This window comes from Lepidochelys kempii, chromosome 5 (genome assembly GCF_965140285.1).
Source record: "Lepidochelys kempii isolate rLepKem1 chromosome 5, rLepKem1.hap1, whole genome shotgun sequence".
NCBI classification, from domain to species: Eukaryota; Metazoa; Chordata; order Testudines; family Cheloniidae; genus Lepidochelys; species Lepidochelys kempii.
The window spans coordinates 64,588,070-64,660,158 of NC_136384.1; the positions used below are offsets into that span (position 1 = coordinate 64,588,070).

The following is a 72,089-nucleotide window of genomic DNA, read 5'->3' on the forward strand; positions in this document are numbered from 1 at the left end:
AAATGCAGTCATATCTGAATGAAAGACGATAGCTGTTAACAGCACACAGTCAAATGTTTGAGAGGAAGTGCATGTTTTAATCAACATAGTCATTTGGATAATTAGTTAAATGCATTAATATAATACAAGGGTGTAACTAGAAGGGCTATAGCATTAAGATAGCCATGCGTTACCCTCTTATGTATTTATGTACTGTAGCTCACACTATAATATCTTGTGTTTCAATTTCTGATAGAACATATGTGCTATGATCCACATGTGTGTGCAGTTGCAATTTGAAATACAATATATTTCTATTGAAGGTACTTTGTCTACTTTAACTGAATATACGGTGTGGATAGAATCCATACATTATTTTAACTTTTTTAAATGAAGAAATGTTTTTGGAGGTGGTGGTAGTGGCATTCTTTGGCATTAATTTGTTTATGTTGTATTCTTTTCTATATAGTTTTGTCAATGCTAGATATTCTACTGGAATCCTGAATAGGTCCACTGATAATTTCAGATCACAATGGGACTGAAGTAAGGTCAACTGTCAACCACTGTAATAGCAAAAAGTTTACAAGATGCAATGCTTTGTATCTACAGTAGTCTTTTTTTTTTAAACCCAGATATTATGTAGGCAAAATAGATATATTGTTTCCTTTTTTTGTAAAGAATAGTTAATTACATTGCCTATTGCTCCTCTCTTTGGCAAAAATGTCCTCAGGTGTATAATGCAGTCAGATGAAAAACATTAGCTGCATTATGAGAATCCAGTATATGTGGCTGAAGCCATGGCAACTTAGAGAGATATTATAAAATAATCATGGTTAAAACTTGGATGAAATACCTGTAGAATTTCATGCTGCTATTTCACAGCCTAATATTTCTTCCTATGAGGGGAGCCTGCATCTGCAAATCCTAACTGAATGTAGAGGCATGGATTAGAGTGCTATCTCCACAGTACACTTCCTCATTTTGTATCGTCCCATGTAAGCTGCTTTGTAGGGACTTCATTCTTCTTTTTCATTCATTTGGCAACTTGAAAAGCAAATTCAGGGTTGACACCCAAATTTGACATCCATTCCATGGCTTCCAGTGATGGAATGAATCAAGGTTGTCCCTCCAAAGAAGGATGTTAGAGGGCAATGGTTTGCTAGACATTTCATGGTTTGAATGTCTTCTCCACATTCGCATATTGGGCTGTCCTTCATTTTTCCATGTGTGTAGTAGATAATTACAACACTCATATGAGGTTCTGATGCAGTTTGCTGTGATCCATATTTGATGTGACCTGGAAAAGCCAGGTACTGGGTCTGTAGGATCTGTGATCAGGTCTTGATTCTTATCCCCACTATTTTTCCACAGCCTCTGCCACATGTCTTTTCATGACAGTCTGGAGGTTTTGAAAGCTTTGGCTGCTAATCAGAAGAGGTTCTTGGACTTAAGGAAGCATCTCAGGTGATACTGGCAGTCTTCATAGATGGGCAAGTCTGGGTTCATTATCGTGCAGTCGTACTCTTGTATTACTGCTGCTTCTCTTTGGACGGATGGTGGTAAGGTATGCACAAGTATGGGAAGCCAGGCTGTCAGTGTTGACTTCATAGGGGTCCAGTTCCACAGACTGACAGGGCAGAGCCAAGAGTAGATGTCTTCCACATAATGCCCTCCGTATCTGATGGTATCTAAAAAGCACACAGTGAAGTTGTAGCTAAACTAGCAGAAATGGTGAAAAGAGCTAGAACATACAGCATTTCAGAGTTCCTAACTGTCTCGCTCTGAGTTATCACTTCATTTCCTGATGAAAGGCCCCCCTACCCAGACATCCTTGACAGACACATAATGATCTGCAATTTAATTTCTCAGTTCTTACAATTCCTCTCTAAGACCCTATTTTGCAGAATTGAAAAAAAAAATGCCTAATTTTGCTTTTCCCCAAAAGTAAAGAAAGTTCCATTAATTTTAATGGATAATTTAGCAGTCTCAAGGTCTTTTACTGGCACTCAAGATCTGTCACTCTTTGGAGTTAAGACATATTAAAGTGAAAGTTCTGTTTCCATTGTAGGCAAGATGCGTTCTACAATTTACACAGTGAAGGGAGGAATATAAACCCAGGACATTCCTTTCAAAAACTGTGTATGCTAGAATAATTGCTAAATGACATCATTTTGTTTACTGCTCATTTTCTTTCTTCAGCTCCCAAGCAATAAATCAGTATTTCTAACAAGCTTACAAACTTGGCTAACTTCATATTTAGCTCTCAAACCTACCTCCAACTTTCACACATTTCAGCTTTAAACCAGTTTTATCTCAACTCGGCAATGAAGGAATTTGCAATGTGTTTCAATGAGACATTAAAAATTTCACTTGTAAGTTTCTTAAATCTCATTCAAATATACTGTGACCATTTGTCAGCCCTGGATTCTCCAGATATCTGAATGTTAAAAATGTCAAGACTGTTCATTTCTGGGGAGGGCGGGGGGAATCAAACTGCAAAGATTTCATTAGCAATCAGTTTAACAGTTTTGCAATTATTATTTTTAATTATTAATCTAGTTTACTGTAACATTGCCAGATTTGTCATCTATAAGTTCAAGGAGCATTCCAGTTATTCAACACTGGTCCTGCTGGATCTTAAGTTGTATTGTTGCAGTTAGTGAAATAACTATGTTAGGCATCCTTATCCCCTGTCTAAGCTCCAGTGTTCTTGTTTGAATTCACAACTGCAATTCAGCTATACTTTAACTAACCACTTGAAAGGTGGTTATTAGTGCCTTAAACAGACTACCCTTCTGACACACAGAGAGGAATTTACTTACAAATTACAATTCTTACTTTTGTGAGACTTTAAATATGAGTTCTTCCCACCCAGTTATCATCTTTCTGCTACCTCACAGCTAGACGACATTACCTTTGGTGGTGTCACTCCATAAATTTAATAATGCTTCCAGACAGTGTATATGTGACAAAGAGGCCCATTTATGGCTCACTACTCTGTGTCTGAAACTCATGTCAGGCCTGATGTGCTCACTATACCTAGCACACTGATATATACCCAAAAGGTGGCATATAATATATTACTGGAAAACTGGTGATTCGCTGGTCATTAATATTATTGCATGAGGTATGTGTGGTGTGTGTACAAAGAATTATGGATATGTGTTAGAATTACGTTCTTAATATGTGTTTGGTAAGCAAAGTGTAAGCCCAATCTGCCTTAGACAATGGAATGTGTATTTGTTTGTCTGGCAAGCTTGGTAGTCAGGCAGAAATAATGAAGGCACATTTACATAAGAGGTAAACAAAGCCATCAACCTACTGAGGGGGGAGATAGCCTCTTAACTACAAAGACTGGGGGTGAACCTCAAATGATAAGCAATTGAATCAACTACGTGTATACAATAGTACTGTATTATAAAAGTGTATCAAGTAAGGGCTTTTATGAAAGCTAATGACACAATGGTCATTAATATAATTTGAAAGGTATGTATTAACACTAAATAAGGAATTATGGCTAATCACTAATATTATGCTTTAAAGTCAGTGACCAAACAAAGGGAGATAAACAGTTCTCTCCAGACTGGAGGGAAGGCAGATATATTCTTTTCTCCCAGTGAAAATAAGCAAAGTGTGACCACAAACAGTGGAAACCCCATTTACATATGAATCAGCAGGGGGATGGGAAGTCCATGGGAGAGGAAGAACAGCATGAGATCATCTTGCATCTTGGGACCAAAACAGTGAGCTTGCTAAGATATAAGATGAGAGAAGCAGCCATCTTGGCATCCATCACTGGACAGACACAAGGGGCCAGAGCTCTTGCAAGTTGAGAAAGATGCGTCTTTTGATCAAGGGGGTGGAAGTCTCTGGGAACTGAATATAGGTGAGAAACATGCTTAGGCAAAGATCTTTCACCTAAGTAAACAAGGGAAACCAGAACCTTGTACTTCTGTAGAAGGTCCTGACTGAGAGAGTCAGCTGTGGCTGGAAAGAAAAAGATCAGTACGAAAGCTACCTTGAACAAGGTTGTGGCTTGTTAAGTCTTAGCCACTAGAAAGCATGTTTTACTTTTATTTGCTTGTAACCGTTTTGTCTTTGTCCTTTGTACTAGAACTCACTGAAAATCTCTCTTTTTGTTCTTAAAATTGTTTTGCTGTTAATCTAAATCAAGCCAATGCTGTGTTTGGACTGAAATTTTTGTTAACTCCAGTTAAGGTAGTAAGCTGTGCTTTTGTCTCTTTAAAGAAGCAATAAATCTTTTTACTTCTCTGAGTGTTCCAGAAGAAGGCTGTACACTTCAGGGCTGAGGGTTTTGGGGAAATTTAGGACGAGGAGTTTATTGGGATTGCCCTGAATATAGTAATTACAGCAGGTGAAGGTTGTGTTGCTGGCAGGCTGCTGCGGTCAGAGTGCTGAACCGGGGCTCCACAGCACACAGATGCTAAGGAAACTGCATCCTTCTCTGTGGGCTGTTGGTGTCTGGGCTGTGAGCCACCGCAGCAGAGCACTGTAACCCAGGGTTACAAGGCAGGCAGTAACACAACTTTTCACTGGTCTGAATTGCACCCCAAAATGTGACAGCATAATATTTAGAATCAGCAGGATAGATTTACTCAGACTGGCACGGTAAATTACATGTCTTGTCACCAGCACATGCCCTTGGGGGATTCACCCTGAGGAAAGACAGGCAGTATTTCCACCTTCTCTCCCTCAGGGTTTCTGTTTAGGAAAACATCTCAAAATTGTGGCTGCCAAAAAAGCCCCAGTGGACGAGATGTCTAAGATACATTAAAATAGCATATCCCCTGTCCTCCCTAGCTGTTTTTAAGTCTGTGTTGCACACTTCTGGGCCTCCCAAATGAGGAGAAAGTAGTGGCTGCTTTCTGTCACTGCAAATTCTCCACCTCAAAAGTCTTTCTGTCAATAGGGACCCTGCTAGAATCCACACCAACTCCCTGGCAATGAACCTGGGACAGTCATTTTGTATCTATACAAATAATATTAAATCATACTAGAGTACAATTAATAGGTTTAAATAGAAATGTAAATTTCCTTCCCCAATCCCTCCAGATCAAAATAATTAATTATAAATTTTATTTAAATTATCTTAATCCAATTAGATAATTTTAATCTATTTGGAAAACTAGTCATCTCAGCCTCTATAATACACAGTATAAACAATTTAATCAAGTGCTTCCCTTTACGTACTATTATCATCTTCACCTTTCTTAGGTTTTGCTTCACCCAATTATTCTTTACTCAGCCACTGGAATATATTGGAGATGCTGCTCAACATTTAATACAAAGGATAATTGGGTTTGCTTGCCATCAGCATGTTGCTGGCATAAACACATTTATACTCTAGCAGCTTGGTGTAGGTGTTAAATAAGAGAAGAGAGGGTTGAGCCTTTTGGAACTCTGGAGGCAAAGGGAGCAGTTCCCCATGATGACCCTCTAGAACAGTGGTGTGCAACCTGCGGCCTGTCAGGGTAATCTGCTAGTGAGCCACAAGACAGTTTGTTTACATTGACCGTCCGCAGGCATGGCCGCCTGCTGCTCCCAGTGGCCGCGGTTCACTATTCCCGTTGGGAGTTGCGGAAAGCGGCGCGGGCGGCCATGCCTGTGGATGGTCAATGTAAACAAACTGTCCCATGGCTCACCATCAGATTGCCCTGACTGGCCGCAGGTTGCCCACCACTGCTCTAGAATCAATCTTCGATGAACGATCAAAGCCATTTTGGATTATTTCCATTAAACTCTGGTACAGCCTTATGTTATTGGAGAGCAGCATTCTACAAACAACTGAAAGGAATACTATGGAGTGATCCAATAATGTGAGTATAGTTGTATGATCCTTGGCCATAAAAGAGATAATCCACCAGCATGAGCTAGACAGTCTGTATGCCATATGTTACCTGAAACGTGCCTGAGAGAGATCTGTGACTGGGTTCCTGGAAGGGTCAGACTGAGAATGCCATTTTCAGGGCAGACTTCAGAAAATATGGCAAAAAATCCCCCTGGTGGTTTATTCTATAAGTAGATTCATCAAGCCAGTAACAAAAGAGCTTTTGCAGTACCATACTGGCTAACCAGAAGCCAAACACAGTCCCTTTTAGGCATTCTAGCCCTTGACTCCCAACCAGATAAACAGGTCTCAGACGGTTATTGAAAACCTAATTCACCATACATAATGTTCTACCAATCCCAGAGGATTAGACACTTACCCTCATATAGTATGTATTTCAGATCTTATCCAAAAACTATGCTGTCAGCCAATCCTTAGTAAACTAACTAAAGATTTATTAATAAAAGGGGAGAGTTTTAAATGGTTAGTAGATAATATACAACTATATATATGATTGCAAAGTCCTTATATCAGATTTGTAGCAATGATGGAATAGACTGCTGTCTTCTAAAGTTTCTCTGGTAACTTCCAAAAGATTGGAAGGTCCTCAGCCCAGAGTTCAAGACGCTCCTTTTAGTTGTAAATCCACAGTCCAGAGAATTAGAGCAAAAAGAGGCAAGATGGAAGGGTCTCAAAGGTCTTTTATATCCTTTGTCATGTGGATGGAAGTTTGCTGTCCCAAACAAAGCCCACAGCCCCTGTCTGTGGAAAATTACTGGCCCAAGATGGAGTCCAGGGTCACAAGAGTATATTACATGTCCTTACATGGTTTGCTGAATAACAGGGGGTGGCCATTGGCTCCTCGTTGTCTGAAGCATCCTCAGGAAGAGCTATCTGGGTGAGATGAGCTTTTTTCAACAGCCCATTGTGAGAGCTGAGAGTCCTTGATGGCCTATCGATACACAGCTGTCTAACCTTGATGTAATTGTATCTGGAGGGTGTCACCCAGAAACAAAACACAGGTTTAAGATACAAGCACACAGCCAATATTCATAACGTCAGATACAAAGATGATACATGTAAAACAGGATAACAGTACTTAGCAAATAAGGTTTCCATTGAAACTTTACATGACACACTTTGTATAAGATTTATGGTAATTGTATAACAGTGGTAACAGCAGTGATACAAATGGTCATATTTCTTGTACACAGGGTCACAGGGTCCAAGATTAGAGGTAATCAAAAATCAAAATTTATATCCTGTAGGAAATTCCAATATTTCTACATTTGTGTACATTTTAAAACCAGGACACAATGCTGAAATATTAATTTGGGTGGAATTAAAAGTTTCAAAAAATTTCAGTGATGCACTGCAGTCACGGACACCCATGATGCACTCTGGCAGTTCTGTCAGAGGGAGACCATAATGCCGCTGCAATGCATCATGGAAGATGTAGTCTGGCAAGGGAGTCCAGACAATAGGAGAAAATGGGTACAATGAGGCACCTGAACTACAGCTCCGGTCAGCTGCCCCAGCAATTCAGGCAGACAGTTTAATGTCAAATTGGTCTGAAAGTAAATGTTTCTCTTTGTCTGAACGAACCAAAATGTTTCAATATGGGACAACCTTAGCTGAAATTAAATTATTAGTTTCATTTTTCTCAACATAAAAAAACCTTGGAAAAATAAAAAAAAACACTAGAAAATATTGATTTTGTGGAAGCCACATGTTCTGTTGTGGAGAAAAAACAAACAAACAAACAAACAACCAAACACAGTAGCACCACAAAGATATTTGCAATTCCTGAAGCCTGCTGGATTTTAAATTATTTTGGCTCATAGTCTCCAAATTGTACTGTTAAAATAGAAATACATGTTCTTGCTCCTGTTTGACCAGAAAAATCCAGACTGACAACAACACTCTCCACTCCAGATTCTGGCACATTCAGGAAGCCCTAAAAATGTACAGAAGGAAATCAAAGCCACTAAATGAGACTGATTCATGAAATCTGTGGCTGTTGGGGAAAAAAAGTAGAGAGTCTATGAAAACCCTACTAATAGAGGTCCATCAGAAAGTACTCTATAGTTTTGTCAGGACTCAGAAAACTATTACTCATTGCCTAATTTCTCATTTCTGAAAAGTTAATTCTACCTTCACTTCTTGACTGCAAATATCTGGGATAGAGAGGCTGGAAATTTTCCATCAGTGTTTTTCCAACAGAAAATGGCTCTCTTGCAAAATCAAAATTGTAATTGCTGTATTGAGGTCTGTTTTTTTTCCAAAAGAACTGAAACAACTGCACTTCTTCAGTTAGGTGGTAGGATTTGGGAGACTGGGAAAAAGAAGTCGCTGGAACCAGCTTGTTTTTGCAATTCTGTACCTTTTGCAACAGGCATTTAAGGTCATTAGGATTTCGTACATTACTTTTTATTCAGATAGTAGAATTCAGAAGATTGAGATTAAAACCTGGCATGATCCAGCATGAGCTAGGTACCAGCTGGTAATTTTTTCCAATGCTATTGGACCAAAATTTGTCAGAGGTAGGGTTACTAGGCATCCGGTCGAGATTGCCAGGTGTCTGGTTGGTGGCACAGCGGGACTAAGGCAGGCTCCCTGCCTGTTCTGGCTCCACGTGGCTCCCAGAAGCGGCCAGCATGTCTGGTTCCTAGGTGCAGAGGTGGCCCCCACCCCGAGTACTGACTCCACAGCTCCCAGTGAGAGCTGCGGGAGTGGCACCTGCAGGCGTGCTCAGCACACAGAGCTCCCTGGCCCCTCTGCCTAGGAGCTGGATATGCTGGCTGCTTCCAGGAGCCACACGAGGTAAATGTTCCTCAGCTAGAGCCTGCACCCCGAACCTCCTCCCACACCTCAACCTCCTGTCCCAGGTCAGAACCACCTCCCACACCCTAACTCCCTCCCAGAGCCTGCACCCCAATCCCCTGAGCTCTCTCCCGCACCCAAACTCTCTCCTAGAACCTGCACCCCAACCCTCTGCCCCAGCCCTGAGTTCCCTCCTGGACTGAAACTGCCTCCCAGAGCCTGCACCCCACACCCCTCCCATGCTCTAACTCCCTGCCCTAGCCCTGAGCCCCCTCCTACACCCCAAACCTCCCAGCCCCACCCCAGAGCCCACCCCCCCTCCCACATCCCAACCCCCTGCCCTAGCTCAGAGCTCCCTCCTGCACCCCTCATTTCTGGCCCCACTCCAGAGCTCACACCCCCAGCAGGAGCCCTCACCCCATCCTGCACCCCAACTTCCTGCCAGGAGCCCCCTCTAGCACCCTGAACCCCTCATTTCTAGCCTCACCCTGGAGTCCACCCCCCCAACCAGAGCCCTCACACCCTCCTACACCTCAACCCAATGAAAGTGAGTGAGGGTGGGGGAGAATGAGCGATGGAAGGAGGAGGGATGGTGTGAGCAGGGGCGGATCCTCGGAAAGCAAAGCGGGGCCTCAGGAAAGGGGCAGGGCAAGATTGTTTGGTTTTATGCAATTAGAAAATTGGCAAACCCACCCTATTCACAGGGCACATTTTTCTTCGGAAGCAGGAAGATATTTATGACGAACTAGAAGCCGCTCTAATTGTTTTGTTTCTTTTCTTTACAGTGTGGGGGTTAGGGCCAAAAATTGCCAAGATCCAGCTTGCTCTAGGTGCCGGATCTATTTCACAGCCTCATGCACTGTCATACACTCAAGGTCTGGAATGCTTCGGGCGCAGTAGGAGGGGCTGATACACGTGGTCCCTGTTCCTGCCAGGAGCCTTGGAAGTGAGAGACAAAACCTGAATGGATCCAGATCTGGGCTGCAGCAGCGCTCGTGCTTTGGGAAGCCACGGGCTACGAGCGGGCGTGTACTTGCACTAGGATCAGCGAGGCTTGTTCCCTAGGTGGTGGATGGTGCAACTGGGGGAGGAGATGAGAGCCAAAGACAGCCAGGCAGGATCCAGGTACCTCCAGCTCTTGCCTTATCCCAGAGCACAGGGTCTGGGGTGGGTCACCCTATTGCAGCCCCCTTTTTGCTCACACTCTCGTCCCTGCGTCCGCGGAGTCCGGCATGGCGCCTGACTCCCGCCTGCAGTCCGCTTCTGCCCAGCGCCACGGCCAGCTGCAACCAGCCTGCCCAAGGCCCCACGCGCGCGCCCTGCCGCGCGCCCTGCCGCGCGCCCTCAGGCTTGAGCTGCAATCGCGCATGCGCCGACCCCAGTTTCGGCCTGGGGCGCCGCGCCTCGGTCACCTGATAGCAACAGCGGCGGCCCGGCCGGACGCGGAGCCGTGATGAGAATTTCCGCTTCCTCTGCCACAGGGCCCGGCCGCGCCTAGCCCGCGGCGGCTTCCGCGGGAGGCCGTGCCCGGGCCGGGCAGGGAAGGGGCGCGATGCCGCCGCCGCGCTGGCTCCTGGCCGGGCTGCGGCTGCTGCTGGGCGCGCTGTGCGTGGAGGCTGCCGCGGCGATCAGCGAGACCCGCTCGACGCTCCCGCAAGGCGGCACGCCCGGGGAGGCGACGCGGAGCAGCAATGGCAGCAGCAGCAGCAGCAGCCTGGCCGTGTCCGCCCCGCCCGAGCGCAACCAGCCCATGACCCAGCGCGCCCTGGCGGTGCTCGTGGTGGCCAGCGCCGCCCTCATCGTCTACTTCGTGATCCGGACCGTGCGGTGAGGGGCCGGGCGCGGGGGTGTAACTGGGCCCTGTCGGGTTCTGGGCCTGGCCGGGCGCGGGGCTCCGCGCTTCCCCGGCAGTGTCCCGCCTCCGGGCCCGGGTGCGAGGGTTTCTCGCTGCACACGCCGGGGTGGGGTAGTGTGTGTGTGTGTGTGTGGGGGGGGGGGGTTGCTAATGAGCGCTCAGGTGAGGGGTTATGGAGCCAAACACGGCGTGCCCAGCAGCACACCCTGTCCCGGGGGCATCCCGCGGGGTATGACGCGGGCCCCTCGCGCTGTGCGTGCTGTGCAGGAGAAACTGCTCTGGCATTAGCCTTGCACGCCCATGGGCCCACCACCTTCGGGTCCTTAGCTGCTTTGCCGCCTTACTGATGGCAGATACTTTGGGCAGCGCTTTCTAGGGAGGACCAGTCCTTTACCATCTCCCTTGTACTGAATGTCACAGGTCAAGTACCAATCTAATATGTTGACTGCATAGTTATAGATGCCTAAACATAAATACAATGTCAAGTATTAATCCCCAAGCACGGGTGTCACATTTTACACCCATTCAGAGTCTTGCTGTAAGAATACTTGTTGTTTTGACCACGTTAACCCCTCTGTGCGTATCTACTCAAGCATGTGTCTACTTGTCTTCACTTTTAATGACCCTGTGTAGAAACATTGATTTAAAAGTCCTCTATGGCTTATTCTTGACTTGCCTTTTGAGACTTGGGGCTGGTCTACCCTACCACTTAAGTCAATATAACTTACATCACTCAGGGATGTGAAAAAGACAAGTTACAGCGACCTAAGCACCCTGGCACTATATCAGTAGGAGATGCTCTCCTGCTGACATAGCTTCTACCTCTCGTGGAGGTGGAGTGATTGTGCCAAGGGGAGAACGCTCTCCTGTTGGCATAGAGTGTCTTCACCAAACACGCTACAGTGGCGCAGCTGCATTGGTGCAGCTGCAGGGTGGATTTGATTTAAAATCATGATTTAAATCACTTGTTAGGAAGACTCGATTTAATCATGGATTTCTACATAAAAGTGCATTCTTGTTGGTTGTTATAACCTTAATACATATTCTTCACAACTCAGAGATAGATATAGGTTTCATTTTTAGAAGGTACAAACTATACATTTTTAAACAGTGATTTATTTTGAAAACTTTTCAGATTATATTTACAGCTATATCAGAAAATGAATGATTGTTTGGTTATTTCATTTACCAAAGGTAATTGAAGCAGATGTTTATGAAGTCATTGGAAGGTGAGCTATCTCCAACAGGTTAATCATTAATATTTGGAGGATTTTCTTGCCATGCTGTATTAGGAGAACATCACCAGACAGACATTTAAATTGTTTTATTTAACTAAAACAACAATGGTTATGTATTCGAGAATTTTTTCTTCAGTGACAAACATATTATTTTAACAAAACAAGCATATATCCTTCTGTCATAACTATAAAGGGAAGAGTAAACACCTTTAAATCCCTCCTGGCCAGAGGAAAAACCCTTTCACCTGTAAAAGGTTAAGAAGCTAAGACAACCTCGCTGGCACCTGACCAAAATGACCAAAGAGGAGACTAGATACTTACAAAGCTGGGGGGGGGAAGGGGAGCGGAAGGGTTCTCTCTGTCTGTGTGTTGCTTTTGCTGGGACCAGAGCAGGAATGCAGGTCAGAACTCCTGTAAAGGGTTAATAAGCAATCTACTTAGATATGCGTTAGATTCTGTTTTGTTTAAATGGCTGATCAAATAAGTTGTGCTGAATGGAATGTATATTCCTGTTTTTGTGTCTTTTTGGAACTTAAGGTTTTGCCTAGAGGGATTCTCTATGTTTTGAATCTGATTACCCTGTAAGGTATTTACCATCCTGATTTTCCAGAGGTGATTCTTTTACTTTTTCTTTAATTAAAATTCTTCTTTTAAGAACCTGATTGCTTTTTCCTTGTTCTTAAGATCCAAGGGTTTGGGTCTGTGTTCACCTATGCAAATTGGTGAGGATTTTTATCAAGCCTTCCCCAGGAAAGGGGGTGTAGGGCTTGGAGAGATTGTGGGGGAAAGACATGTCCAAGTGGGCTCTTTGCGTGTTATATTTTGTTAGATGCTTGGTGGTGGCAGCAATAAGGTCCAGGGACAAAAGGTAAAATAATTTGTACCTTAGGGAAGTTTTGACCTAAGCTGGTAAAAATAAGCTAAGGGGTTTTTTCATGCAGGTCCCCACGTCTGTACCCTAAAGTTCAGAGTGGGGAAGGAACCTTGACACCTTCGCTTCTTACATTTATCTCCAGACTTCTCCTTGTCCGGATCTGTTCTGCCTCCAACAATCTTCTATTCCTTGAACTTTTTGAAACTTTGCACTTTTAGAGAGAGGTAAGGGATTGACTCTGTGTACACAAATTTGCAAAGGGACAGTAGGGTTGAGGTCTGTTATTTCTCACCTCTAGATATTATTTATTTTAAAACATTTTTGCTGTTAATAAGCATATTCCCTTTGGAGAGACAAATCCACAATTTGAGAACTGCAAAACTAAGCATCTCTGATGGTATCTTCTAGACTGAGCACTGAGTCCTATTGGGTAGATAGAAAGATTAACCTAAATAATCTATACAGAAGCCCCTGGAACTCCATAAGATTGGGTCCCTAATCCATGAACTATTGGAACTCATTTACAAAACTTTTCTTAAACGTTACATGATGTCTCATACTATTAAAATTTATAATCCCTATTCCATGATGAGATATCTTTGAGTTATAATATAACTTAATTAAAACTATCTTTAGGTAAGTTTTTTCCTCAAAAAGCATTTTATCAAAAAAATTATGGATTTTTATCCACCCTGTGCAGCTGCACCAATGTAGCGCTGTAGTGTAGACTTGCCTTTGTATGCCAGTAATGCTGCTCTTCATTGCTAACTTGTCATTATTTTTCAGACTCTTTTTACATTAAATTAAAGATGATCTGTATCCTAAAACCAGACACGGTAGTTAACCATTAGAACAATTTACCAAGGGTTCTATTAGATTCTCTATCATTGGCAGTTTTTAAATCAAGATTGGATTTTTTTTTTTTTCCTGAAAGATATGCTGTAGTTCAAATAGGAATTATTTTAGGGAAGCTCTATGGCCTGTGTTTGGTAGGAGATAATCACAGGGGTCCCTTCTGACTTTAGAATCTATTAATCTAAATCAGAAAAATGACCAAGTTTAGTCCTGGAGCAACACCTTTTTACTCTATTTTGCGAGTTCAGCATATTTATTTAAAATAGGGTTACCAGTTTTCGTTCAAGATAACGTGTGCATATGAGAGACAGAGATACATAAATACAGTCTGATATGTTTAATAGATTCCAAGGCTGGAAAGGGCCATTATGATCATCTAGTCTTACCTCCTGTATAGCACAGGCAATAGAACTTCCCCCAGATTATTGCTAGAGTGTATCTTTTACACAGACATCCAATCCTGATTTTAAAATTGCCAGTGATGAAGAATCCACCACTCTTGAGAAATTGTTCCAGTGGTTAATTACTTTCACAGTTAAAAATGTAAGCCTTATTTCCAGTCTGAATTTGTCTAGCTTCAACTTCCAGCCATTGGATCATGTTATATCAAGGGTCGGCAACCTTTCAGAGGTGGTGTGCCAAGTCTTCATTTATTCACTCTAATTTAAGGTTTTGCGTGCCAGTAATTCATTTTAACATTTTTAGAAGGTCTCTCTCCAAGTCTGTTATATAACACAGTAATAGTTTAATGTAAAGTAAATAAGGTTTTTAAAATGTTTAAGAAGCTTCATTTAAAATTAAATTAAAATTCAGATCTTATCAGTTGAGTGTGATCCTTGCCCTTGCTTTTCCTTGCTGAGTTTTCCAATGTTTGGCAAGTATTTGGATACTTTAAGCTTCACACAGGCTTCTGAATGATCAGTTGTTAACCAGCTCAGAGAGGGACAGGACAGATTTCATGTGTGAAAATACCTGTTCATTGCAGGAATGTGGATCCAAATATGGAAAGCATTGCAAACGCAATTTTCTTCAAACAGTTAAATTTCACTGGCAAGGATGTCAGCAGGTCAGAATAGAGGCCCAATGAGCTCTCTCGGTAGCTTCAAGTGCACTCCGCAGATCTCCAAACTTTGCTGTCCACAATTCTGAGCTTTTTAACTGAGTGAACTGCATTTTGAAATCTTCAACACCCATCCACTGAAATACAGACAAATCCAAGTCGCTTTCGTTGAACTTTTCAGGTTTAACTAGAAAAGAAAGCATTGGGCCAGAGTGCTGAAAATCTTGAAATCTGTCAGAAGATTCTGATTCCAGTTCTTGCATGTACATTCCAATCTCATTGACACTGACAGTGGAACGTGTCGATAGCTCTTTTATGTGTTAAAAGTAGCGGAAAGTCAAAGTTCGAATATCCCAAGGAAAAAACTGCTAGGTTTACAACAAATACCTTCCAGACTTCAAAAAGATCTAGAACCGTTTGTCCTGAACCCTGGAGACAGAGGTGGAGTTTGTTTAGGTGAGTGGTGATGTCAGTTAGAAACATGAGCTTACGCAGCCATTTGTCAGCATCCAGTTCAGGGTAGTTTTGTCCTTTTTCTGACAAAAGGGCCTTGATTGCATCAAAACAGTTTAATAAAGTGCACCAGAACCGTGCCACGACTTAGCCACTGAATGTTGCTGTGAAGTAAAGTGTCGTTATAAGCACTGTCCATCTCTTCTAGCAGTGCTTGAAACCATGAGTCAAAGCAGATAGAGCAACAGGGAAATTCACACTTTGCACCACTGTATTAATCACATTATTAAGCTCTGAATTAGAAATTTTAGCACACAGGTTTTCTTGATGGATGATAAGTGAAATTTGACTGCCGGGCAGCCAATTTGATCTCCAAGTAACTTCACAAACCCCTTCTGTTTTCCGACCATGGCAGAAGCACCATCTGTTGTCTCACAAAATATTTTTCTGATGTGAATTCCTCCTTCTTCAAAATGGCTTACAAAACTTTCCATTATATCTTCCCCCTTTGTTGCGCCATGCAGGGGTTTTAGGCAATGAAGTTCCTCTTGGATTTCATTGGAAGCACAATATCTTGCAAAAGCTGTCAAACGTGGAACGTCGATATATCCATGCTCTCATCAACTGCAACGCTCAACACTGCTGTGTCTTTTAATGCAGTCGTCTGCTTTTCGTTAATGTTTTCTTCCATTTCACTTACATGTCTCTCAACTGGTCTGGCAGAGACTGGCAGTTCTTTTATTCTAGATACGATCGTATCTTTATTTGGCAAATCATTGAACAAAACCTCAGAACTGCTGAAAAAAACTTTTTATATATATTCCCCATCTGTAAACGGCTTTCCGTTTTTTGCAATGCCCTGTGCAATCTTGTAACTTCTTTCTGTGGCTTGATTTTTACTTACACTTAAGCATTTAAAAACACTGCTTTGCTTCTCATATCCTGCTACTGCCTTTTTAATTCAGTCTTGTCTGCTTCATCAAGAAAGGTTTTCTTGTGCTTCGTTTCAAAATGTCAAACACTTGATGTGTGGCAAACAACATTTTCACAACAGAAAGCACAAACAGCACGGTCCTTCTTTTGAATAAATCCAGATGTCTCTGTCCAAGAAGGCTGAAATAAATAGACATCTAACTTTGCTTTCTTAGGAGCTGACATTTTGTCAAATGTACCTCTCGGGGGGGGGATTGCGACAGACAGCACGCACGACGTCAAATGCAGTGTGCTGTTCCACGTGGCGTGATAGTGATGTAAGCAGCAAATCAGGACTTAAAAATATCCCAGTGGCGCTGGAACAAGTTTTAAGGTTCTTGCCACTGTCTGCACCCCTCACAACCCCAGGGGGTGGCTGCAGAGCCCTGGGCCGAGGCCAGGAGCAGAGCCCTGGGCCGGCAGCCGGGACCCCAGGCTGGCAGCAGAGCCCTCTGGGATCCGGGGCCAGCAGTGGGCTGAATGGGGCTGGCGGCCGGGACCCAGGCAGTGTGAGTGCCACTGAAAATCAGCTTGCGTGTCGCCTTTGGCACGCTTGCCATAGGTTGCCTACCCCTGTGTTATATCTTTCTCTGCTAGACTGAAGAACCCATAATTAAATATTTATTTCTGTTTAATGCCTTTGGTTTGTCCTATGTCACCAAAGAGTGAGTCTTGCATAGATGATCCAGTGCAGAGCTGCACTGTGTGATTTGCAGTCTTTAACTTGCTAAATGTCTTAAAGATTCAACATATACCAAGTTGATTCACTTTTGTGATAGATTGATCATTGTTCATTAAAAGATGTAAGCTTCAAAGTTAATATTTGAGCCCTTCAGCAGTATGCTAACCAGTATATTACATTATATAACATCTCTTCTAAAAAGGAATATTATCTCTTTTTGATAAGATCCAGAACACTCAGGTACATTAAGGAGTGACCTAATTACTTAAGTAGTCCTAAAGCTTTCTTTCAACTGTAGTCTGGCACAATTGGCATTTTGCACCTTGGACTGTATTCTCTGACATTAGTTTTCCCTATCCGCTCTTTTTGATATCCTGGAGTCCATGCTGATTTTCCTCTCATTTAATAAAATAGTAATGGTAGCAAGCATATATGCTTGCATATTTTCCACATATGCACTTATCACTTGTTTGGAAAGCTTGGAGATACATGGAGAATGAAAGCACTATATAGTGTGAAACTTTCTTTTTAAAACCAGTTACTTTTATATATTTGCAGAAATATTACAGGGATGGTTATTGTTTTGTTTTGGGGGAGAGACATATTTTCATGCACCAAGTACCATCAAGCTTCAGATCTGATTCTTTAAGGGGACCTGTCAATTTTAAATTGACTTCACTCTGAAAGTTTCTCATCTACTCTTATTACAAGTAATTCTTGTTATTGGGGTATTTAGTGCAATGGATTAGGTACACCACATGTCTTGAAAGGTATGTTTGGCTGGGTATTAATCATCATAGCAGTGGTGGTATGTCTGCAAGTTTTGTGTCTGTTGTTCTGGCAACGTCTAGTGCTGCTTTGAGTTTGTGTGTCTTGGTCTGTGGGAAACTTGCTTCTGTTAATGAATATGCAGAAGTTGGGGGGTGTTTGGAGGCCAGAAGAGGGAGTTTGGGAAAGATTTCTTTCAGGATGTGGCCCCTGTCAAGCACAGATTGTAATTGTTTAATGATACCCCATATGGTTTCCACCATAAGGTGTTTGATAACTAGTGGTGTGCAATTGCAGTTTTTTTCCTTAATGAAGCAGTTCTTTTGATACAGGTACCGATACAGCTGCGCCCTGCAGCGCATTAGGTGAAGATGCTCTATGCCGACGGGAGAGAGAACTCTCCTATGGGCATAAAAAACCCACCTCTGCAAGCGGCATAAGTGATGTTGGCAGGAGACGCTCTCACATGAATGCTAATGTCAGTTTAATTTATGTTGCTCAGAGAGGGTGTGAATATTCCACCCAAGTGACAAATTTTGCCAACACAAACTGTAGTGTAGACATAGCCTCAAAGACACTGGTTTTATGGCTTAGTTAGAACAATCTATAACCCACTAACCCTCCTTTGCCCTAGAACTGCAAAGATGTTAACTGCCCACTTCAGCTTGTATGGTCTTTTATAACATGTTAATTCCTTATACTAAACAATCTGTTCCACCCTGTATTAGGTGTGACACTGAGTATCTTTTCAGACCTGAAGAAGAATTCTGTGTAAACCCAAAAGCTTGTCTCTTTCACCAGCAGAATGTTGCATGTCTGAGTTAGTGACAACTCAAGATTGTTGAAAAATAGTCTTGATTGGAATTATTTAATCAATGATTATCAGTCAGAGATTAGTACAGCACTATATAGAATACAGAATGAAAAGATACATTACCACTCTGTTGTCAGATCTAAGGTGTCTCTGTCTCTCTCTCTTCTTCACTGTATCTGGAGGGATGTGCAGTTTCATTCCCCAACTAACTTCTCCTACCAGTTTCGTCATACAGGGTTTTTGCCAAAGAAATATATGTTCTGATGTCATTTCTATACACTCTCGGTTTACCTGATTTATATGTGAAGGCATAATTATTTTACAGCTGAGAGGCCCAACAATTCAAGATAGTATCTCTCAGTGGGTCCTTCTTATCCCATGATCATTCTTCTGTTTTGATTCCCCAACACAAAACATCTGCTGTAACAATCATCCCTTATTAGTTTTCCAAGCCTTTATATATGCTTATGTAAGGCTATATTTTAACAACGGGGAGAGGGTTTGCTAGAATATCTGGAGTTTTATAGACCTGAAGATGCTATGAATTATTAAATACAGCCTAACGCATAAAATTCCTGAGTAGGGTTACTTGTCGGTCAGTGTTCTGGGCCTTAGAATTCCACTTAGTCTTAGTTAATATTATAAAGATTCTGAAGAATAGTTGATAGATAAATGAATCAAATATACAGAACGAAAGGACTAGAAGGATTAATATTTACTAATAAAAAGAAAAGGAGTACTTGTGGCACCTTAGAGACTAACAAATTTATTTGAGCATAAGCTTTCGTGAGCTACAGTTCACTTCATCAGATGCATCTAAGGTGCCACAAGTACTCCTTTTCTTTTTGCGAATACAGACTAACACGGCTGCTACTCTGAAACCTATTTACTAATAGATAATAGCAAGAAGTTGGTCCAATAAAAGGTCATACCTCTCCCACCTTGCCTCTAATATCCTTGTACCAACCAGCAAGTCATGTATTTTAAATAAATCCTTCTTCCATAAGAGAAAAAATGAAAGTGCAAAACTGGTTTTGGACAACCCAGAAGGATCATAATGCTGCCTTAAACCAAATACATACACTTCTGTTGACCTTAGTGTAAAATCAGCCATTGAAAAAGGCAATATACAATTCTTCCAACCCCTTCTTGAGCTAAGATGGTCTTCACCTACCTGTATAGGCTCTTATAATAGAGCCCATCACCATAGCACCTTGAACAATGCATGTGGACAATTCATGCATTGTATCCAACCGAAAAATAACTTCAAAAAGCAAAGGCTTTATAAGTGGAAACAAAGTTAGATTACAGAATAGATGTTCACTGTCCTAATGTGGGTAAAAGTTTCTTAATGTTATGCACTGCATGTTCTGTCACGTATGAATAAAACTGGCACATGAGTGATAGTTTTATATTACAGCCTCACTTTTTAATGCTGAATTTAAGAAACCTTCTTTCATCACTTCTGGTAAACAAATTTCTAAACCAACATCTTGCAGATCATGCTGTAGAATAAATGCACATGCTAGCAAAGATGAAGGGTTTCAAGGTCAAAGTTACATGTGTAGCATGAAAACTACGTAACACTGGCGCTCCTGGCAGAATAGATGGCTCTTGGAGTGGTAGAGGATATACGTGATTTCATGTCAAGGTTGCAGGTTTAAATTTGACCTACTTTGGTAGTGAACAATCATTATCTTCTGAAGTATGATTGGCTAGCCTACAGCATATGAAATAAGGGTCAAATTCGTGGTGAATATTGGTCCATTTCCAGTTCCCTTAGTGAAAAGGACTGACAGATTACCTTTCACTCCCAGAGAATCTTTCATGACAGGAGCTAGCCATTGTATTGGTGCCCGTATTGTCATTGCCCATAATTCAAGAACTTTAGCCTTCATTATAGTCAGTTTTGCACCAGTCGTGATCAAGGACATTCACTTTTAAGAGATTTTAAGAAGCCAATGTACACAATTATGTGTTATCAATTCATCAGATGGAGGAATGTGCAGATCAGTATCTAAGGAACGAAGATCTGTTTCCAAGCAAATCTCCACTTGCAAAACTGAACCAATAGAAACTCTTGCCATGATTTTTTATTATTATTATTATTAAATAAACCTTCCCCTGCAGTTTGTGCTCCAAAAAAAAATTGCATGACTACACTAAGAACCTCCAAGCTAAAGACTGGAATCTGACTGGGCTAATTTCATTTTTTTAGATTAGAAAAATTCAAAAGTAAACAGCATGAACAGTGGAAAGAAAATTGTATTTTAAAGATTCTATCTTTGGTTATCCAAGACTCTGCTTTTGGTATAAAGAATCTCTTTTCTGAAGAATATCACTCTTTATCCATGGATGTTTAGAGGGATATTGTTAGATTGATATCTGGAAATTTGCCAAACTGTTACAGTGGTTAATATATCACTCGGAGCAAATTAAACAAATAGATTGATAGATTTACAGGGCCCAATATTACAAGTCCTTACTTATGAGAGTAACCTCATTGAGCTGAATAGGATTATTTCACGTGAATAAAGGCAATTTGTGGATTAGGCTCCAATGCTGTAAACAGACACATGCTTAACCTTAAGCATGTGCATAATCAGTCTGATTTTGTTAGTTAAGTATGTGTGTGTTTCAGGGTGAATAAAAATCAATGTCTTTTATTTATTTAAATAGGGTTGTTTTTTTTATAGTGTTTTTTGAGGAAAAAACCTAAGATACATTATAGCTGAAAGATATCTCATCATGGAATAGGGATTATAAATTCTAATAGTATGAGACATCATGTAATGTTCAAGAAAAGTTTTGTAAATGAGTTTCAGTAGTTCATGGATTAGGGACCCAATTTTATGGAGTTCCAGGGGCTTCTGTATAGATTATTTAGGTTAATCTTTCTATCTACCCAATAGGACTCAGTGCTCAGTCTAGAAGATACCATCAGAGATGCTTACTTTTGCAGTTCTCAAATTGTGATTTGTCCCTCCAGAGGTAATATACTTGTTAACAGCAAAAATGTTTTAAAATAAATAATATCTAGAGGTAAGAAATAACAGACCTCAACCCTACCATCCTTCTGCACATTTGTGTACACAGAGTCAATCCCTTACCTCTCTCTAAAAGTGCAAAGTTTCAAAAAGTTCAAGGAATAGAAGATTGTTGGGGGCAGAATAGATCTGGACAAGGAGAAGAAGTCTGGAGAAAAATGTGAGAAGGGAGGGACAGGCAGTAGAAACCAAAGTGAAACTGTTTGCGCAGCATATTCCAGAAGTCTTGAGGTCTTTCTGAGTGTAGCCTTCATTGATTTGAGATCTACCAAACCATTCTCTCACTAGAAGGGAAAACCTATAATGGCAGCGGGCCCTAAAAGAGACCGCCCAGTTTGGGAATAAGAACCATTCAAGAAATATATGTTTGATGATGATGTTTTAAAGAAAGTCACACCAGTGAACTGGTGGAAGTCACTTAAGCGCTGGGATTCAGACACTGTTGAAGTCATGATCTCACTTTTAACAGCAGTAGCTTCTTCTGCTGGTGCAGAAAGAATATTTTCTTCCTTTGGACTAATTCATTCCAAACTGAGAAATCGTTTGGGACCTTAAAAAGCAGGAAAGCTTGTTTTTCTTTTCCAGATTATGAACAAACAGGAAAATGAAGGTGAAGACGACTGATTTAGCTGCAGAAGCCAATATTTTAAGTTTCTTGTATTGACCTGGCTGACTGTAGTAGATTTAATATTTTTTAATATTTCATTTAACTATTGTAGTTAAACAATTTTATCAAAATCAAACCTGATTTTAAAAAACTTGAATTCAACTAAATTCAAAAATGTATATGCTTGTTTTGTTAAAATGTTATATGTTTGCTGTTGAAGAAAAAAATCCAGAATACACACGTTGTTTAAAAAAAACAATTTTAATATCTGTCTGGTGATGTTCTCCTCCTAATACAGAATGGCAAGAAAATCCTCCGAATATTAATGATTAACCTGTTCAATTGGAAATAGTTCAACTCCCAATGACTTCATAAACATCTGCTTCAATTACCTTTGGTAAATGAAATAATCAAACAATTATTCATTTTCTGATTTAGCTATAAAACTAATCTGATAAGTTTTCAGAATAAATTACTGTTTAAAAATGTATAGTGTGTACCTTCTAAAAATGAAACGTGCATCTGTTTCTGAGTTGTGAAGAATATGTATTAGGGTTATAACAACCAACAAGAATGCACTTTTACGTAGAAATCCGTGATTAAATTGAGTCATCCTGACTAGTGATTTAAATCAAATCCACCTTGGTGCGTTTGCAGGACTGAGGCCTTATGTGCCATTTTGGAATGCAAGCTTGAGCATTTTCCCCTTGGATCCATTAAAGTAAGTGGGATTGAGGGCCCCTGGCATCTCATTCACTTGAGTGTATAATAAGTAGAGTTGTGCGAATAATCACTGAGGTGAGGAAGGGGAATTTGGTGGGGTTTTTGTTTGTTTCGTGGTTGTTTTTTTGGTGTGTGTGTTGCTGTTTGTTTTTCTTTTGACCAGCAAACCAAAAACAAACAAAAATCATCTTGCATTGACCTAAAATGATTTTTTTGTTTTGTTTTTCTGTGCAAGAAAAAACATGGAAGAAAATTAGGTTTTGGTCAAATGACAAGTTTTATTTTCCACTATTTTTAACTGTTTTTTTTATTTTTTAATTAAGAGCAAAGCAAATTTTGGAAATGTCATTCACAAAACTGGTGTTGGTGTTGCTGCAGTTATACCCCATAGCCTTGTAGTTAGAGGACTCACCTGGGATGTGGGGGACTTGCATTCAAGTCCCCATTCCTCCTGATGCACAACAAATTTTTCAGCTTGGGTCTCCCACATTGCAGGTGAATGCAATAACCGGTAGACTCTAGGGTATTCTGGGGTGGAGCTCTCTATTCAAGCTGTTCCACTTATTGTAAATACTCATACAGAATGACTCTGTATTAGCCTGGTGGTTAGAGTACTCATCCTGGGGGGTAGAGGGTTGGTCACCTTGGTTTCAGTCTCTGCTCCATTGAATATTTTATTATTTATCCAACATGGCATAGCTTCAACCAGACAGATTATGACCCACCCCCAAATACACTATAGTTCAGTTGTTAGGGTCATTACCTGCAATGTGGGAGACCCAAGTTCAAAATTTTGTTGTGAATCAGGAAGAATGGGGACTTGAACCGAAGTTTCCTGTATTGCAGGTAGCTAATCCTGGTGCTATAAGGAATATAGAGGTGGCAATGCCTCCACCTTCTTTGATGGTTTTGTGAATATCACCTAACTTGCCTTGTGACTCTCTAGGCTGGAAAAGAAAACTGGCTGGTACTATTCAGTGAATTTGAGTCACATTCATGAATACTTTTGGTCAACCTGAAACTTCATTTTTCCACAGATAAACTATTAATCTTAAAAAATTCACTCAGCTCTAATAAATAAAATGGTATCTTCCACCAGCTCTTGATATGTTTGGAGTTTTTCAATAAAACACTTCAGTTTGCAAGCATTTGATGAAGTTTAATAAAGGCTGCCTAGTCAAGGCTGCTTAACTGCTTCAAAGTACTGTCTGTGAGGTAATGAAAGATAATTTGACTTATTAGTCTTTTTACCCTCTATTGGTGACTCATTGTGAAAGTGGACTTGATCTGCAAAAGATACGATGCCTGATTTAAAAAATAAAAATGTTCTTCCAAACAATAGCTGCCAAGAGTAAACTCACCAGTACCCCTCTTGCCATTCTGATTAAAGCTAGTTTTATGGTAATTGAATGTACAACAGCAAACGTGCCCTTAAGTCCTATTAAAAAAAAATGCATTGCTGTTAATCTTGAATAGTGTGTGTCCACTTCTATGTGTAGATTCTAGTTTGCTCTTCTCTAGATCTGAGAGCTTATTATGGGTCATTATTATTCACTGCAGTGAGGGTTGTGTTTGGATCATAAATACAAATTACTGAAAATAGTGAAGTGCTGTAAAAGATGGTACAGTAAAAATGTAACATTGAGAGGGATTTTATTCTTAATTTATTAATTTTGATTGTAACCTCCTCATATTACTCTTTTAAACAATTCCAGAAACATGGAATTCATGCAATACAAGTGAACCACCTCATTGTAGGGACCAGACTACTCTTCTTATTCCATCATCAGACCCATGGTTAACCTTGCTTCCTCTGAGGGTGATGCTTTTGAGAATGCCCTTTAAAGATGGAGTCTCTTTTTTCTGAGAGCTGCTCTACCATCACTAGCAATTCTGGCAACAGTACATAGGTTGTAATGCTTGTTCCTGTAACAGAAACAGACCTCCAAAGTGAAGGAATGATGCTATATATTGTAGATTCATGGATGGTAAAATTGCTTATTATGCCTTTCAGCATTTCCATCCAAAAAGATAGTCGTCATATTCCTGAAAGGCTTCCGCTCTAGCACTGTTTATAGTCCTTTGTTTCTTCTGACTACCATTATTAGACTGAAACTTATTCTTTTGCTGTCCTTTGTGTAGTAGGGAGCTGTCTAGATTTGTGTTTGTTTTTTTACTGGCTGTTTGGCTAGAGTAAAAATGATAGATGGTGAGTGGCAACATATTCCTGCAAAGTAATTAAATATCAGTTTGTTGTGGTCATAGCTTGATAAGTCGTTCGTTAATTATGGTAGTGGTTTTGGGGATGCAGAAAATGCATCCATGCCAAGGTTCTCAAGGTCTGACCAAACCAGTTTTAATTCTCAGTCTCCTCTGCTTGATCCATTTTTTTTTTATTTTATTTTTTTTCCTTTTATAACCCCAAAACTTCCTATTAATCCTCTCTGGAATTCCTGAGAACTGAGGCATTGTCTACACAGGAGGGTTCTGCACCAATGTAAAAAGTGTCTGACTTGCATTGGTGCTGCATTCTCTGGCTGGAAGCCAAGGTAAACCATATCATTGCAGTGAATATACATTAGGGGCTCACTTTTCCTGCTACATTGGTGTAACTACACAGATGCCACACTCTCCTTCACTGCTGTAGACCTGAAAACACACTTTTTCCCCCTCCCACACACATTTTCCCCAATGGCCTTCTCCAAAGTCTCTCCAAACATCTTCCTTCTGGCATTTTAGCTACAGCAATATTTGCCAAAATTACAGTAAAATATAATTGGTTTGTTTAATGTCTGTCTGCTGTAGATCTCAAACTACTTTATGCTGGTGGATAGGTATAACTGTCCTTGTTACAGGTGAGGGAACTGAGGCCTGAAGTCACAGCAGGTCAGTGGCAGAGTCAGGAATAATAGAACCCAGGTGACCTGACTTTCATTCCAGTTCCCTACCAACTTAGTTATATTATCTATTTTGACTTTTTTGATTTATACACAAGAAGACTAAAAGAGCACCTATGTATGGCTGTAGGTGGCTTTTGACGGTATTTAGAATTACAAGTGTTGTAACTTGCATGTCCCTGAGTTACTTCCCTAATAATCTGGAAAATAAACTTTTTGATTCAACCCTCACACTTTAACTAAAAGCCTGTCTTAGAAGATGACTTCCTCGGTGTTACCAAGTTTGTTTGCCATTTTTCATAAGCTTTTCTGAAGAGAGGCGTGGTAGACCCTTAATTCAGGGATAAGCTATGGAAGGTGTAATATCTACATATTCTTAGCCAAATTTTAAAGTGTCTGGTTTTTATTTAAAAAAAGAAAATCCCACTCAGTAGTGGTGAAGAGACTGATGTTTGCCTACTTGACACAAATAAATAGGGCAGAATTACTAGCTCTTACAGCATTTTACACAGCAACCTCATTAGTTAGGTGACTAGCCTTACACTTGCCATAAAACTAAACTACTGTTCAGTGAGCATTTGCAGTAACCATTTCAAGCAATAATAAAAATTAATCATCTGATATCATCAGAGTCATTTTAATAAATACAAGGGTTTAAAGCTGTTGCTGGCTCTTAATTTTTTTTTTTTTTTTTAATTTCCTTAAGAGAACTAGTTCTCATATTAGGCCCCTTCTAATGTCGTCTACCATGTAACAGATCCGTCTGCTCCCTAGCTGTTAACCCTGATATCTTTCATCAAAGGAATCAGACAAAAAAAAAAACCCATACAAATGCGGTGCCATAGGACAACCAGTAGTGGGCAAGCTTTTGTGGTTCGTTTACTGGTGAAGAGGAAGAATTACTGATTCTCATGGGAATTTTGGTCCTATTTGTAAGGAAAATAAAAACTCTCCTAGTGCTTAAAATAGGTTTTCTAAAGTTGGTGAGGAAATAAAATTTTAGCAAATGAAATAAGTAGAGCTTTTGATTCTTATTTTTTTAGATGTTTTCAGTGTGCAATGCTTAATTTGGCATACTGAGTAAAACAGAACAGAACATGCAAAATGTATGTCAGTATTAAACTACTTATCGTGGACTTAGTTTCCTAGAAAATTCATTTTAAATTATTTAAAATCCCTTTTGAAGGGTGATTATTAAATTTCTCTCAAGGGTATAAAATCTGCACCTCATGAATGCCCTTCATGGAAGAGAGATCCTGCTCACTTTCGAGGAATAACTTTTTTTTTTTATAGAATAGGGTTTTTTAATTAAGATGACAGCTTTTTTGATGTAAATTGAATTTTTCTGCACAGTTAAGTATTCAATTTAGTTAAAAATATGCGTTAGTGAAGAATTCGAATTAGCTGTAGTTAATACTTTGTAGTGTGTTCTGTTGGAACATTAAACTGTATTGCATATAAGTTGCTTTAAACTGAGTTATTTTACAAGACCGTTAAACTGCTGTTTTCCCTTATGGATGATCACCAAACATTTAAATGATGCACTTACGTAACTTGTGGGAAATATAGTAGTTATTTTACTACTTGTAAGGAGCATAACTAAAGATTGTTATCCTGTTCAGAGTTTCACTTTAAAAGAGGTATGTGGTGAATCTATATCATCTAACCTATAGCTATCAAATATCTTCAGCCTGTGGGCATGTCTGAACTTGAAGCTGAGGTGTGATTCCCAGCTCTAGGAGACATACTTGTGCTAGCTTCATCAAGATAGCATGCTAATAATAGTTGTGCAGCTTCAATAGCATGGTCAGCAGCTCAGGCTGGGCACCTGAATATGTACCCCCTGGGTATGTACTTGGGGTGGTTAGCCCTTCCCAGTGCTCCCCACTGCCTGTCTACCTTGGATGTGGTGCTACTGTGGCTACACTACTATTTTTAGCATGCTAGTTTGATGAGAACTAACGTAAGTGTCTCCTCAAGCTGGGATTCGCACGCTGCATCCTGTAAGTCATCTTAATAAGCAGCTCTCCAGATTATCTAAAATGATAGTCTTAAAATGAAAATTAATGAAGTGGGGCAGTATGTGTTGTTCTGTGTTGGGTATATACCGAAAAATATTTCATTTCCAGTAGAAAGCTATTTCAGGACTGCTCATCAGACAGAACTGACTTCTATACAAGTTAGTTACCAGTTTACTCTGACTTCTAGGGCTAGGAAGCAATTGGTGTTCCTGAAGTATGGTGTTTACAGAAGGCAAACTTCAAATTCACCTCCGTAGATTTAATTACCTGTTGCTCTGCATCAAGGGTAGTCATTTACACATGGGCAAAGGAAGTGTAAAATGCAACAAAGCTGGAATAGTAAAGTGTTACACCCATTTTGCCCATATGTAAATGACTACACAAGGTACAGGGTACTAGGGAATATCAGTCCACTGTGCAGAATCAGTATGTTATGCATTGCATATCTGTAATTGTCGTCATACCAGGATTTGTGTCTCACACACACAAAACTACAATCTATTTTATTTACACAGCATAAATAAAACTGGATGGGGAAATGCTATAGCTCAGACTATAGCAGCCCAACAGTCTGTCCCATTTAAGAAAGGATGCTGCAGATAATCTTCCTGGAAGCGGGCCCTACCAAATTCACGGTCCATTTTGGTAAATTTCATGGTAATAGGATTTTAAAAATTGTAAATTTCATGATTTCAGATATTTATATCTGAAATTTCACGGTGTTGTAACCGTAGAGGTCCTGACCCAAAAGCGAGGGAGGAGGGAAAGGGAGAGGGGGAGCTGCAAGGTTAGCGTCTGTGTGGTGGGGTCGCAGTATTTCCACTCTTACTTCTGCGCTGCTGCTGGTGTGGTGCTGCCTTCAGAGCTGGGTGGCCAGAAAGTGGTGGCTGCTGGCTGGAAGCTCAGCTCTGAAGGCAGCACCACCTCCAGCAGCAGTGCAGAGTAAGGATGGCATAATATGGTATTGCTTACACGCTTACTTCTGTGCTGCTGGAGGGATGCTGCCTTCAGAGTTGGGTGCCTACTCTCTGGCCACCCAGTTCTGTAGGCAGCGCAGAAGTAAGGGTGGCAGTACAATCCCCCTATAATAACCTTGTGACCCCCCATTTGGGTTGCGACCCCCAGCTTGAGAAACGCTGGTCTCCCCTATGAAATTGGTGTATTATAGGGTAAAAGTACTTCACAGGGGAGACCATATTTCATGGTCTGTGATGCGTTTTTCATGGCCGTGAATTTGTTAGGGCCTTACTTATCAACACTAATGAAACCTCTTTTTGTCCTAGCCTTGTTAACAAATACATTTCTTGGATTTCCCTCCTTATCCAGGGAAGAAGGGGTAAATGGCAGAAGGTTCTAGTTCTGAGAATATTTAGAGCCATTTAATTCAGTTCTTAAAAAGAATTATTCTCTAAAACCAGATAAATGGATCTGATTTCAGCAAGGGACAAGAAGGGTAACAGATCCATCAGACTGCGGGAAGGCTGCTCATAAAGCCCACTCAGGTTCTGATGGGCTTTGATCCTATAGTTTAAACATATATGTGCACGGTGTTCTTCCATAGGGGTTGTTCTAGAGTGCAGAGTCAGTTTTCTGTCAGTCATTAATTCTCAACCATCTGAGAAGTGTTTATATGAAAACTACTTGGTTCCATGCCCCTCCTCCAGAACAATGTTCACTTGAACTAATCCTTTTTCATTTCTAAGGTTCTGAGGTCTGCTTAGCCCTGTCTCCTGGCCTGAGCATCTTCTTCTAATGTTGTAAAAGGGGGTAACAGATTTGTAAATCCTGCTGAGAAGAGGAGAAGTCCAGAGTTGCACATATTGAAGTTTCTTGCTCTCTATTTAGAGGTACCTCTGGTTCTCTTTCTTAGATAAACTTTTCATATGACTTTTTCCTGCAGTGCTGTGGGGTTCTGGCATGATTGTAGGTCAGACTCTGTGTCTCTGACGCTTCTGGCCAATAGCTGAAGAGGCAGACTTTACAATGTTATACCAGGGTAGCCACAAGAAAAGTGACTAACTTCCCCCAAATGTCCTTCCCCTAAATGTTGCTCTAAGTTAGAATCTTACATTAAAAAAATAAAACAACAAAAAATCTCAATCCTCCTGAATTCATTATCTGGTGTATGACTTCTCCTCTGATGGGAATGAGGAAAAGCAGAGCCTTGGGGTAGCGGAGTCTACTTCTAGTTCTCTGTATGACTGATTATTTTTAATGATGTGTATGGGATTTGAGGCCTCTAGTAGCAAGATTTCTGGCTAAACTAGCCTGTTTTTTTTGGCACTTAACATGTTATCTAACTGTAATAATTGTCAAGAACATACTTGTCTTCTAGTGAGAGAGCACAGAGTGCTATGGATAAAAGGGCAAAGTTCATATTGTGTGTGTGCTTTTGGGTGGGGGGGTTAGGTGCTGCCTTAATTTTTAATTTCTTGACCTCCAGATTGTAGGTGTTTTTTTTGTTTGTTTGTAAAAGCACTTGGTATATGCATTTGAAAAACCAGGTACATTAATTGTACTCATCTAAGGTATTTAGTTAAATCTGTGATCAGAAGGTATCCAGTCCTAGAAAAAATACTAGCTGAAGTGAACTGTAAAGACCTGTTCAGCTTTGCTCAATCACAGCAAGGTATCCCTGTCCTTTTACCAAGAAGTTATGTGAAATATGATTCATACACTGAAGTGTAAAGTACTTTCACTCTCCTCTTAAAATTTTTTAACGCACTGGCTTTAGTGATTTTATTTACTTTGACAATGGAGCTTACATGTATTGATGAGTAGTAATAAATATCTAGCTGTTAGGACTGTTACTCCTTTTTTACCTGAATGGAAAAATGGATAATCTGAATTAATCCAAGAGGTGAGATTCTGTGCTGCTCCTTTTAACTGCAGTATAGAATTTGCTGTCTGGAGAGAATGGGACTAAGGGGATCTGAAGCCACCTTTGTGCCCACCCAGTTCTGGGTTGCTATGTTAGTGAAACAGTCCCACTGCTGCAGCCCTGCCATCAACATGCTGTCTTCAGTTCCTACCCCAAGTGAATGCTCTCCAGCTGGATCAGGATTTTTCAGAGCCCGTTTCTGCTGCTGCAGCCTCTTGACTTAGTGGACGGGGTGAGAGAGGGAGTAAAACTATTGTCCAAGCTATCTAATTGTTTGAACAAGGTATGTCTCTGCTAACAAAAGAGTACTAGGCTAATAGCTTAAACTCTTTAATGTGTGATACTGACATGTTGCTCTTCAAGTGGTTAAGATTAAAAAAAAAAAAAAAACACCTCATGTAACTATAGAACTTGTTGTCACCCATGTGAAGTCTAATCCTTTCTTGTACTCTGTCGGCCCCAGTATCTTGGGATGTTGACTTCCATAGGCTGAATATACATTATGGCTTTTTTTAAAACAGACAAACAACCATTTCAGTTTTTAAATTTGTCTTTACATGGGATGCGAACTTGTATTTTAAAAGGGTAAATAGAAACTCCCAATTTACTTCCTGTATGCCATTCATTGTTATATACTTCTGTCATGTCCTCTCTTTTAGCTCCTCTCTAAGCTTAACAGTCCCAGTATTTTCAGTGCTTTGTATGTCAATCTTTCCATATATCTAATCATTTGTCACTAATATTTGGTCCCCTTCTACTTCTGTTGTATCTACTTTGAAGCAGGGTGATCAGAGCTAATCATGGTATTAAAGATGAGGTCCATTTACTTACATAATATAACATTTTTAGTATCCTTTTTCTATCCCATTCTTTTATAATTTTATCATCTTGCTTAGTTATTTGATCAGTGGTGTATATTGCACTATCCACAGTAATGTCCAGAGGTAAAATCTTGGCTCCATTAAATCAGTGAGTGTTTTGTTGTTAACTTCAGTGAAGCCAGGATTTTATCCTGGTTTCCCCACCACCACCGACCCACCCCCACCCGAGTGATGACAGCTAACTTGCAACCCAACAATGTGCATGAGTACTTCATTTTTTTCCTTCCAGTATGTATCACCTAGCGTCTATTAAGACTGAATTTCATCTCCTAATAGTGACCATTCAAGCGGCTCACACACCGCTGGACAAGAGAGAGAAACACCACTGCATGGAAGGGACTCTTGTCTGGGAGTGTGTGAGCTGCTTGCACACACTAGTGTGACCAGGGACAGCTGCCCATCAGTTTGGTGCTCACCCCAGTGGGCAGGGCTTGGGGTGGTACAGCCACGCTGGAGGAGCTGCCTGCACGAGGCTCTGGCTCCTGTGAGTGGTGGCCCAACATGCTGCTGCTGCTTTTGCCACTGAGATTCCTGGTAGAGCCCTGCAGCTTTGCAAATATCCGATTTATATCTGTGGATATACATGAATAGTTAGTTTCCCTAATAGACTTTTAGGAGGGACTTTGTTGGGGGCATTTTAAAAGTACAAATACTTAAATATAAATAATTATAATAAATAAAATAAATTAAAAATATCAACCACTTCTCCTTTATCCATTGTTTTATAGACCTTCTCAAAGAATTCCATTAGACTAATTTGTAAGCTCGTCAGAAGAAGAGCCGTTTGTGTGTGTGCCTGGGGCTTATAGGTGCTACTGCAGATACTAATAATGGATTTGAGAGGCACAATTTTCTTTATCTCTGATCACATGTTGATCTTTGTGTTCTATAACTCTTTCTACCCACTTACTTGGCACTTTCTGGAAAGGGGGACAATATGTAACAATGAGGACTAAATGCCTATCAAATTTCTTTTAAAGGAAGTCATTAGTGGAGTTAAAAATAGAAAGCCTTCAAAAATTGCAATTTTTGCAGCATTATTATTTATGAATCTAGCATCTCACAGAATACTAGAGATGTATACCATGTTCCAAAGAGATCACTGTTGAACGTCCCCCAATCCTGCAAAGACTTCTGCTAGGGGGAACTTCAAGTAGGTAGATGAGTGATCCCCCTAAGTTGAATGAGCCTATATACACTGCAATTAGGCACGTGTAAACTTTTGCAGGACCACAGCCTAAATGGGTGATGTGAGAGAAGGATCAAAACAGCAACTATTTTGACATGATGATAGGCATAAGTCTTTTCACTTTCTTGACTTTATTTCAATATAACCGACTTAATTTCTTTTTTCCCATCTGTGCTAGTGCCTCAAAATCTGTACTCTACAAGCCTTGTTGCCTGTTGCTCCTCCTAAATACTGAAAGTCCTCCTTTAAAGCAGAGATGTAGGGCTGAGTATGACAGACAAACAAAAAGAGCAAATACCCAAGTAGCAGGTGTTGGTGTTCAGAGGTAGGATCCTGTTTCCTGGATATGGGACCAGTGGTCTTCATGGACAGTCGTGTCGTCTTGCCATCCATCAACATTAACTTTGACTGAACAGTTTATTTGTTTTATTACATGTATAAAGTTTCAGTCTGGAATGTATGTTTACCATAATGTGCTAAACTCCTAGAAAAAGAGACTTGTAATGAAAACAGTGGCATAATCTGAATGTGCAGGTGTGTAAATGTTGCCTGTCATAAATATAAAGGGAATGGTAAACACCTTTAAATCCCTCCTGGCCAGAGGAGAAACCTTTTCACCTGTAAACGGTTAAGAAGCTAAAACAGCCTCGCTGGCACCTGACCAAAATGACCAATGAGGAGACTAGATACTTTCAAAGCTGGAGGGTGTGGGGGGGAAACAAAGGGTTCTGTGTGTGTGTGTTTTTTGCTGGGACCAGAGCAGGAATGCAGGTCAGAACTCCTGTAAAGAGTTAGTAAGCAATCCAGTTAGATATGCGTTAGATTCTGTTTTGTTTAAATGGCTGATCAAATAATCTGTGCTGCATGGAATGTATATTCCTGTTTGTGTCTTTTTGTGACTTAAGGTTTAGCCTAGAGGGATTCTCTACATTTTGAATCTGATTACCCTGTAAGGTATTTACCATCCTGATTTTCCAGAGGTGATTCTTTCACTTTTTCTTCAATTAAAATTCTTCTTTTAAGAACCTGATTGCTTTTTCCTCGTTCTTAAGATCCAAGGGTTTGGGTCTGTGTTCACCTATACAGATTAGTGAGGATTTTTATCAAGCCTTCCCCAGGAATTTTTTGGGGGAAAGATGTTTCCAAGTGGGTTGTTTCCCTGTTATATTTGTTAGAGGCTTGGTGGTGGCAGCAATAAAGTCCAGGGACAAAAGGTAAAATAGTTTGTACCCTGGGGAAGTTTTAACCTAAGCTGGTAAAAATGAGCTCAGGACGTTTTTCATGCAGGTCCCCACATCTCTAGCCTAGAGTTCAGAGTGGGGAAGGAACCTTGACAATGCCATTGATATAAAGTATGTGATCATGAGCCCTTATTTCTATAAAGATTGATTGGTATACTTTGCAGATGTTCAGCTACGTGCTTTTGTCTGGCATTTGGCTTAGTAACAGTTTGGCTCAGTAACAAATAGTTGCCTAATAAGAGTTGTAGTGTTTACTACTTAGTCTAGTTGCAGATAGTGAGTGAAAACACTACAGCATCCATAGTTCTGCTCATTTTGCTTTTTTTTTTTTTAAGATACAATTCCATTAGACCCTTTTTTGGTCAGATATCTTGTCTCTGCATTGTGCATCTATTCTTCAGTATAGAAGTGTACAGCATGTGACATAAAGGTTAACAGGATTTTCCAGTTTGACCAGAGAGTTTTCAGAACCAGAGGTCCATTCTTAATTGCGTACCTACATTTGTATGTATAGCTATGTCTACGCTACCACAGTATGAATAACGTAGCTGGAGTCGACATACCTTAGGTCAAGTTATCACGGGATGTACGCCATGGGGGGGTTGACAGGAGACTTACCTTACTGTTCTCGTTGGGGTAGAGTACAGGGGTCGACTGGAGAGTGATCTGCAGTCGATTTGGCAGGTCTTTAAACCCGCTAAATCGACCGCCGATAGATAAATCTCAGAGCGTCGATCCCTGCCGTAGTGTAGACCTGCCCTGAAATTACTGCAAATCATGGATGGTATTTGCACATAGGTAGATAGGTGACTCAAACATGTGGGTTTGCAACTACCTATCTTGGATCCACTGTTAAAGTAATTATTCACAAAAATTTTATACATATTTGTGGTATTTTAGGCTTCCTGTTTTGAAAACTTGGCTCTCAGGGGAATGTTAATCTTTGATATTTTACTTTTACTCTATTGAGATAAAGAAAATATTTTAAATGATTAGCATATATTAAATGTGCAAATATGAAGAATTTAAATACAGATCTATAATTTAAAGAACTAAAACTGTTCTCTTTAATACAGTAATCTCACAGTTATAACTTTCTATTTCAGCAATTTAAAGATTAAAACTTTAAAAACGTTGTATTTCAGCCTCAGAAAAAGAAACAAAAAGACCCGAAGGTATGGAGTTTTGGACACCAACATAGAAAATATGGAATTGACGCCATTAGAACAAGATGACGATGATGATGATACAACATTGTTTGATGCCAATCATCCTCGAAGGTTAGTGTTTAGAAGTTCAGTGCACTCTTATAGGATGGAGGAATGATGGGGGTCAAGCAACTTCACTACATATTCAAAAGCAAAGCATTTATTGTACATACTAATTTTCAAATGAAGTAGTTAGGCGAGGAGCATCACACTTGTTCAGCAAAGTGACAAATTACAATTTTACATGTGGTCAGTGGCTTTTGCATATGGTTACTTTATCTGGACTCTCAGCTTATATTCAGATTTTCAGAAAGTCTGGTGGACCACGTAAATGCAACAAATGTGAGCCTAAATTTAGGGACTCTTTAAAGTGGCTTAGTTTTCAGAAGTTGTGTACATCTACAGTCTTGGCTTCAATGTGCATTATAGATGCTAAACATAGGCACTTCAGTCTATATTTAAGAACCTAACTGTTCCTAACTGAAAATTCATCAGGGTAGATACCATGGGAAAATGGCACAATTATTAAAAATCTAATGTTGTTGCCTTTGGGTGTTTGTGCCACAATCTTCCTCACTTCTATGTAGAAAAAATGTGTGGTTCACAATTCTGTGCCTAAATCTAGTGCTCGGGGTTATGTGAAGACTTTATTTTCCCTCCTTGTAGCTAGAGATAGGGCAGGTACTTTAATAGGCTTTCCAATAAATGCCAACAAGTTGGCATGACTTAATTTTTTTCAAGTTGTGACAAAGTTCCTCCTCTACCTTGGTGGGTCCTGCACTTTTTGGGTGATTTGCTCACCTCAGAGGTTCACAGCAGCCCTCCATTTAGCCACTTCTGCTAGAGCCTCAAACCTGCCATACACTGAACTAACCTCATCACTGTTCTCCATTTCCCCCATGCTGGCCAATCTCCACAGTCTCTGTTGCCCCACGTAGTGGGTCAGGGACAGGCCAGATCCCTTTCCAAATTAGACCTTCCCTTCTGGTGTTGCTCACAGACCAGGTCAACTCCTCCTGTGTCCGATCAGGAGTTGGGGGAACCCGGGCCCGCCCTCTATACCGGGTTCCAGCCCAGAGCCCTGTGGATAGCCCCTGTCTGTCTCCTGTATCAGCTGTGTGACAGCTACAACTCCCTGAACTACTTCTCTATGGCCTCCCCTCAGCACCTTCTTTATCCTCACCACAGGATCTTCCTCCTGAAGCCTGATCACACTTGTACTCCTCAATCCTCCGTCAGCATACCTTCTCGCTCCCTGCTCCTTGCACGTGCTCCACGAACTGGTGGGAGGTCCTTTTTAAACCAGGTGTCCTGATTAGTCTGTCATAATTGATTCTAGTATGTTCTTAATTGGCTCCAGGTGTCTGAATTAGCTTGCCTGTCTTAATTGGTTCTAGCAGGTTCCTGATTGCTCTAGCACAGCCCTTGCTCTGGTCACTCAAGGAACAGAAAACTATTCATCCAGTGGCCAGTATATTTGCCTTCTAGCAGACTCCTGTACCCCACTGGTCTGGGTCTTTCACAAAGTGTACAAGGAGTCTAAGCTCTGCTTAGAAATGTAGATACAAATACCCATTCTTGGCATCTGTGGCTGTAAAGTTACTTTGTACTCCTGTAAATGAGTCTTGTGTAAAGCAAGGAGGAATCTGAGATGCTTTCAAGTTCACTTCATACAGAGATTAAATGTTATCTCACCTGCTGAGAATTGGAGTATCTGATCTAAAAGGAATGTGTAGCTGGTATAAGACAGTTTTTAAAATACTAAGCTCAACATATAGAGAAGAACTCTGTGTAAGTTGAAAAACTTGTCTCTCTCACAAACAGAAGTAGGTCCATTAAAAGATATTACCTCACCCACCTTGTCTCTCACTTAGTGGTGAGGCAGATTACTGTTTGTAGAATTTAATGCAGTAGACCACTCCAATCTGTCACATGGAGGAGCTACATTTGGAAAACAAAAGTACAGATACACATCTCTTTCCTGTATATATTTTTCTTTGTTTTGGCAGAATATAATATGACTCAGTCTAATTTTTTTCCTCTTAAAAAACTTTTGCAGATTATATTAGATTTTCTATATTTTGACACTGCAGTGTATGTAACAGATGTTCTCACTATCCCACTTTCTACCTTTGTATGTCATTCTCTAAACTTAATTCACATTCTGCAAATATGCCAGAAATCAAATCCATAGCTTGAAGCTTACTGTGCACTAAGAGAGAGCATCTTCTGTGCCCTATTTTTTTAAAAAACCTTTTCTCTTCTTGTCTTTTTGATAGTTATTAGGTTGGTTTCAAAGTCATTGTAACTATTCAGTATTTTTTATGTATTTATTTTGCTGCTATGACTTTAGAAAGGCCTCTATTTTTATGACTGCTCCATATATTTTTCTGTCTTTATGGATCAAATTGCCCAGTGTTAATACTTAGACCATAAGTCTTCTAAACCAGTATGTTTATATTTCGGAAATTATTCCATTATATGATAGCTAATTAATACTACGGTATCTAATTTTGCATAGTATTCCTATCATTTCTCTCTAGACTTAGGCATTTCTGAGATTCTCACATAATATACTTCGGTGGTCTTCAGCAAAGCATCTTCATTAAAAGCAGTTAAATTGCCACAAATCCTCTTAGCTATGCAACCTGTCATGAAGTACCTCAATCTAAGTGTGCAAAGCAGATTGCAGTATCTGCAGTAGAGCAGTGTATCTTTCTCCCTTGACAGAATAAATGAGGAGGAAACGGGGAAGAGAACTGCTGACACAAGTGTGTTGGAAAATCAAGACTGCCTTCGTTTTTCCATTTTGCCAGCCAAAAAGGTGTGATGTAAAGGGTGTATATGGGCATCCTTAGCGGCCTGAGGGCTAAATATATTGCTGTACAGAATAAAACCCAAAGGGACAAATTTGACAGTTGATTAAATCTGAATGGGATCGTACCAAAGATCTAGTCAGTTTTAATGAGATATTCAGTAAATCGTATTTGTTCCCCTTCAAAATATACCTCTGGAACTTAGGTTGCCAATGCAGTGGCTAGAAACTGGAACCTTCCTTCCAACAGTTCAGAGATGATAAACTATTAAATTATAAAATAAATAAATAAATTAAAATTGCTCATTTGAAAAACATTTTGTAGTCTTTAGAATGACAGCTGTTACCCACATTTAATTTATCTGCTTATATCGCTATACATTCTGGCAGCTATTAATGTAAATAAGGAACACATCTTGCTGCTGAAGATTCTAATAAGATGCTTCAGTCAGAAAATAGAACCAGACATTTTTTGTTCTGACTCTAAGAAAACTAAAGAAAATAGTGGTGGTTATGGGAACCAACCATGTACTGGACCTGAGAATAACAGTTGTTCCTTGACGCAGTTGTTAGATACGAAGAGGCTATCCATTGTAAAATTCACACTACTACTTTGAGATGGCGTTTTTATAAGAAAATTTAACGAAATGTGACTTCTCCATGGTAAAAGTGATTATAGCACCATACTAGCAATGCAATGGAAAGTGATACACACTAAGAAATCAGTTTGAGGTGCTTTAGGTGCCACAGTGATGGGAACAGTATCAGAACCTAGATAGAAAAGCATTTTATTTTTAAAAATCTGTTTTCATGTGTTACTAATGGTGTTCTTGCAAAGCCCAAAGCAAAATTTCTTTTCAGTTTTGTCTGTCTTCAGTCTTTTTAAATATTCTTATTCTTATTATTACGTGGATTAAGGGATTTTGACCCATCCTATACTTGCTGTATAATATACTAGCATGGTGATGATATGCTCATGCTCTGTTTTGAAAATCACTTGTGTTTGCTTCCACTTTTATAAGAGGAGACTGCAGCTTAATATTTGCTCTGTAGAGTTGCTGTACTCCACAAGACTGAAACCTCAACAGTTTACTAGCTTGCAGAATCTGAGTTCTGCAAGAATAGTGATTTGAGACAGAGTAACTCTGGACAAACTAACCAAACTTAAGTTAACAGAGAGCAGTGATACTCAGACTTAAGAGCCAAATTAGCTATCAACATTCCCCAAAAGAGCCATGGTAGTGTGAATTGTTTCATTTACTTCTCTCTATCTATATTATTCTCACAGCACAATGACTGACCAAGTGTTATTATTTTATCAACTATACTTGGTTAATAACATAGAAAAGGATCCTGATTGGTTAATAACTTAAATTGGTTAATAATTAAATCAAACATTGTTTTAATATTATATGTGTCTGGCATTTTTTTTAGCACATTAAAGAGCCACTTGCGGCTCACAAGCCTCAGTCTGAGTATCACTTACCTAGAGTTTCAGTTAACCAATTTAGAAAATTATAGTTGTACTATGTACACAGCACAGACATAGCATAAATGTCTCCAGAAGAGAATAGCCTGCTAAACATTCATATTTAAGAAATATTAAGGTAAAAGTGTTGCAGAGAATTGAACTTGTTCTTTTTTGTGTCTTGCAAAGGAAAGAGAGCTACAAAGTCCTAATTCATTATTCAAGTGTCTTGAGCCACCATCTCAGGATGAAAAGCTAGGGCAAATGGCTTCCAGGGGCTTCCAATTTCATCCAGTCCATAATATAAGAAGAAATTAATCTTGAAAATCTATGTAAATCAGAGGCTTGCTACATTCTCTCATATTGCACAATTTATTTAATCTTGTAGAGAAACTCTCAGCCTTTGCAAGAGGTTGATTCAGCAGCTTATTAGGACCCCTCTTTCTTCCCTCCCACCCCACCCCCCCCTTTTTTTGTCTTCCAGTGTTTTCCTCCATTGCTTGTTCAGGTAGTCCATTTGAGTTACCTGTAGAGAATAACATTTCAAACAGTTGCTGCTAAGTTAACATTCCCATTTACACACAGTATTTACGGAGTATTGCTGCTCAGTGGCATTGTTTGGAGGATTAGTGCAGAAATTTGAAACCTGGGTGTAGGATGCTTAAAAAGTACATCTTCATGATTAGGAGCGTGTTGACTCTGGTTGGACTTTTGGTAGGTTCATGGCAAGCACTGGTGTAATTAAATCTTTTGAAACTCATCACTTTTCAACCAGTATGTTTTAATGATTATCGGGATCTGTATTATTCTTAAAGGAATGACAGGTAAGGATTTAAAGGCCTAGAGAGTTGATTTAGGGATGGAGGAGAATCTTGCAGTTGCCTGTAGAGAAGGCACCTAGTGCATCTGAACATCTGGCTGACTGGTATAATTTTACTTCCAAAGGTTTTTTTTTTATCATTGGTGGTGTTGATGTGCACAAAATGTTTATCATAGAAATCTGCTGCAACTCCAACCCAGATTATACAGGAAAACCTTTTTTTTTTTTTTAATTTTTAAAACTGATAAACCCTTTTCTGTTCTACAGACTGTTTCATTTATTTTTTTATTGTTTAGGTAAAAACAAATTACTACATGCTACAGTGAAATTAAAATTGTAACACAAAAACAATTTCCTATTTAAGGATGACTGGCTATAATGTATGTAGGTGTACTTCAATATTGCAAGAATCTAGTGACTGACATATGATTTCAATTTGTATAGTATCTGTTAACTATTCAAAAACAATTTGGAGTGAAGTAGTTGCCTAATTTTAAAATTTAAAAAATGGAAGTGAGCAAGAGAAATACGGAAGAATAACTTTTTGAAAATAAATGGTGTTTCTGAGGCTAAGATTGCATACAGGTTTTTCTAGCTGGGAGGAGCTACAAAGGTTTATGTGCTTGCACTATGTCAAATTCGTGTGAAATAACCATGGGGAGTCTGGTGCTAGGTAGAAGGGGACTAAAGAAAAGATATGTGAGGTCGGCTGGAGTTTGTCTATCGTGGGCTTTATAAACAAGGAGGACAATTTGGAACTGTGTCGTGAAACAAATGGTTGAGCCAGTAGAGTTAGTACAGGATGATTTGGAACTGCAATTTGACATACTTGTAAGTAGATACTTGGATAGCTGTAGACAAATGTCATGGAGAAACAGGTGTTTGTATTTTATCTCTTCTGTAAGATAAGATAAAAAGCTATAAATTGCTTCTTCAGAAAGACTTGCCACACTGGTTCTCTAAAATAACAAAACACCGTGTAAAACAAACACCTGACAACCTGCATTAGAGAATACTTGTTGGCATTCAAATTACTTGCAAAAGTCCCAGAGGTTAGAATATAGCCCTCAAGTATCCTCTTCAAGATTTACAAGAAGCAGCATCTACTTTAGGCAGGTGAAACATCCTGACGTTAGCCAGCCTTGAAGTTTACTGCTGAAGTTGTGAATCAGGGGAAAAAACCACAAAAGCCTTTGTTACTTAGAAATAGGGCATTTCAGTAGATCATAATAGTGAACATGTTTGGATTGAAAGGGATCAGACCTGGTGTATTTGAATATTGTGGAAACCCAATATTAGTTTTAAAAGAAATCAGATTGAGAAATCCTTGGTTCCTAAATACAATACTTACTTTGCAGTACATACTATAGAATCTTAAGTCTTTAAACTATTCTTTTTGTAAAGATAAACCTAGCATGGAGAAATCATCCTTCAAAATGCACTATTCCATCATTATACAGTATAACAGATCGATGGAAGGATATTTTATGTATGAGGCAGACTCCTTTTATCAGTACCAGAAGTTATTGGGTTTTTGGACAGGTTTAATCAGAGCAAAAATATTTTAATTTCTTTTGTTTTTAAAGGTGTTTAAAAATGTATATGTTTAAAGATTACCACCTCTGTTTCTTCTGTTGCAGATAAGTATGTGCCTTTCATTGAGAGAAATTAATCTTAAATCAACAGAAAGAGGAGGTTATGCAGGAGGAATAAGAAGCCAATATATCAACAGGGTTGGGGGGGGGGGTATTTAAAGTGTGTATATTATGGTATGCTTAGTTTGTTGCAATAAATACTATAACAATTTGTTGTACCTCTTTGTACATACAGAAATACTCTAAATTCAGAGGGGTGTGCACTAAAATTCAAAACTATTTGGAAAGGAGATTCCCTTTTAAAACAGGGTATTTTCTGCTTATTTGAATTCCCTATTTGTGTATATGTATTGTATACTTTTCTGTACCAATCTGGAATACGTTCACTTATTTTTGCCAGTGTAATATTTTAAGTCCATATAAACAACATCATCTTATGTATGTGTGAATTCTGTAGTATGGCTAGATTTTGTGTAGTTTAGTTGAGTTTCTTTCCCTATCTTGAAAAAGCTCTGTGCCAAACTACTGCCTCTTGTTTTCTTTTGGGTTTTTTTGTTTGAAATATTTGACTAAATGAATGTGAGTTATTGTATGTAAACATTATTTAAAACTGCCTAAGTGCACCAATAAAATGTTTACAATATTCCTAACATTTGTATGACACTTCATTTATGTAGGTTTTAAAGTTGTCTTTGATAGGATCCTGAGAAATATGGTAGTGTTATGGCCATTCTAGTCAGCCAGTTATGACTGATAATTGTTCCATTAGCTTCTCTAACAAATGCAGTCACGCTGACGTAAAGCTGGTGTAACAGTGGAAAATCTGGCTCCAGGGGCCACTTTCTCAGCTAATGTAAGTCAGTATAGCTACATTGACATCAGTGAAGCTACTCTGACTTCCACCTGCCGAAGATCTGGTCCTTGGTATTCAAAGCCACCCAAAAATGGTAGAGCAAGAAGCCTTCATTTAATCCTGTAATCCTTTCTTTAAAATATTCCAAGATAATGGAGTGGCTGATATAGAACTCAGTAAGTAAAGAGTTTAAAGGAAGGTCATATAACTAATGTCAATCAACATGGGTTTATGAAAAAAGATGGGTTTATGGAAACTCAGTTGATGAGTTTTTAATGAGATTACAAGTTTGGTTGATAAAGGTAATAGTGTTGATGTAGTGTACTTAGATTTCTGTAAGGCGTTTGACTTGGCACTTCATGACATTTTGATTTTAAAAAAATTAGAATGATATAAAATTAATATGGCTCACATTACATAGATTAAAGGATGGCTAACTGATAGATCTTGAAATGTAATTGTAAACTGGGAATCAGCATCGAAAGGGCCTGTTTACATTTGAAGGAGATAATGCTGCCCACTTCTTGTTCACAGTGTCAGCTGAAAGTGATAACGTGTTCTCATGGCACTGTTGTAGCTGGCATTGCAAGATATTTACATGCCAGATAAGCTGAAAATTCATATGTCCCTTCATGCTTCAACCACCATTCCAGAGCACATGCATCCATGCTGATGACAGGTTCTGCTCAATAACAATCTAAAGCAGTGCGGACCGACTCATGTTCATTTTCATCTTCTGAGTCAGATTCCACCAGCAGAAGGTTGTTTTTTGGTTGGTTGGTTTTTTTTTGATGGTTCAGGTTCTGTAGTTTCTGCATCGGAGCGTTGCTCTTTTAAGACTTCTGAAAGCATGCTCCACAATCCCGCTCAGATTTTGGAAGGCATTTCTGATTCTTAAAACTTGGGTCGAGTGTTGTAGCTATCTTTAGAAATCTCCCATTGGTACCTTCTTTCCCTTTTGTCAAATCTGCAGTGAAAGTGTTCTTAAAATGAACAACATGTGCTGAGCCATCATCCAAGACTACTGTAATATGAAATATATATCAGAATGCAGATAAAATAGAGCCAGAGACATACAATTCTCCCCCAAGGAGTTCAGTCACAAATTTAATTATTTTTTTTTTAAACAAGCGTCCTCAGCATGGAAGTGCGTCCTCAGCATGGAAGCATGTCCTCTGGAATAGTAGCCAAAGCATGAAGGGGCATGCAAAGTTTAGCATATATGGCACGTAAATACCTTGCAGTGCCTGCTACAAAAGTGCCATGCAAACGCCTGTTCTCACTTTTCTGGGGATCTTGTAAATAAGAAGTGGGCAGCAGTATCTCCTGTAAATGTAAACAAACTTGTTTGTCTTAGCAATTGGCTGAACAAGAAGTAGAACTGAGTGGACTTGTGGGCTCTAAAGTTTTGCATTGTTTAGTTTTTGAGTGCGGTTATGTAAAAAGGAAAACTACATTTTTAAATTGCACTTTCACAATAAAGAGATTACACTACAGGACTTGTGTGTGGTGAATTGAAAAACACTGTTTCTTTTCTTTATCATTAGTTGTAATAAAAAAATAATATAAAGTGAGCAGTGTACCTTTTGTAGTCTGTGTTGTAATTGAAATCAATATATACAAAAATGTAAAAAACATCCAAAAATATTTAATGAATTTCAATTGGTATTCTATTGTTTAACAATGCGATTAAAACTGCAATTAATCGTGATTAATTTTTGTAGTTAATCGTGTGAGTTAACTGTGAGTAATCGACAGCCATAAAATTAATATTTGTAACTCTGTCAGAACCCGGTAATCTAATCTGTCTATTCTGTGTTGTAATTATTGGTCTGTGGGGGTAAGACTTGCACCACAATAATCTGCCAATATGAATAGCTATGGTATCTTAATGTGATATGGAGATTTACTAGTGATATTTATTGAAAGCACATGAAAATGGTTAGTGTGAGTCATATTAATTTTATATCATTCTAATTTTTTTTAAATCAAAATGTCATGAAGTGCCAAGTCGAATGCCTTACAGAAATCTAAGTACACTACATCAACACTATTACCTTTATCAACCAAATTTATAATCTCATTAAAAAATCATCAACTGAGTGAGTGACTCTAAGCCAAACCAATCTACAAAGAACTAGTCTGGGATAGCCAGATTCAGTTCACAAAGATATAACCCCGAACAGCCATCAGATAATAGCTTTTTCATTGCCAGCTGGTCTTGATTTGAACTGATGACTTAGACATGAAAGGCTTTATATCTCATTATCAATCCCCTGAAGTATTCAATTATTTCTCTAATAGCTCTAGTTAAGATGGATTCTTCTGTACTCAACCTGGCATATTTAGAGGAGAAACCTTTTTAGTTGCAAATGATGTGCTTTAGTTAACTTCAAAATAACTCTGCTACCCACACTAGCTATAACTCAATATTATTTTCAATATTGCAGTCTCACCAACTAATCAAGATTTAAGTCTAGATTCAGTAAAGCACTTAAGCACATAAGCCCTGTTGTAGAATTGGGGTAGATTGTTAGGTTCCAGTTAGTGAGTTCAACTGTAGCGAAGTGGATAAAAGTTTATACAATGTTTTAACCACCCATAACAAATGTTGATGGGAAAAGGTACAGAATGAAGACTGGGATAGTTCAAACAAAAAGGTTTACTGTTATAACTCAAGAACTGCATTGAGATCATTTCTGGTAAACAAGAGGACTGTGGGATACCAGCTGTACTGTTGGAATGCAGCTACCTGTGGAGGTATGTAGACAGACACAATATCCTTTCCATTTCTATTCATTATATTTATTTAAAAGCTTAAAGCAAAACTAATTTAACAAACTGGAATTTTGACCCATTTTGAGGCAGGTGTATTTAAATGAAAACTTGCAATATGAAAATAGACCCATACCCCACATTTAATGTATTTGAATATTCAGTGCTCCTTTTTGAGTAAATCTGGTACTTTTGCATGAGCACAGAAGCACTGAAGATTGGACAACTTCCCATCGGTGTGGAACTGGATAAATACTCCTCTGTCAATGTCATGAAATGCATCCCTAAGCGTAGCTGAAAAAAGGATGGAAAAGAGCATGGGAGCCAGTATGCAATCTTGTGTGGTAACATTGGTGACCATAAAGGAGTTCTTTATTTCAGCATTTTCCACCAGTCTGGCTATCATCCCATCATAGAAGGTCCAAATTATAGAAATAAACTTTGCAGGGCATCCAAAGATGAACAAAAGTTTCCAGAGTCCCTTACGATTTACAGCACCAAAAGCTTTAGCTAGGTTGACAAACAATATAAAGACCATGGTTTTGCACCCAGCACTTTTCCTGAAGCTGATGGGCTGTGAAGATTGTGTCTAAAGTGTCCTTTCCTGACTGAAATCCACAGAGACTTGGGGATGATGGCTTCCATAAGATGGGAGGTAAGTCTATTCAATATGACCTGTGCAATAATTCTCCCAGCAAGAGAGAGTAGAGAAATCTGTGCTTAGAGGGGTATCCCATTGAACCTGTGGCCATAGATAGCACAAAGGCCAGAAAAAAAGCTTTTGGTGTCTGGTCTGCTGCCAGTTGTAACTCCACCACTTTCTTTTCCCCGCACTAGATTTTCATTTTTCAAAGTTTGAGCTGGATCATCTGTTTTGCTCACTGGATATGTAGCCTTCCTAGCTCCTAGGCTTCCTAGGAGTTCAAGAGTTGACACATTTCAGGTCATTCTCATCAAATGAGTCCTGATGTTTCTGACTGGTTCAGTCACAGAGATCCCCTTGAGACTGTCACATGATGTGCTGAAATTACCTCTGAGCCCATTTTCCCTGCTATCTTGGGACTTCCGAAACCCTGTCTTGCAGCAAGCTAGCATATCTGGCTCAACAACAAAGACCCAGGGTCCGGTCCATGCCCCCAAAGCTGCAGACTTAACTGAAAACAGCTCTGCAAGTTATGTCTCCAGCACCCAGACACCCAGTTCCTAATGGGATCCAAACCCCAAATAAATTTGTTTTACTTTGCATAAAGCTTGTACAGGGTAAACTCATAAATAGTCCGCCCTCTAGAACACTGATAGAGAGATATGCACAGCTGCTTGCTCGCTCCCTGCCATTAATCACTTACTCTGGGTTTATTAATAAACAAAAGTGATTTTATTAAGTATAAAAATTAGTATTTAAGTGGTTTCAAGTAATAACAGACACAACAAAGTAAGTCACAAAAGCAAAATAAAACAAACTCGCAAGTCATAAGAACATAACATAAGAATGGCCCTACTGGGTCAGACTAAAGGTCCATCTAGCCCGGTATCCTGTCTTCCAACAGTGACCAGTGCCCTAAAGGGAATGAACAGAACAGGTAATCATCAAGTGATCCATCCCCTGTTGCTCATTCTGAGCTTCTGGCAAACAGAAGCTAGGGACACCATTCCTGCCCATCCTGGGTAATAGCCATTGATGGACCTATCGTCCATTAATTTATCTAGTTTTTTTAACCCTGTTATGGTCTTGGCCTTCACAACATCCTCTGGCAAGGAGTTTCACAGGTTGACTGTGTGTTGGGTGAAGAAATACTTCCTTTTATTTGTTTTAAACCTGCTGCATATTAATTTAATATGGTGACCCCTAGTTCTTGTGTTATGAGAAGTAGTAAACAACACTTCCTTATCTACTTTCTCTACACCAATCATGATTTTATAGACCACAATCATATCTCCCCTTAGCCGTCTCTTTTCCAAGCTGAAAAGTCCCAGTTTTATTAATCTCTCCTCATACAGAATCTGTTCCATACCCCTAATAATTTTTGTTGCCCTTTTCTGAACCCTTTCCAATTCCAATATATCTTTTTTGAGATGGGGCAACCACATCCGTACAGAGTATTCAAGATGTGGGCATACCATGGATTTATATAGAGGCAACATGATATTTTCTGTCCTATTATCTATCCCTTTCTTAGTCTAAGCCTAATACATTAAGAAACTGATTACAGGTAATATCTCATCCTCAGAGATGTTCCAATAAGCTTTTTTCACAGACTAGACTCCTTCCTACTCAGGGCCCAATCCTTTCCCCTTGTACAGTCCTTGTTAGTTCCAGCAGACATCTTAGGTGGTAAGCAGGGGTTTTCTCATGACTGGCAGCCCCTTTTGTCCTGCTCAATCCTCTTTTATAGCTTTGGCACAAGGCAGGAATCTTTTGTCTCTCTGGTTCCCCACCTCTCCTTCTAAATTGAAAAGTACCAGATTTAAGATGGACTTCATTATCAGGTGACATGGTCACATATCACTGTAAGACCCCTACTCTCCATTCCCCATGGCTGGCCCACACATACACAGGAAGGCTTTCAAGTAACTAAGGCCATTTACAACTGATCGTTTCTGGAGCACCCTTAACGGCGTCCACTTAATATGTTTCATCAGTGATACAAGTTTATATCTTATTCTGCTAACTCAACACATAGATATAATACATGCAGACAAATAGGATGAACACACTCAGTAGATTATAAGCTTTGTAGTGTTACCTTACAAGAGACCTTTTGCATAAAGCATATTCCAGTTACATCATACATTCATAAGCATATTTTGATGTGCAAATGGAGTGCAATGTTACAGTTTCCTCTTAACGAAGCTGAGAACTTCAGCAGCCATAATATAGGTCATATCCTAAAAATGTTTCCAGGCTGTCTCAACTTCCACTGAGGCTTCTATAGCTAAGGGAAATACTTCCATGAGTTTCTGTTGGAGTTTGGTCTGTTTGTCTGAAGTTATTTGCTGATGATGGTGCACTGGTTGCCTACACGATTGATGACATTCAGTTTTTAACTGATCACTTCACTTGTGCAGTCAATTCCTTTGTTTTCACAATTGGCCTAAAGAAAATGGAAGTATCGGACCAACTTGTTCTGAGATACGTACATGTTGGTCTGAATTAGATAAACAACTCTCCGCTGAAGTCCATGGGGAAGTTTTGCTACCTAGGGAGTATGCTGTCACTGAATACCACAACTGATGATGAGATTACCCATTGCATGGCCAAGGCCAGCTTTGCATTTGGAATGCTGTCTCATGACCTATGGAATGATAGCAGTGTTAAAATAAGCACTAAGCTAAATGTCTATTGGAAAGTTGTGCTCCCAATGCTTCTGTAGAGTTGTGAGATCCATACTTACTGCCTTCAGTCTGTTTTCAGGGTCAAAGGGTAGGACAAGAGTCCGAATATCAAAATCCTTAATCACTGTTGGATCTCTGGCATTCAAAGCATGCTCATAAAAGCTCAGCTGTGTTGGCCTGTGCATCTTTTTCACAAGACCAACTCAAGAATACTCAAAGCCCTATTTTATGGTCAGCTATAGCAAGACATTCATTCTCATGGTGTCCAGTACAAACCATATAAAGATGCATTGAAATCAAGCTTGAAAGTACGTCAGGTTGGACCCAGCAACTCAGAAGCAACAGCCCCCAACAGAGCATGATGGCAGCAGATTTGTCATATCTCTATTAATCTCTTTAAAGCAAGTCACATTAACATTTATGTGAAAAACATGAAGAGTGCAAAGCAAGGATACAACAGCCTGTAATGGTCCTGGACAATCTTGTCTGTCCCACATGTAACTGTTTGTGATTCTTGCATGTTTCTGACCTCACATATACCTATAGTTTTTTAAATACTAGTACTTTGACAGTTGACAAATTCTATACACAATGCATGTTCAGTAGGATGGGTGCTCTTGTATGCACTCCTAGCAGAGTAAGATAGGCATCATTCTCTCAACTTAAAAATGGCAGCTGCATATTCAATTTCCCACATGCTGTGCTGAAAATTCAGGCAAATGGAGTGTTTGACCTTGTTGTCTCCTGTGCCAAGAGTACAGCAAAAATTTAATCCTCTTCTGTTTGCAGGTAAGGACGTTAATTGATTTCTTCAAATAGAAATTAGTTTATTAGGGAGCTTTTGTTTGTTTAGAGTTTGTAATTAATACAAATTGAAAAGGGAGGGTCAGCATACTTGTTGGATCAGTAAGAATCCAGTGTACAAAAGATATGATAGGGAACAAACTCCTGTTTTTGTTGGGATTTTTTTTATTATTTTTGTTTGTTTGTTTGGGTATTTTTGTGTTTTTGGTGGGCTAGGTACTTCTGTGTGTGTGTGAGAGAGAGAGTATGTCTCTGTGTGTTCTCATTGCTCCTCACAGTCATTAATCATAATGTTCTCTGGTCCTATTTTATGGGGATTTGTGTTAGGATTTTTTCTGCTTCTTTACATTTGCTTTGAATTACAGTATTTTATTCTTCCAAAACTGAAGATGTTTCTCAGTTTGTACTCATTTCTGATTTGGAATAAACACTTCTCATACACAAGCAGTCCTTTCACCTGGAATTAACTATTGGGTAACCATGCCATAGGCTCTTATGGAAGTAGCACAGAGACAACTAGGTGTTCACTCTCTGTACTAACAATATAAAGACACACTGAAGTCAAACCTGAAAGCATGTCAGTGTATGCATGTAAATCTCAATCTCTCTCTCTCTCTCTCTCTCACACACACACACCCACACACACACACACACGACTAGAAAGTTAGAACATGCCAAATTAAGATTGTCTGTCTATGGAATGGAATGCTAAACTGTATTATACTGTTGAACGATCAGGTGGTGCTGTATGTAAAATACCTTATTGAACCTAACCTTACCCATACCTAACAGAGCATTAAAAGATCTTATGGAAGATCTGGTGTATATCTTTCTGAAAACTAAGCTATGTAGTCAGTCTATATATTATATATATATATACAGAAGCCTGACCTGCTAGAAGCAGCCCTGCAACCTTCTGTGTACAAGAAGTAAATGGCATGATGTCAGAAGTAAACTAGTGCTAGGGGAGAACAAATAGAAAGAACAAAACAACAATGGTTGCAAAGAAAAGGAACAAAGCAATAAAGTTTGCAGGATCTCATCAACATGCCCTAGAGAACATAAACTTTGATAAACCTTCACAATGGACAGACTGGAAGCAGTATTTTTGCAACATTTCAAATTGCTACAAAGCTCCACCAGGAAACTGGAGACATTCAGGAATCTAATTTATGCTATGGGGAAAGCAGGAAGACCATTTTTTTGAATCCTTTAACTTTACTGAAGACAATCACAAAAATGCCTATGAAAGGATTCTGGCTATGTTTGATGCATATTTGATATCAGAGAAATGAGCTTTATGAAAGTGCATTTTTTCACCAGACCTTGGGAGAGACTAGCTGTGATTTATATGAATTCAGAGGACAGCATTACCTGATTGCTGTTGACTAGTTTTCTTGGTATATAGAAATAATATACTTGAAAGACATAATATTTCATAATGTTACTGAGAAACCAAAGTGCACTTTTGGTCATTTTTGTATTCCATAACAATTTTTGATGGACAATGGACCATAATTCATTGCAGTAGAATTTGTCATTGCGAACAAAATATTATTTTGATCAAACTACTTGCAGCCCACTTTACTGTACAAGCAGCCATTGACTGTACAGACAGTGAAGGAAATCCTACAGTAGGAAGAACTATTCCTTCCTCTTCTGAATTACAGATCAACACCACTAGCAACACAACTCCTGATAGGAATGCATTGAAACTCATGGAGTCCCCTGACACCTGTCCCTTCTGCAGCAAGAGAGAGACCCTGGTGCACATTGAAGTAGTGTGTGTCAGGCTGTAGCCCCTCTTCTGTCTCCTTCTGACACTCTTACTGAGGTTCTGGCTGCACTTTACCCCTCTTGTATTTATCCTAACACACCCCATCTGTGGTCCCACAAAGTCATCAACCTTCTCCTGGCACTGGCCAAGATGGCCATCCATCACACAACAAGGGAAGCTAGAGTGGGGAGAGTGGTACTCCATGACTGTGATGCATAGTTCTAGTCTCTTGTCAAATCATGTCACCGAGTGTAGTTTTTGTGGGCAGCATCCACTGCTGCCTTAGATGCTTCTGAGGAGGGGCACGCACTGCCTGGAGTGTCCCATTCTGGTTCCCTAATTTTCAACCTTTGACCTCCATTCCCACTCCTTGTTTTTCATTTGTTGCCCTAAGTAATCATTTGGAGCCTGAGCTCAATAGTTCCTCTCCCTTGGTTTAGGGGGGGCTGGACCTTATATTTTGGGAGGGTCTTGGACCACGTGTTCCCACATATCCCATACGTATGCACCTTCCAACCTCTACAACAAATAAGGCAGAGGTCTTATAAACAACAGCCTAATTCATTACACGACTCTGATTTATTCCCAGAGCACCACAACTCCATTGCACCGATTTGCGTGAGTGTATTTCTTCCATATCTGAACATATTAACCCCCATTCTGCCCTCCGGTACAGTTAAGGAACCCCTCTACTCCAGAATTTGATTTCTTCTGCATAACCTGTTAGAAAAATCGTGTCTGTGCTTGAGAGGCACAAACAGCTTGAGGGTGCTGGATGGATGCTGCAGAAAGGGAGGTGCTATTTTGTCTCTCTCTCAAGCCACAGGGCTTGAGACTGATTCAGAGCCCCCAGCTGCACAAAGGACAAAATGAACCTCAAGACTCAGCCACACCTGGAAGGACTGATTGCCAACTGTGTCTGTTAGGCCTTTCTTGTACCATGGGACAGCCAGGGCTTAATGCAGCCAGGGAAGCCCTTCATCTGAAAGGGCTACTCATCAGTTTCCCAGCAAGAGATGCCAGCCCTTCTCATTGAGCTCCAGCTCCATCAACCAGCAAGTCCTGTGGGGACACTTCAGGGGCATTTTAGTTATTTTTTACTTAACTTAGAAGTAGTTCACATTTTTTGCTGTGCAACTGGTTGACAGCCTCAAGTCCCTTGTCTGGTCCCTTTCCTTTCTTTTAGTTTCCCCTTATTCTTTCTGGGAATAAAATGTTTGTTTAGCTTTATAATCTGTCAGTCTTTGATTTTCTTCCTTTATTATGAGTAATGTCTTACAGATCGTAGGGAACGTCTGTTAGTTTATGTACCTGGCTGCTTGGTGGAGGCACTGAGTGCAAAGAATATCTAACAATTAGATAACCAGGTGAAAACAATGCGAGGAACTCAGAACGTGACTGCGCTACTTCTCATTAAAAAAGTCAAGTATATTGTACTGTAAACGTTCACTTTTATCCTATGTTATGCAGAGTGCCTGCACTCAGATCCATGCATGACCTCTAAAGAAACCAGATGAATGCACCTCATTAAAAGCACAAAAAGCCACAACTCCACCACTATGGAAATTCCCAGAAGTATATTCTATACATTGCACTACTGCACCTCAGATACACAGAGAACCCTTCTTTTAAGAGGACTCTCAAATTGCTACACTATGAATTATAAACGATACAATTAACTCAGGAAAGAAAGCAATTTTCACAGAAGATCAATGGATTTTCTTAGGTATGATTGCAAATGGCAGATTAGGAATTTACAAAGCAACCACGCTGTCATCAATTATTTAAGTACTATCCCCATGACTTTTACTGCCAAATAAGCTGTGCTGGTACTCATGTACTTCTGAACGTAGAAATTGCAGATTTATCCTCTTTCCATCCATGAATGTCAGCTTTTTAATTTGGCGCATGAATCACATGATTCGATTCATATTATTTATTCTAAGCAAACTTCATTTTCAGCAGGAAGAGTCTTCAATGCTGAATCACGCAAGCCTCACTGACTAGATTGTGGAAGCAGTTAAGGCATACAGCAAAAGAATAAATGAACACAAATCTGACATCAGGAATCATAACATTCAAAAACCAGTAGGAGAACACTTCAATCCCCTTGGTCACTCAATAACAGACCTAAAAGTGGCCATTCTTCAACAAAAAAAACTTAAAAACAGACTCCAACGTGAAACTGCAGAACTGGAATTAATTTGCAAACTGGACACCATCAGAATAGGCCTGAGTAAAGACTGGGAGTGCTTGGATCACTACAAAACCTAAACCTAATTTCCCCAATACTAATTTCCCACTAGTGTTACTCACACTTTCTTGTCAACTGTCTGAAATGCACCACTCTCATTACTACTTAAAAAGTAATTTTTCCTCCCTTGGTATCCTGCTGTCAATTGAATTGTCTCGTTAGACTGACCTCACACTTGGTAAGGCAGCTCACATCTTTTCATGTATTTATACCTGCTCCTGTATTTTCCACTCCATGCATCTGATGAAATGGGTTCTAGCCCATGAAAGCTTATGCCCAAATAAATTTGTTAGTCTCTAAGGTGCCACAAGGACTCCTCATTGTTTTTGCGGATATAGACTAACACGGCTACCACTCTGAAATCTAATTGTGTATGTTTTCAGTGCAGTATTGATTTAATTCTGTTTGTAAGACTCATTTAAAATGTGTAACAGTTCCTTTCATATCTCACACAATGGGCTCTGAAATAGGAAGGAAGGACTCTTAATTAGGGTTAAAATAGTTAGACAATGGTTTAATTGAAACAGTTTAATAGTGTGAGTCTACAAAAACATTTACTGTCAATGTTTTACAGACACAACTCTGCTGAAGACTAGATGGACTGCTGATCTGTACTGGTATGAAAATGCATATATTCCTTATGAGTTTTCAGTTATAATCCAGTTTTGGTATACAAGTTCCATGTGGAAAGACAACATGAAACCCAGTAGTCTAAAATCCAGTGTTGGACTAGGAGAATGGAGAGGAGGGAAAAGCTAAACAAATGTGGGTCTAGAATATCCTCAACTTGTGTAAATCAGGGTTGCTCAGCCCTGGTCTACACTAGGAGTTGAGGTTGAATTTAGCAGCGTTAAATCGATTTATCCCTGCACCCGTCCACACGATGAAGCCCTTTTTTTCGACTTAAAGGGCTCTTAAAAATAATTCCTTACTCCACCCCCGACAAGGGGATTAGTGCTGAAATTGGCCTTGCCTGGTCGATTTTGGGGTACTGTGGATGCAATTAGATAGTATTGGCCTCCGGGAGCTATCCCAGAGTGCACTATTGTGACCACTCTGGGCAGCACTCTCAACTCAGACGCACTGGCCAGGTAGACAGGAAAAGGCCCGCAAACTTTTGAATTTCAATTTCCTGTTTGCATGGTCACCTGCAGCTTGCCACGCTGGCCAGAGCTCATCAGCAGAGGTGACCATGATGGAGTCCCAGAATCGCAAAAGAGCTCCAGCACGGACCGAACGGGAGATACGGGATCCGATTGCTGTATGGGGAGAGGAATCCGTGCTATCAGAACTCTGTTCCAGTTTTCGAAATGCCAAAACATTTGTCAAAATCTCCCAGGGCATGAAGGAGAGAGGCCATAACAGGGACCTGAAGCAATGCCACGTGAAACGTAAGGAGCTGAGGCAAGCGTACCAGAAAACCAGAGAGGCAAACGGCCTCTCTGGGTCAGAGCCCCAAACATGCCGCTTCTATGATGAGCTGCATGCCATTTTAGGGGGTTCAGCCACCACTACCCCAGCCGTGTTGTTTGACTCCTTCAATGGAGATAGAGGCAACACAGAAGCAGGTTTTGGGGCGAGGAAGATGATGATGATGAAGTTGTAGATAGCTCACAGCAAGCAAGCAGAGAAACAAGTTTTCCCGACAGCCAGGAACTGTTTCTCATGCTGGACCTGAAGCCAGTACCTCCCGAACCCACCCAAGGCTGCCTCCCGGACCCGCCAGGCGGAGAAGGGACCTCTGGTGAGTGTACCTTTTAAAATACTATACATGGTTTAAAAGCAAGCATGTTTAATGATTAATTTGCCCTGGCATTTGCGGCTCTCCTGGATGTACTCCCAAAGTCTTTGCAAAAGGTTTCTGGGGAGGGTAGCTTTATTCTGTCCACCATGGTAGGACACTTTACCACACCACACCAGGCCAGCAGCACGTACTCGGGAATCATTGTAGAACAAAGCATTGCAGTGTATGTTTGCTGGCATTCAAACAACATCCGTTCTTTATCTCTCTGTGTTATCCTCAGGAGAGTGATATCATTCATGGTCACCTGGTTGAAATAGGGTGCTTTTCTTAAGGGGACATTCAGAGGTGCCCGTTCCTGCTGGGCTGTTTGCCTGTGGCTGAACAGAAATGTTCCCCGCTGTTAGCTACGGGGAGGGGTGAGGGGCTAGCCATGTGGTGGGGGGAGGCAAAATGCGACCTTGGAACGAAAGCACATGTGCTGTGTATGTAATGTTAACAGCAAGGTTTACCGTGAAAGAGTGTACCCATTGTTCTATAAAATGTGTCTCTTTAAATACCACTGTCCCTTTTTTTTTCTCCACCAGCTGCATGTGTTTCAAGGATCACAGGATCTTCTCCTTCCCAGAGGCTAGTGAAGATTAGAAGGCGAAAAAAATGCACTCGTGATGAAATGTTCTCTGAGCTCATGCTGTCCTCCCACACTGACAGAGCACAGACGAATGCGTGGAGGCAGACAATGTCAGAGTGCAGAAAAGCACAAAATGACCGGGAGGAGAGGTGGCGGGCTGAAGAGAGTAAGTGGCAGGCTGAAGAAAAGGCTGACGCTGAAAAGTGGCTGCAGTGTGTTGAGAGGAGGCAGGATTCAGTGCTGAGGCTGCTGGAGGATCAAACTAATACTCTGCAGCGTATGGTTGAGCTGAAGGAAAGGCAGCAGGAGCACAGACCGCCGCTACAGCACCTGTGTAACCAACCGCCCTCATCCCCAAGTTCCATAGCCTCCTCACCCAGACGCCCAAGAACGCGGTGGGGGGGCCTCCGGCCACGCAGCCACTCCACCCCAGAGGATTGCCCAAACAACAAAAGGCTGGCATTCAAAAAGTTTTAAACTTTTAAAAAGCTGTGTGGCCTTGTCCTTCCCTCCTCCACCACCCCTCCCAGTGCTTCTCTCCTCCACCACCCCTCCCAGACTACCTTGGCAGTTATCCCCCATTTGTGTGATGAATTAATAAAGAATGCATGAATGTGAAGCAACAATGACTTTATTGCCTCTGCAAGTGGTGATCGAAGGGAGGAGGGGAGGGTGCTTAGCTTACAGGGAAGTAGAGTGAAACAAGGGGTGGGGGGTTTCATCAAGGAGAAACAAACAGAACTTTCACACCGTAGCCTGGCCAGTCATGAAACTGGTCTTCAAAGCTTCTCTGATGCGTACCGCGCCCTCCTGTGCTCTTCTAACCGCCCTGGTTTCTGGCTGCGTGTAATGAGCGGCCAGGCAATTTGCCTCAACCTCCCACCCTGCCATAAATGTCTCCCCCTTACTCTCACAGATATTGTGGAGTGCACAGCAAGCGGTAATAACAGTGGGAATATTGGTTTTGCTGAGGTCTAACAGAGTCAGTAAACTGCGCCAGCGCGCCTTTAAACGTCCAAATGCACATTCTACCACCATTCTGCACTTGCTCAGCCTGTAGTGGAACAGCTCCTGACCACTGTCCAGGCTGCCTGTGTACGGCTTCATGAGCCATGGCATTAAGGGGTAGGCTGGGTCCCCAAGGATACATATAGGCATTTCAACATCCCCAACGGTTATTTTCTGGTCTGTGAATAAAGTCCCTTCCTGCAGCTTTTGAAACAGACCAGAGTTCCTGAAGATGCGAGCGTCATATACCTTTCCCGGCCATCCCATGTTGATGTTGGTGAAACGTCCTTTGTGATCCACCAGAGCTTGCAGCACTATTGAAAAGTACCCCTTGCGGTTTATGTACTCGGCGGCTTGGTGCTCCGGTGCCAAGATAGGGATATGGGTTCCGTCTATGGCCCCACCACAGTTAGGGAATCCCATTACAGCAAAGCCATCCATTATGACCTGCACATTTCCCAGAGTCACCACCCTTGATATCAGCAGATCTTTGATTGCATTGGCTACTTGCATCACAGCAGCCCCCACAGTAGATTTGCCCACTCCAAATTGATTCCCGACTGACCGGTAGCTGTCTGGTGTTGCAAGCTTCCACAGGGCTATTGCCACTCGCTTCTCAACTGTGAGGGCTGCTCTCATCTTGGTATTCATGCGCTTCAGGGCAGGGGAAAGCAAGTCACAAAGTTCCATGAAAGTGCCCTTACGCATGCGTAAGTTTTGCAGCCACTGGGAATCATCCCAGACCTGCAACACTATGTGGTCCCACCAGTCTGTGCTTGTTTCCTGGGCCCAGAATCAGCGTTCCACGGCATGAACCTGCCCCATTAGCACCATGATGCATGCATGGGCAGGGCCCATGCTTTCAGAGAAATCTGTGTCCATGTCCTAATCACTCACGTCACCGCTCTGACGTCGCCTATTTGCCCGGTATCGCTTTGCCAGGTTATTGTGCTGCATATACTACTGGATAATGTGTGTGGTGTTTAATGTGCTCCTAATTGCCAAAGTGAGCTGAGCGGGCTCCATGCTTGCCGTGGTGTGGCGTCTGCACAGAAAAAAGGCGCGGAACGATTGTCTGCCGTTGCTCTGACGGAGGGAGGGGCGACTGATGACACGGCTTACAGGGTTGGCTTACAGGGAATTAAAATCAACAAAGGGGGTGGCTTTACATCAAAGAGAAACAAAAACCACTGTCACACAGAATGGCCCCCTCAAGGATTGAACTCAAAACCCTGGGTTTAGCAGGCCAATACTCAACCCACTAAGCTATCCCTCCCTCTGGTATTTCAGGCAGGACATCACAGAGGGAGGGAGGGGGGAGCAAATGAATACAAAACAAATCTGGTCTATTTCTTGTTTTGATCCACTCCATCTATCTTTTACATCTTTGGCTGGTAGCAGATGGTGCAGAAGGACTGCAAGCCATCCACATCTCTTGGCTGCTTGGCAGAAGATGGTACAATAGGACTGCTAGCCATCCGTATTTCCTGCCTGCTCACCATAAGATGGTACAATAAGACTGCCTGCAGGACTAAAGAGAATGCCCTGGTCTAGTCACTCCTAATTTAGTCCCTGCACCCATGTCTGCCCAGGAGCTCCTGAGCGACGTAGCCAGGAGCACCTCGGACATGATGACAGTCCTATTGTACCGTCTGCTGCCACAAGGCAATGGGTTGCTGCTGCTGTGTAGCAATGCAGTACCATGTCTGCCAGCACCCAGGAGACATACGGTGACAGTGAGCTGAGCGGGCTTCATGCTTGCCATGGTATGGCGTCTGCACAAGTAACTCATGAAAAAAGGCGCGAAATGATTGTCCGCTGTTGCTTTCACAGAGGGATGGAGGGGAGGAGGGCCTGATGACATGTACACAGAACCACCCGCGACAATGTTTTAGCCCCATCAGGCATTGGGATCTCAACCCAGAATTCCAATGGGCAACGGAGACTGTGGGAACTGTGGGATAGCTACCAACAGTGCAACACTCCGGAAGTCGACTCTAACCTCGGTACTGTGGAAGCACTCTGCTGAGTTAATGCACTTAATGCACTTAGAGCATTTGTGTGGGGACACACACAATCGACTCTATAAAAACGATTTCTAAAAAAACGACTTCTATAAATTTGACCTAATTTTGTAGTGTAGACATACCCTCAGTTGACTATAATTAGTTATGCTGATTTACTCCAGATAAGGACCTGGCCCATAATGTTTTTGTAAGTGACATGGACAAGCCTCAATAATGGGCTAAGTTAAAAGGCACTTTTTATAGATGGGACTTGTCATTTGTGGTACTCAGCCTCCAGCAGATGGGGGCAGGGGTCACTAATGTTGTCTTGCGGTAGTATTGGTAGGGGGAGGCCAGTTTTCTATCAGGCTAAGTTAAACCTCTAATAAAGTTGAAGAGGGCGTCTTTAATCCACTTATCTGTGTAGCTTTTATTTATTTGCCCAGGCTGTGAGACTTAACAATGTGTTTTGTGTGCTTCTGCAATTGTTAACTTTATAACATACAAATGTGAAATTCAACAAAGCAGATCACAAGCAGTGCCAGTGAGATCCAGACCTTTCCCGTCAATTTGCCTCCCCACTGTGTTTTGCTGCTTTATAAAGCATTTCTATTCCTCTCTGTTGTGACTCCTTATCATGTGATAATATGACATGTTACTTTTTCTTTGTACGTGCTTCTGCTTCGTGACCTAAATATTGTCAGTATTTTAGATATCTTGAATAAGACACATTGATTCCTCTAGTTTTCATTGTGATGGATAACTAAATTAACAGCCAACTCTGCCTGTCTGGAGTTTAGCTGTATTCTGGGTAACTTGCTGTAGAACTGAACACAAGTGCAGAAAAGCCGCCTTTCCTTGATGTAGTTAGTATTGCTTTGGAGGAGGTTATTTTTTTGTGTCTCTTAATAAACTTCTCTAACTTGTTCTGGGACACAGGCCTGTGCTTTAAGCATAAGACTATTCTTCTTCCCCTAGAAGGTGGATTTAAGGAATTGATATCCCAGAGATGGTCAGAATTAGTTGTGGCACTCTTACTGACATCCTAATGATACATGTCCAGAGGTTAGAAGCCTGGGCCACAATGAGAGTGGTGCTTACGGTAAGAAAAAATAAATAGTAAACATATTACATGAACCTGGCTTGGGAAGAAATACTCATGTAACACCCTGATCTTTTTTTAAAAACTCTTTATTGTAAACATTGCAAGAATAGACACGTTCATAATGATTTTCTTTTGTTTTCAATGACATCTAAACCTGCACTATACTTATATCGTGATCTCCAAAGGATACAAAACTGTATGGAAGGGGTAAGTCATATTTATTTTTAAATAACTGACTGTTTCCTTTTTTCTTTCAAACTGCTCTGAGTTCTGTGTTGTCGTTGCTGAGACTTGTTCCATTATAATGTTTACTTTGATCAGTTTTAGCTCTGGGGGCCATCCATCTTTCCACCCAGAGCAAGCTGCTATGTTCTTGATGGAGGCTGTAACCATATGTGAACAGCCTGCTTTGGGAGGGCTCTTTAATCAGCTTGAAAAGATTTTCTTTTACTTCCACAGGGGCCCTTCCTCAGTCACTGGTGGTTAGATTGTGGGTTATTACAGAGCGCTTCCTCTCCTAGTCTGAGCTTCAAAGGAGAGCTATCCTGCAGAGAAAGTTGCAGGGTGTGGGGCGCTGGCCCTTTCAAAGTTGTGCCCTGACTAACTTTGCATCAGTTGGCCAAGGATGAACCCTTTAAGTTGGACACCCAAAAGCTGAGGCACCCAAAAGTCACTAGTCACTGAAAATCCTGGGCACCTATCTCTGTCTGTGTCTGGGTGGTTAGCAGAAAGGGGGAACGTCTCATAAAACCTGGGAGGGTCTCTACTGGCTATGCAACCCAGGAAGATGGCAGAACCTTATTTTTTGTAGCAGTGCCCTCAGTAATTTAATAAATAAACACCACAGACTGTTAAACTCTTATTTAGTGCACTACAGGAAACATATGTTATTCATGCCTGCAGGTGTAGTGAGCAATTAGTTCTACATACTTGGGTTTACTTCAGATGTAATTGCTAAACAGGTAGGTTTGATTCACATGGGATGATTCCTTCTTGTGCTGAACATTGCAGTCTCAAAATGACATCGCTGCATTCTGTTCATGCCTAAAAAGACAGTGAAGGGGGAAATGAATAGAACACATTCGAAATACTAGACTGGTAAAGAGAAAGATGACAGAAGAAAAACTGCAAGACAATAATAAAATGATTGAATGCAGCATAAACAATGACTACTCGGCATGTTTAAAGCAGCAAAAAGACTTTTAGCTGTTTAGAGTGTTACTGCTATGAATACTTAGATCATTAAAGTTTAGTCTCGTAATACTGTTTCCTGGAGGATTGACACTGAGCATTCATCTCTAATCCTCCCCCACAGCAGGAATCCTGCTTCCTTCTTCTCCTCTGCTCTCTTCCTTCTTCTCCTTTTTTACCATTTAGCCACCCACTAAGCCCTTCCTCTTTGTGCCACACATGTACTGATGCACCTAGTAGACCTATGGCCTTGCACTCCCCACACACTTCCTCTCAGCTGCTTCTCCCATATGCTTCTGTATCCCATGTGATTAATTCACTGGCTCCAAGTGAACATCCTGATGTGACACTCTTCGTTTTGCTGAAGCCCTAGGAAACTAGCCAGACCCTCCAAGTAATATTCCGTCTCCTCCCTGTGTAAGTCAATGTGTATTAAACAATTACATTTCTGATCTGCTTTGAATATATACTCTAGCCAGACCCCCCAAGATATTAAACTGCCATGTAATATTCAATCTCCTCCCTGTGTAAGTCAATGTGTATTAAACCATTAAATTTCTGATCTGCTTTGAATATATACCCTATAGTCTAAATCTGAACTGGAACTCTAAACATTCAGAACGAGAATTCTTCCTTCCTCTCCCTAGAAATACTAAGCTAATTACTGTACATATTCCCTCTAGAACTCCTGTATTTGAACCTTGGTCTTATGTTTAATTTTAAACTTTTTAAGATTTTAAACAACTGATACCAGAGCTGGTCAAACATTGTAAGAGCAGTAAAAAAAATCATTCAGATCATAAACAGCTGTTTGGTTGATTATGTTCATGCCTTTTCATTCATTATAAACAAGCATTCACACGAATATGGTTCATTTCACCCAAATGTTTAAGGTCATGACTGTTCTTTGTAAAAATTCCTGTAAAAATTAATGTAACCAGAAATAATAGCACATGAGTAGGAGTACGTGCTATTCATGGTTTGTCACTCAATATTTTGTATTCTTGGGTTTAAATAGTTTCAGTCATCAAACAGGCTGCAGGAAAAATATCATCCAAACAATCACATATCATTCATTAATAGTAGATAATCAAAATGAAGTTTGCAATCCACAGACTGATGACTGTTCATCAGTATGAAGTAAATCAGGATCAGTTCACAAATCATTTGCTAACAGGAATAAAGGGCTAAACTAACTAACTAACTAACTAACTATATATATATATATATATATATATATATATATATATATATATATAGGGGAACAGATCATAAGCTGCAGCCAAGGAGCACAAAGGAAGAGGGTCACAAAGGTGTCCTTTCTGCTTCCCCAGTACTGATGCCAAAGAAGCACCTGGAGGCTGCTCTAAACTGGGCAACTGCCAGCCATGTAAAAGACTGCTACAGCTGCCAGGGATTGCTGGGAAGAAGGGAGCTCCAGCCATACACTGTCAGCAGCAGAGCATGTGGGGTACAGGCTGTAGAGACCATGTAAGAATTCCCCTATAAAAGAAAAGGAGGACTTGTGGCACCTTAGACACTAACAAATTTATTTGAGCATAAGCTTTCGTGAGCTACCGCTCACTTCATCGGATACATTCAGTGGAAAATACAGTGGGGAGATTTATATAAGTAGAGAACATGAAACAATGGGTGTTACCATACACACTGTAAGGAGAGTGATCACTTAAGGTGAGCTATTATCAACAGGAGAGCAGGGTGAAAAAAACCTTTGTAGTGATAATCAAGGTGGGCCATTTCCAGCAGTTGACAAGAACTTCTGAGGAACAGTGGGGCCGGTGGGGGGTGGGGGGAATAAACATGGGGAAATAGTTTTACTTTCTGTAATGACCCATGAGGGCAGGGAGAAGCCCATACAAAAACCAGCTGGAGAACACTTCAATCTCTTTGGTCACTCGATTACAGACCTAAAAGTTGCAATTCTTCAACAAAAAAAACTTCAAAAACTGACTCCAATGAGAGACTGCTGAATTGGAATAAATTTTCAAACTGGATAAATTAACTTACGCTTGAATAGAGACTGGGAGTGGATGGGTCATTACACAAAGTAAACTATTTCCCCATTTTTATTCCACCCCTCCACCCCCCACTGTTCCTCAGACGTTCTTGTCAACTGCTGGAAATGGCCCACCTTGATTATCACTACAAAGGTTTTTTTCCCCCTGCTCTCCTGTTGGTAATAGCTCACCTTAAGTGATCACTCTCCTTACAGTGTGTATGGTAACACCCATTGTTTCATGTTCTCTGTGTATATAAATCTCTTCACTGTATTTTCCACTGAATGCATCCGATGAAGTGAGCTGTAGCTCACGAAAGCTTATGCTCAAATAAATTTGTTAGTCTCTAAGGTGCCACAAGTCCTCCTTTTCTTTTGCAAATACAGACTAACACAGCAGCTACTCTGAACCTATAAAAGGAGAGAGCTCAAATTTAGGGCTTCGTGCCAACACAGTACAGCTCAGCATAAAGACTATTATTTGAAACAAATACTTTTACCAGCTCTCAGACATCTAAAGAACATTGCCATTGAAAACTATGTATTGTGTTGTTTGTTGACTTCTATTATTTTAAGACCAGACTATATGCTGTAGAGAGGATCCAAACTACAAAATTCACCTGTGGATTTTGAGCTTGCCAAAGTTTGAGGTGTTTGCAATCTGGGTTTCTGGTTTGATCCATTATGAGGACAAGGAACAATTGAAATAATTGGATCTGGAGTAACATAAAGTTTTCAGTTCTCTCAATGCCAGGGGTGTGTTATCTGTCTCTTCTGTTTTGCTTCAGGTCCATCTTTAAAAGTGGTACGTTTTAATGGATAAAATTTGGGGCCAAAATATTGTTTCTTTAGGCAACATGCTTTGAGTGCTGTATGAATAAATGGGGGACATATAGTTCCACATGAATCCAAATGGAAGGTTTTTAAATAATTTCGGTAAGAGTAAGAGTATAGCCAGTTTTTTGGGGCTGGCTTGTGAAGTACGAGTAGAAGTGTCATTTTAATTCCTCCAGCCTCCAGTCAAAATGTAGCAGCAAAGTAACAAGACAAAATAATGAGGACAGGTGAAAGAGTGGTGATATGGGTTGAGAGAAAAAATTCCTGAGGTGCACCGAGTTCCTTGAGACAGAGCCCAGAGGGAAGGGGAGCCGGAGGAGAGTGAAGAGAACTGACTGAGGATATGACACTTAAGGCAGAAAACCTAGGAATGGAAAGGAAGAAAACCAGTTGGAGATATTGAATGAAAGCAAGAAAACTCAAAGCAATGATCAGCACGTATCTTTTCTTCGTTTTATTTCTGTTAGGATAAAGCTCAGCCTGTTCAATATGTGTAATTATAAAGCGGGCCAGGATACTTGCAGCTGCTTCCTACTGTGCTTTCAGAGTGCAGGCATAAAGCAGACATAAAAAAGTATATTGCACCACCTGGATAGTTTTCACATGTATACTTAACATTAGAACCATTTTCTAGTTGCTGCACTGCTGATTATAAGCCCTGCCATTAAACATGGTACAGACATACTTCAGTAGGAGGGCCTGACTGGTAGTGGAGGGAGTGTTCCTTTTCACTGGGAAGATGGAGAGGTTTGTTGGGGTTTTTTTAGAAAAAGAAATGCACTGTCAAAATGTAGTCGAAAAGATAAAAGGTTAAATACAAGGAAAGGAGATTGAAAGAGATCAAGACAGTCATTGTATACATTTCCTTAAACTCTATTTAGTCTTTCTTCCTCTCTCTCCTGCTGTGCTGCTGAGTTCTAACACTTTGTTTGTTCACTTTATTTTCTCCTTTTCTTCAAATTGCATTTTTGTTGTGTGTGTGACACTTGGGAATCCTTTCCCACTAGTACTAAATCCTTTACAGATTACTTAGAATGTCATTTAGAACCACCAAAGTGTGGGTATGGTCACAGAGGTACTGTTCTGAACATGGCACATTGTTTGCTTCCACTTACCTGTGCCCCCAGGAGTCTTCTAAGCTTTATTCACTTAGTTTGCTCACAAAATCATGGTTCACTGTTATCAGTTCAGAGTCAATATAGCTGCTGAAGAGCAAGCTGTACACTGTTCTTCTTTCTGCAGCAGCAGCGAATAGTCAGCTAAAATTTTGATTCCAGAATTTTTCTCCTCATGATCACTGGTAGTAGTATATGAAGCAGAAAAAAGAGCTTGTTTTGCGGATGAGAAATTGAGCTTGTAACATGAGCAAATCTGTTGGTGAAGTCAATGATGAGGAGAAACATGGGAAACTCAGGCTGCCATTTTTACAAAGTCACATCCCTGACCATAGCTATGCACTAAAGCCCTTTGAGAGTACTTCATACATAACTGTGCTATTTAACATGAAATGTTAGGAGATAATTCTGGAGAAGCTCAACAGAAAAATGCAACTGAGATTTAATTGCTTATGTGTTGATTTCCCTTTAATAATATATACCCGTGCAGGGAGGAGATGATACCACAGAGACTTGAATACAAAACTTCAATCTTACTACTTATCTTCCAGTGCTATGCCAATTGGAGTTGTACGCAAGTGGGGGTCACCTGAATTGAAGATACAGCTCCAAGTATTCCACTGATCCTTTTAATGTGCATTTTTAGCTGTAGAGTAATTCTGAATAATTCTATGTAACACAAAGATGGTTCTGTCTAGCATTGTTTCAGAGATTTATAGGTTTCAGAGTGGTAGCCATGTTGGTCTGTATCAGCAAAAATAACGAGGAGTCCTTGTGGCGCCTTAGAGACTAACAAATTTATTTGGGCATAAGCTTTCGTGGGTTAGATGCAACTGATGAAGTGGGTTCTAACCCGCGAAAGCTTATGCCCAAATAAATTTCTCTAAATAAATAATAGTCTAAAATAGACTAAATAAATAGTCTCTAAGGTGCTACAAGGACTCCTAGAGATTTATATCTATATTTACATTTTGATCCTCTGGTCTGATAGCTGCATAACTCAAGCCATAGGACTTCTCTGAATTAATTCCTGTTTGAACCAGAGCATCTCTTTTAGAAAAAAACATCCAATCTTGATTTAAAAATTGTCAGTGATGGAGAATCTACCACAGCCCTTCATAAGTTGTTCCAATGGTTAATTACCTCATGTAGCACGGTGCTGGTGCAAAAGCACCTAATTAGTCCCTGTCCAGTCAGCTCCAATCAGCAGAAACAGATTGGGGCTGATGGAAAAGGCCTAATGCTGGCCTGAGAATTGGCAACACCTGCTGGCCTGACAAGCCAAGGGCTATAAAGGCTGGGAGGGAGGCAGAAGGCTGGGGGGCAGCCAGGGAGAAGTTGGGGAGCTGGAGGCCTTCTAGTTGAAGGCTGGCTCTGCCTGTAAAGGAGGAGATGAATCATAGAATATCAGGGTTGGAAGGGACCTCAGGAGGTCAGCTAGTCCAACCCCCTGCTCAAAGCAGGGCCAATCCCCAACTAAATCATCCCAGCCAGGGCTTTGTCAAGCCTGATCTTAAAAACCTCAAAGGAAGGAGATTCCACCACCTCCGTAGGTAAACCATTCCAGTGCTTCACCACCATTCTAGTTTTTCCTAATATCCAACCTAAACCTCTCCCACTGCAATTTGAGACCATTACTTCTTGTTCTGTCATCTGCTACCACTGAGAACAGTCTAGATCCATGCTCTTTGGAACCCCCTTTCAGGTAGTTGAAAGCAGCTATCAAATCCCCCTCATTCTTCTCTTCCACAGACTAAACAATTCCAGTTTTCTCAGCCTAATCCTGTAAAGCTGTACATAGATGGACACTGGTGGTGGGATGAAGTTAAATAAATAAAGACACAAGTGTTGCAGAACCCTGAAGCCTCTCTGAGCCTTATTGGGGAGGGCAAATGGGCCCCAGGAAGAGAGGGTGGGTTGTGAACATTGTTATAGGTGGGGGCTTGTCCGGGATCCTTTGCCAGACACACAGTTTGGTGACCAGGAGATGGAGGGCACTCTGCAGTGGCTCACAGAGCAACATGGGGAGATGCAGAAGACACTGCAGGCCTTTCAGCAGTCCCACCAGTCGGAGAGGCAAGCTTTACTGGCATGGCAGGCTGAGCAACAATGGACTTTGCAGGACTTTATCAAGGAACAGGTAATGGTGCAGCAGCAGCTCCTGCAAAAACTGGTGAGTCCTGCAGGGGAGATGGCACCTGGCCCCTGGGCATTAGCCTCTGTAAGATAGCCCTGGAGGACAACCCTGACGCCTTTTGGGGCACATTTGAGCGGGTGGCCCTGGGTGCAGGATTGGACAGGACAACCTGGCTAGCCCCATATCTTGCTGGGGAGGAGCAGGCAGCATATATGGCCCTGACAGATGCCCAGGGTAGGGACTATGACACAGTGAAGGCAGCCATCTTGGACCGCCTGGGGCTTTCATCAGAGAAATACCGGCAAAAGGTTTAGGCAGCCTGGTGGGGGTGGGCAGGGGGCGTGCGGCCCTGGGCCTTCGCCCAGAAATTGATGGACTGGGCGACACGGTGGTTGAGGCCCGACGCCCAAACAGTGGGGCAGATTATGGATCAGGTGATCCTCAAACAGTTTGTACAGTACCTCCCAGATAGCATGCGGGTCTGTGTGCAGCAACACCAGCTTTCCACCGTGGAAGCCGTAGTCGAAAGGATGGAGGGGTATACAGAGGCAGACTTCCCCCCAAGGGAGCATCGGACCCTACGAGATACGGAGGGAGGGAGGCAAGAAACCCAGAGAGCATCCCGCTAGAGAACATCCTGCTGGAAAGCCGGTAGACAAGCAATGGGAGAAGCCCAAGGGAACCCCTAGCTGCCCTGGACAGCTTGTGTGCTGGCACTGTGGACAGCCAGGGCAAAGAGCCGTGACTGCCCTGTGATGGACTGTGGGGTTGCTGAATTCTGTGTTTGGACCAAGGTTGGGGGGTGGAAAAAGACGCATGGAATAGCCACCATCCCTGTGCGGGTGGGGAGAAAGCCTCAGAGGGGTCTAGTGGATACGGCCTCAGCCTGCTCCCTCATACAGCGGTGCTTGGTGAAGCCGAATTGATTTATCCCTGGAGAAAGGATGCTGGTGGAATGCATCCACAGGGATAGGGAGTATTGTCCCATGGCCCAGGTACCCCTGGAGGTGCAGGGAAGGTTTGCCTGGACACAGGTGGAGGTAATAGAGGGGTTGCCCTACCCTGTGGTCCTGGGGTTTCCCCCCAAAAGGGAAAGAGGGCATGGGGAGGAGACCAACAGAGAGAGCAAGAGAGAAGGACCTAGAGGGAGGGGGCCAGTCTCCTACTGGGAAAGGGGAGTCCCCATAACCTCAAGGTGAGAAAGCTATGCACCCTAGACAATGCAGCCAGGATAGAGACCCTACAGGAGTGACTGAGGGAATGGAGGTCCCAGGACAGGACCACCCAGGGGAGGGAATCTCAGTGATAGAGGCAGAGCAGCTAAAGAAAGATCAGAAGATAGAAACCCAAAACGGGGAGGCCCAAACTCCAAGAGGCAGAGGGCCCGAACTGGAGATAGGGGGGCAGACTCAGGGCAGTTGGTTCTGACCATCTCCCCCAGCAGGGAAGGAAAGAGAACCTCTGGGGTGACCTGCCCCAGGTTGTGACTGGTGTGACAACCTCTGGGCAGAGATGGATTTGTGGGGTGGCCCACGCCCTATCTAATGCACCTTTCGTGGGTGGGGCATGCCAAAACCCCACAGAGTTGATCCTGGGGACCACCCCGCTGGGCAGGGAGGCCACCCCCAAAGTAAAACTCGAGGCCGAGGAAACTGGGGCCAGGGAAGATCAGGCCCAGTATAGGCTTAAGCGGGGAGGTATGTAGCAGGGTGCTGGTGCAAAAGCACCTAATTAGCCCCTGCCCAGTTAGCTCCAATCAGGGGAAACAGATTGGGGCTGATGGAAAAGGCCTGATACTGGCCTGAGGATTGGCAACACCTGCTGGCCTGACAAGTCAAGGGCTATAAAGGCTGGGAGGGAGCCAGAGGCTAGGTGGCAGCCAGGGAGGAACTGGAGGCCTCCCAGTTGAAGGCTGGCTCTGCCTGTAAAGGAGGAGATTAATCCTGTAAAGCTGTACATAGATGGACACTGGTGGTGGGATGAAGTTAAGTAAATAAAGACATGGGTGTTGCACAACCTGGAAGCCTCTCTGAGCCTTATTGGGGAGGGCAAGTGGGCTCCAGGAAGAGGGGTGGGTTGTGAACACTGTTACACCTCACTGTTAAAAAATTGTGCCTTATTTCTAGTCTAAATTTATCTAGCTTCAAGCCATTGGATCTTGTTATATTTTTTCGGCTAGATAGGACAACCCCACACCCCACTATCGCATATCAGCTCCCCATGTAGATACTTTATAAAACTGACCAAGTCACCCCTCAGCCTTCTCTTTCATAAGGTAAATAGATTGAGTTCTTTAAATCATTCACTATAAGAAAAGTTTTCCAGTCCTTTAATCATTCTTCTCGCTCTTCTCCAATTTTTCAAAAGCCATCTTGAAGTATGGACACCAGACCTGGACACAGTATTCCAGTAGTGGTCACTCCAGTGCCAAATACAGAAGTAATATAATCTTAATATTCCTAATTGATATTCCCTTGTTTAGACATTCAAGGATCACTTTAGCCCTTTTGGCCTCAGAATTATACTGGAAGTTTATGTTCAGCTTGATTATCCATCAATCCTTTTTTTAGATTCACTACTTCCCAGGATAGATCCTCAATCCTGTAAGTCTGGCCTGTATTATTTGTCCGTAGATGTATGATTTTGCATTTGACTATATTGACATGCATATTACTCGCTTGCTCATGGCTTACCAAACATTTTAGATTGCTCTGTACCAGTGATCTGTCCTCTCTATTATTTACTATTTTCCAATCTTTGAGTCATCTGAAAACTTCATTAGCAATGATTTTATGTTTTCTCCAAGGTCATTGGTAAAAGTGTTAAAGTCCATAAGGCAAAGAACTGATCCCTGCAGGCCCCCACTAGAAACACACTCATTTAATGTGTCAATTTACTGTGTGCCTTGTTGATTTGTATTGTTTTACTTTTTAAAATCAATGTGTGCTATTGCTATGAGGTAAGTGTCTTATAGAAGTCTACACCTTTTAGATCAACACTATTAATTTTATCAACGAAATCTGTAATCTCATGGGAAAAGATAGATTTTTCTATAAACCCATGTTGATTAGCATTATTTCTATTACCCACTTTTAATTCCTTATTAATTAACTCCACTAACAACTGTTCCATTATTTTGCCCAGGGTTGATGTCCAGCTGACAGGCCTATAATTAGCCAGATCATCCTGTTTATCTTTTTTAAGTACTGACACAATATTAGGTTTCTTCCAATCCTCTGAAACTTCCCCACTGTTCTAAGAATCATTGAAAATCAACATGAATGGTCCAGATTGCTCATCAGCCTGCTTTTAAAACTCTTAAATACAAGATATTTAGACCTGCTGATTTAAAAATGTCTCACTTTAGTAGCTGCTGTTTAATATCCTCCTGAGTTACTATTGGCATGGAAAGGATTTCACCCTCATCATTTGATATGAATACATCACTTGACTTTTTCCCATATAAAGAACAGAAATATTTATTTAATACTTCTCCTTTTCTGCATTATTATTAATGATTGCACCATTTCCACCTAATAATGAACTAATACTATTGTTAGGATTCTTTTTGTTTCTAATATACCTATCAAAGTCCTTATTGTCCTTAACTCTGCTGGCTAAAGAGTTCTTCATGTGTTATTTTGCTTCCCTTATCAATTTTCTACAGTTAATAGCAATGACTATAAATCAGAAGCTACTAACTTCCCCATTTTTCCTTTTGTTATAGATACGTGTTATAGTTGCTTTCCCTTTCCCTCTTAGGTTAGTTTTTCAAACCAGTATAGCCTTCTTTCTTGATTATGGCTTTTGGGGTACCTTGTTAAATATTCTTAAACAGCTTTTAAGTATCCTTCACATTTTTCTGCTTAAGTGCTTTCTGCCAGTTGATTTGGTTCATAATTGGAGCAGGTCAAAATCACTGTGTTTAATTAACATATTTATTCCAAAATGCAAGCAGTTTTTAAACAAGCACTATTGGAACAACTAAATGAATAGCAAATAGGCAAGTGTTAAAATATTAAAAACAAAACTGGGAATAAAAAGATAAAGATTGGAAAAAGGAAAAAAAGATTAGGTTACATTTCCTCCTTCCCTCCAACTACAGCAGTGTGAATAATTTGGGGGTGAACCACAAACTATTTTTAAAAAACTTGAGAGCAGGGGCAATCAAAAGTCAAAAACAATATTATTTTAAAAAATAATGAACTGAAAATTTGAAAAAAGTTGTTTCAAACTGAAAATCTAAAAGTTTTGTTTCAAAAACGTTTAAAGAAATGTTTTTTGATTTTTTTTGGTATTTTTTTCATGATATTGAAACTGATACAAATTTGCAAAATATTTTGGTGTCACTGAATCTGCATTTTTCTCTGAAAAAAAGTTTCAGACAAAAAATTTGCTTAGCTCTACCTCCAACTCTTATTTTTTTCTGTCCTTTTCTGTTGCCTACTTAACGTCCAGTCCTTCAAACACTGACTATTCATTGTAGTTCTTACTCTTATGAGTAGCATTAAGACAGGCACTGGATTGCATAGGTGTCATTCAGAGTATAATCTGAAGAGATTGAGATCACACAGATGTAGCATGAAAAACACATACTCCTCTATATGATTATGGTCAGGCACATACATCTGGTCTTTTCTGTCTGCTTAAATGAGCTGCACTCAAATATTTGCATATGCTTAACTTTGAAAATTGGGTCCTAAATATTAGAATTGGCTTTATTCTCCAGTCAGCAAAGCTCTAAAATTACAAATGTTAACAGACACTCTTTGGGTACGGATATACTACATATTTCTTTCATCAGCGTGTAGTGTACATACGTCTGTAGCCACCTTAGCTTGGGTACAAATATCCATGTATCTGGCTTAGTCAAAGAGAGTAAAGACATTCT

At 40.7% G+C, this 72,089-nt stretch overlaps 1 protein-coding gene across 2 annotated transcripts; it reads left to right on the forward strand.

Annotated features, from left to right (window-relative positions):
* The first annotated feature begins 10,039 nt into the window (after positions 1 to 10,039).
* On the forward strand, positions 10,040 to 42,264 carry FAM174A (family with sequence similarity 174 member A). 2 transcript variants are annotated; one of them, XM_073344592.1, is made up of 4 exons: positions 10,040 to 10,477; positions 32,646 to 32,792; positions 34,854 to 34,988; positions 41,660 to 42,264. In XM_073344592.1, exons 1-4 carry the CDS (start codon positions 10,203 to 10,205, stop codon positions 41,661 to 41,663), a joined length of 561 nt encoding a protein of 186 aa, XP_073200693.1. In that variant the 5' UTR covers positions 10,040 to 10,202; the 3' UTR covers positions 41,664 to 42,264. The 2 variants fall into 2 exon arrangements, with proteins under 2 accessions (XP_073200693.1, XP_073200694.1); XM_073344593.1 differs by lacking the exon at positions 32,646 to 32,792 and having other exon boundaries at positions 10,057 to 10,477.
* Positions 42,265 to 72,089: the final 29,825 nt, after the last annotated feature.

Bases quoted from the DNA above. Each gene is read 5' to 3' on its own strand.
- FAM174A (XM_073344592.1), top strand. From the start codon at position 10,203: ATGCCGCCGCCGCGCTGGCTCCTGGCCGGGCTGCGGCTGCTGCTGGGC. The intron at 10,478-32,645 runs GTGAGGGGCCGG...CATCTGTGCTAG, and splicing joins TTCGTGATCCGGACCGTGCG to TGCCTCAAAATCTGTACTCT. The intron at 32,793-34,853 runs GTAGGATCCTGT...GTTGTATTTCAG, and splicing joins GCAGGTGTTGGTGTTCAGAG to CCTCAGAAAAAGAAACAAAA.